Below are 72,089 nucleotides of genomic sequence, written 5' to 3' on the forward strand. Positions count from 1 at the left end.
TGATTTGGTAAATTTAGACACTACCACAAATGAAAGAATCAAATCCATTTTCCAATATTGCTGTCAGTGGAATCATATAAGCAACAATTTTCCATAAATGCCATTGTAAGGATACTTCAAATAAACAAAATTAAACAATTTTCTTTTATTTTAAAACTTTGCGGAAAAACTTATCCTTACAATCCACATGGAAAATTGTTGTTATCTATTCCTTAGCAATATATCATAACTTCTTAAGCAACTGCTCAAAATTCTGATGCGATCAAAATCCACCTTCGCGATCAGAATCAACATATACTTCCTTTAAGATTTCTCTCTATTCTTTGATTCTTAAAACATCAACATGTGACTCAGTCACATCATGTAATGAGGATCTCAGAATAGAACTTAACAGAGTTAGATAATGGGCTCTACCTGATGTAGAGTCAAACTTATTGACTTTAACATCCTTAGGTAAATTTGGCAGCTTTGCAATCAACGCCCCTTCCTTTGGCAAAATAAACATATGGACCCTTTGGTAATGGGACTATCTCAGACTTAGCCTTTCTCTTTACCATTTGGTCAACCTGGTTGACTATGGCCAATCCCTTTCCATTGGGAAGAGAATGCTTTTTATGGATTTCCAGTGTCACTGTCCATAAAGTTTTTGGGAAATTGATCTTCTAATCAAATTTGCTTCACTATCGTTCCAAATCATTGCTGATTCAGCAGCACCAAGCAAATAGATATGATCATTAAGGTTCATGTCATAGTCTGTTTCATAGTAGTCCCAAAGGAACTCACTATGTGACTTAGAAAGTGATTGAACATCCAACTTTCTCAAGACTTTGACACCCAACTCTCCCGGCTTGTCAATATGTGACTTCATCTCTAAGATGTGATCACACATAGACCTTGCTTGCCATTAGGGCTTGAGTGACCTTGAACTTGTGGGTTAGGGAGAACAATTGGAGGAGGTGGAGGAAGAGAAGTATGACTTCCATGAGCCAAACTCGGGAAGTCATATTCATTAGGAAAGCTTGGCTTGGGAAGATCATTGTTGTCTAAACCAGACATCAACAATGGGAGAAATTCACGTAAAGTTGATTTAAGTCCTTAATATAACACCCAATATGATATATTAAGGCTAGGACCCAACAAACTATTTTATAACTTGGAAGAGGGATGCCGTAATCCAAGCTATAAAATATTTGAAGGTAGGTGAATGACGATTCATCAATTTCCACCAAGATAAACGAAATGTATTATTAGGTTTTAATTGGTTTTGAAACTCCTAGATTCTTTTGAGATTCATTGAACTTTTCAATGACATGTTTCAATCTCGAGTGTGCCCTTCAGGTTTTGTGACTGGGATGCCGAGGACACAAAACAAGGTGTGAAGTAACCATGCAAATATACTTGGTACCCTTAATATTTACCCCTCAATCGATGTGTCGGTTAACAACACACGCTCCAACGATACTATGATAAACATTAAGTTACCATTTGCCTACCTTGTTAAGTCCATGTTAGTGTGCCGGTTAACCACACACGCTCCACTAACAGCTTAAACAAAGTGAAAAGTGTAATTTCATGGATTAGCACCTTATTCACATTTTCCTAAGTAACTAAGATTGGGAATTTATAAGTGTTTAGTTACTTAGTATTTATCATTATACTTATAATGAAGGGAGAATTATAGTCCTTGTCCTACCTGTTCGGCTAACGACCCTCCACCGGTCAAGGAAGCGGTGCGTGAGAGTGGACACCCATTAAACTGCCATTTTATAGGCAGTAACCTTATACCCCCCTTATAGACCGGTTTCGTGAATGAGGCCTACTAATGGTAAGACGACTTGCTCTTATAGATATAATATATTAAACTTTTAATATTATAATAGTATAAGGGTGTATTTTAGACATTTAAAATACTTGGTGGTTTAATCTATTAATTAAACTAGACTTTTAATTTAATTAAACTCAAACCATATATTTATGGATTAATAATACTCTTTTAATTAAACGTTTTAATTAACTATTAATAAAGTCCATAAGAGTTAATTTGAACTATTCAACAAAACATCATAATTCCAATTATTAAACTCAAAATTAAAACCATTTAATTAATTGTTTAAGTTATGAACCCAAGAGTTTTAGAATTCAATTCTTTTTTTCATAAAAAACTTTTCTCAAATTCCAAAACTTGAGGGCAAGTTTTGTAATTCTTGAAAACCTTTGGATTCCATAACTTATGGAATTAATGGTGTTTTATGATGAAACTTTCCATGTTCCATAACTTAAGAACAAGTTATGGAATTCTTTAAAACATTAACACCAAATTTTGTAACTCTATAAAAACTTTGAATCAAAATTTTTTTTTTAAAAAAAAACTTTCATATCCATAACTTATGGAAGTTTCAAAAACCCTTAAGATCACAACTTTAAAAAAAAACTTTTGAGCTCCAAAATTTTATGACAAAATATGTAACTCCTTCAAAACATTAAGATCAAACTTTTAAAACTAATAAAATAATCATATCATTTTATCTTTTACTAAATTTGACCTAATTCAACTCATATAACAAATGATTCAAATTTTACAAATAATTCGTTTTTCACAAAACAAGTAATTATCTTAAAATTTGACAAACGTCATGTTTTTTTTTCCTTTTTTTCCAACTTGAAAATAAAACATTTGCATCAATATAACAGAAAACAACCCATGGCTCTGATACCACTGTTGGGTTTTGAGCATTCTAACACTCCTATGGTGTACATGCAACCCTATAAACCTTGGATCTATGTTTTCTCTATTATACATGCAAATATTAACTATTCCAATGTTTCATCCTAACTAGCATATTATGAAGCACCTATACTACAAAGTTCTAGTTAGATGACATACCTTTTGATGTAGCTTGATGTCTTCAAGCTTTAAGAGCTTAGCCCCAATAGTGTGGAAGCCTCAAATGGAATCACAAATCACCAAAACACCTTGGAAGAACTTGAGAGAATATGTATGCACACTAAAATCGGCCCACTCTTATTTTCACACACTTGTACCAATTTTGTGAGCCAAGGACCCCTTTATATATTATGGAGGATTAGGGTTACATCCATGTAAACCCTAATACCCATGACCTTTCATTTACATAGGATCCATGGGTTAAAAGCTCCATGGACCATCCATGAAAGCTTAGCCCAACCTAAATGAACTTGGCCCATTCCATATATATAAGAGTCCATATTTAATTAGTTCTTTTTGATCACTTAATTAATTCTAAATTAATTCTTGATCAATACTAATTAAATAATATGATTCCATATTAATATATTAGAACTTATAATATATTAATATAAATCATAAATATACTATTCTCAAAAGACTATCCATATAAATTGTGCCGGTGAAGTGCAACCCAAATGGACCATGCCGGGTCGGGTCAAGTACATACCAAATATAGTTATGGACTTAGACATTAATCCAACAGTATTCGAAATTGGTATGCTAGATTTAGGGTTTATAAGTCTTGGAAGATTATCACGTGTACAATTAGAAAAACCATATCCAAGCATTAGGGTTTGCATGTACACCATAGGATTGATGTATTGCTCAAAACCCATCAAGTTCTTCTCACTATATCAACAGGGTTTAAGGCACCAAGGCCAGCCCTTTATGATTTGTATCCTGGTTATAGGATAGTTGTTATGTTAGTGATCTGTTAGATCGGTATCTTGGTTATAGGATGGTTGTTATGTTAGTGATATATTAGATCGGTATCCTGGTTATAAGATGGTTGCTATGTTAGTGATCTGTTAGATCGGTATCCTGGTTATAGGATGGTTGCTATGTTAGTGATCGGTTAGATCAGTATCCTAGTTATAGGATGGTTTCCATGTTAGTGATCTATTAGATCGGTTTGACTGTTATATATGCTAGCGTATGATATTTATGTGCACATGATTGTTTGACTGGGGATTGGGTTGAGGCAGGTCCTGCTTTGTGTTGTAGGCCAAGATACCCAGGGCGGACCGGATAGACTGCAGACCCGGTTAGGGCATACTAGTCAGGCCGAAGGCCCTATGAGCGGTCCGGATAGGCTAAAGGCCCTAAGAGGTGGTCCAGACGTGCTGATGGCTCAGAGAGCTGTCCAGATAGACTGATGGCCCTGCGAGGCGGTCCAGTCAGACTGATGGATCATTATGCATGTTGTGCTTTTTATCATTATATGGTTATATCTGTATGACGTTGGTATTTTGGGGGAACTCACTAAGCTTCGGGCTTACACTTGTTGATTTTGTTTTAGGTACTTCTGATGATCGCGGGAAGGCGAAGGCATGATCGTACACCTCCTTATGTTTTCATGATTTGATTATGGGGATACTCTGATGTTTACACTATTTTGAAAACAAATTGTAATAACTTAATGGTTTTAAATGTTTTAAAAAGTTTTAAATTGGCGTGATTTTTATGGATGTTACAAGTTGGTATCAGAGCCTTGGTTTGAGTGAATTGGAGGAAACACTCGTGTGTCTCCAGTCTCAAACTAAGGACAAGATTTTAAAATGATTTTTCAAATGGTTTTCAAAATATAAAGGAGGATGCAAGTGTACGATCAGCCGGAGCTCGCGAATAGACCCCAAAATACCTTACAGATTATTTGATTTTGTGATATGTTAGAACAACATGCTAGTACTAGGCTAGGGATCTTCAAGAATTACATGATAGAATTGCCTGATTATATGATGCCTGATAGCCTAGGGATTTCCTTATATGAAATTAACATCATTACTGTAGTTGCTTAGTGTATGCATCATACTTATACATAATTAAGACCTTATAGCCTGAGAATGTTTGGTTTGGCCTTATTTCCTGTTCTTGTCTGATTAAGGTCTTAGGGTAGGATCAGATATTCGAAAGTCTATAGGGTCCAGCGTTATGTATGACTAGCATACACTAGTGCTGCAGGTTTGGTGGAAGTTTCATGGGTGGGTTGTTGGGGGTCAGTCTGCCAGTTATGAGATATTTAGCCTTCTTCTAGGAGTGAGGATTGAGCGCTCGTCATGCATACGTATATTGTTAGGGTGTTGTGATGATACTTGAGACAAATATGGGTAGGTGTGGAAGGTAGTACGGGCCCGTAGTACTGAAAGCACAGGACCCATACGCGTAGCAAGGAAGTCACAACCCTTAGGGTTTTGTGGGTAGTTGGTCTTCGGTTATTGCACGGAATGTCTGATATTTTCTTGGTATGTATTTCCAGTATGGTGGTTACGAGACGATTTGTGACATCCCCAATTTCACGGCCAGAAAAGACCGATTTGTTTATGCTTTGTTTTTAAAATCAGAGTAATCTTTTACAGAAAACAGTTGCGAAATTTGTTCCCAAAACAAAATATGATAAGATTTTATCAAAGCATTTCTTTAAAGAAATGTATTTTCATTATATAACAAAATCTCGGGATGTCATGTTCAATACAGACCAAAAGCATAAACAGAACAAAATAGACCTTATAACAGTTATTCATAACTACTGGCCTATAATCCAAAATCTCTCGTTATGTCAGCCAACTTATGCTCTCGTGCCATAACCTGTAATACAAAGAAAACTGAGTGGGTCAGGCTTGGGAGCCTGGTGAGCATATAGGGTTTTCATCCCACAATGTTATATCATATATATATATATATATATATATATATATATATATATATATATATATATATATATATATATATATATATATATATATTAGAACTCACAAACTTGTATAATTTCACCATATAAAAGCAACTCTTATCCCACCCCATCGATCCTCACAACGACACGATCTAAACTCTCGTATCTAAGACCTTCCTCTTTACTTGATACCTACTCATGGATCTAAAACTAATCTCTTCACCTGATCCATACTCCCGGATCTGAAACTAATCTCTTCACCTGATCCATACTCCCGGATCTAAAACTAATCTCCTGGTCTGATCTATACTCCCGGATCAATAATTGTGCCCAATCCATACTCCCGGACTAGGGACAATTAACTTAGTCTTAATCCATACTCCCGGACTAATACCAAGTTTATATCTTTACCTGATCCATACTCTCGGATCTAAAACTAATCTCCTGGTCTGATCCATACTCCCGGATCAATAATTGTGCCCAATCCATACTCCCGGACTAGGGACAATTAACTTAGTCTTAATCCATACTCCCGGACTAATACCAAGTTTATCTCTTTACCTGATCCATACTCCCGGATCTAAAACTAACCTCTTGATCTCATTATCCAACTCATCTTTTATCACACACCAACTATCTCATATACCCATGTTCTACCCAACATATTTGTATATATAAAATACATATACAGTTTAACTCATTTAAAACTATATAAAACATCCATTCCGCACTCATCTAAAATAAACAACAATATATAAACACATAGCACGTATTTCATAGCAAATAGTTCATATTTATGTGTTAGAAGAGAGTGACTACACGCTCACCCAAAACATATACTTAATACCTTCAAACAATACTTGTATTAAAATCGTGTTTAAGAAAGGGACTATACACTCACTTGATAAGACGATGATCTGACAGCACCTCGTCTATTAAAATAATCTTTTCCGATAAAACCGGGACGTTTTCTCCAAAACCGGGCTTTACGCGGGCATAATTTCGGCTCGGAAACTTCACTTCTCGGGATTTTCGGGGCTTCGGAACTTGCCTCGGGTCTCGGGAATAATATCGGGGCTTCGGGGTATTTCTTGCACGCAAAACGGGGAAAATTGGGGAGAGAAAGAAAGAATTTTGGCAAAAGAAGTCGGCAGCCTCGCATGCCCTTTTATAGCAGCGAGACCTCGGACTACGCTGGGCGTACCGAGGCCCTACGCTGGGCGTACTCCGGATAAGGCTTCCACGTGGCGAAGTCTCGGTGGAGGAACGTGGCCTCTTCTGGACCGAGGAAAGCAGCAGTACGCTGCGTGTACCCATCTCGTACGCAGGGCGTACTTCGGCGTCGACATGTACGCGGGGCGTACCTCCTTGTACGCTGGGCGTACCTCGCATCCCCAGGCTCTTTTCGGATAAGCTTGGTATGCGTGCCACGATCTTCAAAAATTCATAACTTTGACATACGAGCTCCATTTTCGACATTCTTTATATCCACGCGTAGGTGAGACTATGCTCTACAACTTCCATTTAGACTTCGTCGGCTAATTTTGATTTTATTTTTATTATATTATTTTTAGTAGGCCGGGATAGGAAAACTTCGTTATAAATCCATAACTTCTTCATCCGACGTCCGTTTTCGTCTGTCTTTTTACCGTTGCACTACTATTGACGAGATCTTTGATTCTCGTTTAGATTGTTTCGGCTAGAGATCACTCGATCTCAAAATCGAACTTCGGGCTGTACACTGCTAAGCTGAAACTTAGAAAAATCATAACTCCTTCATACGAAGTAAGATTTGGACGTTCTTTTTATGCACGCTCTCGGTTTAACGAACTCTACAACTTTCGTTTAGATCGCTAAATCCAAATATCGCTCTATCGTAAATTCACTATTTACGTCGCGCTGTGTCGTGCCGGTTATGTCACGAAACTTCGACAGGTCATAACTTCTTCGTTATAACTCGGATTTCGGCGTTCTTTATATGTACGGAATCCTTGTAACATATACTAAAACTTAGTTAAGATTAATCCTTCTAAATAATCTTCCATCAAAAAGTCATTTTTGATGCTTATCGTCTCTAAATTGACTAGCCCTGATCTACGGGCGTTACAATTATCTCCCCCTTAGGATGATTACGTCCCGAAATCATCAACGAAATAGGGCTTGCATAATGACTCCATACGTTATCTCTTCATCCTAGGTAATAACCATAACTTCCATGTTTCCTCGAAAAAGTATCTAACTCTAGGGCTTCTTGACTACAGACGATACTCAATCTTGCATCTGCCTTTCGTACTATGTTGGAATTTCAATCATAACCTTCAAGTTAAAAAATAAGTCCTTATTGTGGACTCCTTCTTCTTCTTAGGATAATTACTTTCCTTTCTCTATTGTAATAGACCGATGGATCGTGCTTTAATGACCTCTAATCGCATGATGTAACGCTAAGACTCAGGTATCTTAGAGTTAAATTTTTAGAATGGAATATACCTTCCTTCATATTCTAATGTGATATAATCGCATTTTAGCATGTAGCATTTCTAGCTACTAACATCTTTAAAAACGAGCGTGATACCAATGATCGCATTGACTTCAATCTTCTGACATAAGTCAGATGCTACCTCGAACTTGGTTCTCTGAACCATGTAACATACCCATCGTAGTCGGACTCAATTTGATATGACCACTAGGGTCGGAATAACAACCAACTTACTAGTCATTACCGAAACAAGGGTAATGCCATATCCGAATAAAACGGAATCAATCACTAGTTTCTTGGTAACCTTGTGACTTTCCCTGATCCAAGTGCGAGTCCTGTGCTTCCGCTAGTATATGCATCTACTACCTTTCACACCTACTCATACTCGTCCCAAGTATTGCCCCGCAGTCGACCAAGTCACCATACAAGAAAATCATACAATCATTTAACACACCAGATAACAAAACTAGGGTTTATATTATTTCCTTGAAACTATTACACAAAAGTTCAAGTTCACCCTATACTATGCCTCTAATAGGCTACACCATAAGTTACTATTCACACTGCTACTTCATAACTTGATCTTTGGATATAAAATCCTCATCCTTGATTCCTCGCGTTGTCATCTGCTTCATCAAGGATCATTTGAAATGCTCTTGCCTTTGGCTTTGGCAGCACATTTGGCTTTGTAATCTCTTCCCTTCTTGGGCAGTTTTGCTTGAAGTGTCCTTCTTCACCACACTTAAAGCAGGCTTCTCTTTTGTTTGTGCATTCGTTGGCATAATGACCAGTCTTCCCGCATTTGAAGCATATCATTTCTTTAGAGCATCTCCCAATGTGCTTCCTCTTGCACTTATCACACCATTGTGCTTCTTCTTCGAACTTCCTCGAACCAGACTTCGAAAATTTTCTCTTCTCATCGGACCTTGAGGATCCTTCAAACTTTCTTTTCTCGCCAACTTCAACCTTGCTGGCGGTTCTTCCCTTAATCATATCTTCAACAGACTTGGCAGCCCAGATAGCTGCCTCCAGAGTAAGTGTCTGACGCACTGGCACCGCATACTCCCATGGGAGTCCCTTTGCGTACCGGTCAACTTTAGCCAGCTCGTCTGGGACGATGCGCAAGGCAAACTCCATCTTGTCTGTGAAGGCATTTGTGTAATCGTCAACTGACATGCTGCCTTTCGTCAATGTCAGGAACTTGTTCTCCAACTCCAACAGATTTTGGGCCGAGAAGAACTTGCGCTTGAACTGCACCAAGAATTATGCCCATGTCAATTGCAGTGGTTCATTAGGGCTTAGGGTCTTCCCTAGAGTGTTCCACCAACGAACAGCCCCACCCCTGAACTGCCGTACTGCAAACGTGGTCTGCAACTTGCCCTTGCAACCACACGTCATGAAGGCCAGCTCCATTTCAGAGATCCAATCCATGACTCCGATCGGATCCTCCTTTCCAGTGAAGGTCGATGGTTTGCAAGTCAAAAAGTCCTTGTACTTGCATCCCAGTCCATTATTCCCTCCATCTTGGTTGTTTTGTCGAACTATCGGTGGGTTTTCTTGACCAATTATCCCACTAAAGTTCTCTCCCTCAGACTGCCCTCCATTAACTTCAGGCTCTCCCACACGAATTGACAGTTCTTCACGATTCTGTCGAAGCAGACGCCTCGTTTCTTCCATTTGACGATCCAACATAGTTTGAATCATCACTTGCACTCCAGCCATAGTCATTGGCTCAGGTGTTGCTGTTGCGACAACTACTTGCTCGATCACAGGTAGTTGATTCCTGTCTCCGTTCACATTTCCAACTCCACTTCTGGTTCTTACCATTTTTGATCTACACACCGAATAAGGTGAATTTAGATCCTCAATCACGATGGATAATTAAATCATCCTTATCACTCCGAAATGTTTACATGCTAGTTCCAATACCGTAGTCGTACGCTTAGAATCCTAAACACATAAGGTTTCCAGATCCGGTCGACAACAGACCATAGATCCGAACAAATAATAGCATATAAGACATCTTTATAGCTATAACATAAAACATTTAGCACATAAAACATTTTAGGCGTCTTTCCTAAAATAAACTAGTGCTCGTGTCTAAAATATAGCAGACACTCATCTGACAATCATCGCTTAGCATTCTTAGTTTAAGTCTAGAAATTTCCTACAAATTCCTAGTTCGCTTAAACTAATGCTCTCAAACCAACTGTGAAATCCCCAATTTCACGGCCAGAAAAGACCGATTTGTTTATGCTTTGTTTTTAAAATCAGAGTAATCTTTTACAGAAAACAGTTGCGGAATTTGTTCCCAAAACAAAATATGATAAGAATTTATCAAAGCATTTCTTTAAAGAAATGTATTTTCATTATATAACAAAATCTCGGGATATCATGTTCAATACAGACCAAAAGCATAAACAGAACAAAATAGACCTTACAACAGTTATTCATAACTACTGGCCTATAATCCAAAATCTCTCGTTATGTCAGCCAACTTATGCCCTCGTGTCATAACCTGTAATACAAAGAAAACTGAGTGGGTCAGGCTTGGGAGCCTGGTGAGCATATAGGGTTTTCATCCCACAATGTTATATCATATATATATATATATATATATATATATATATATATATATATATATATATATATATATATATATATATATTAGAACTCACAAACTTGTATAATTTCACCATATAAAAGCAACTCTTATCCCACCCCATCGATCCTCACAACGACACGATCTAAACTCTCGTATCTAAGACCTTCCTATTTACTTGATCCCTACTCACGGATCTAAAACTAATCTCTTCACCTGATCCATACTCCCGGATCTGAAACTAATCTCTTCACCTGATCCATACTCCCGGATCTAAAACTAATCTCCAGGTCTGATCCATACTCCCGGATCAATAATTGTGCCCAATCCATACTCCCGGACTAGGGACAATTAACTTAGTCTTAATCCATACTCCCGGACTAATACCAAGTTTATATCTTTACCTGATCCATACTCCCGCATCTAAAACTAATCTCCTAGTCTGATCCATACTCCCAGATCAATAATTGTGCCCAATCCATACTCCCGGACTAGGGACAATTAACTTAGTCTTAATCCATACTCCCGGACTAATACCAAATTTATCTTTTTACCTGATCCATACTCCCGGATCTAAAACTAACCTCTTGATCTCATTATCCAACTCATCTTTTATCACACAACAACTATCTCATCTAGCCATGTTCTACCCAACATATTTGTAGATATAAAATACAAATACAGTTTAACTCATTTAAAACTATATAAAACATTCATTCCGCACTCATCTAAAATAAACAACAATATATAAACACATAGCACGTATTTCATAGAAAATACTTCATATTTATGTGTTAGAAGAGAGTGACTACACGCTCACCCAAAACATATACTTAATACCTTCAAACAATACTTGTATTAAAATCGTGTTTAAGAAAGGGACTATACACTCACTTGATAAGACGATGATCTGACAGCACCTCGTCTATTAAAATAATCTTTTCCGATAAAACCGGGACGTTTTCTCCAAAACCGGGCTTTACGCGGGCAGAGTTTCGGCTCGGAAACTTCACTTCTCGGGATTTTCGGGGCTTCGGAACTTGCCTCGGGTCTCGGGAATAATACCGGGGCTTCGGGGTATTTCTTGCACCCAAAACGGGGAAAATTGGGGAGAGAAAGAAAGAATTTTGGCAAAAGAAGTCGGCAGCCTCGCATGCCCTTTTATAGCAGCGAGACCTCGGACTACGCTGGGCGTACCGAGGCCCTACGCTGGGCGTACTCCGGATAAGGCTTCCACGTGGCGAAGTCTCGGTGGAGGAACGTGGCCTCTTCTGGACCGAGGAAAGCAGCAGTACGCTGCGCGTACCCATCTCGTACACAGGGCGTACTTCGGCGTCGACATGTACGCGAGGCGTACCTCCTTGTACGCTGGGCGTACCTCGCATCCCCAGGCTCTCTTCGGATAAGCTTTGGTATGCGTGCCACGATCTTCAAAAATTCATAACTTTGACATACGAGCTCCGTTTTCGACCTTCTTTATATCCACGCGTAGGTGAGACTATGCTCTACAACTTTCATTTAGACTTCGTCGACTAATTTTGATTTTATTTTTATTATATTATTTTTAGTAGGCCGGGATAGGAATACTTCGTTATAAATCCATAACTTCTTCATCCGACGTCCGTTTTCGCCTGTCTTTTTACCGTTGCACTACTATTGACGAGATCTTCGATTCTCGTTTAGATTGTTTCGGCTAGAGATCACTCGATCTCAAAATCGAACTTCGGGGTGTACACTGCTAAGCTGAAACTTAGAAAAATCATAACTCCTTCATACGAAGTCAGATTTGGACGTTCTTTTTATGCACGCTCTCGGTTTAACGAACTCTACAACTTTTGTTTAGATCGGTAAATCCAAATATCGCTCTATCGTAAATTCACTATTTACGTCGCGCTGTGTCGTGCCGGTTATGTCGCGAAACTTCGACAGGTCATAACTTCTTCGTTATAACTCGGATTTCGGCGTTCTTTATATGTACGGAATCCTTGTAACATATACTACAACTTAGTTAAGATTAATCCTTCTAAATAATCTTCCATGAAAAAGTCATTTTTGATGCTTATCGTCTCTAAATTGACTAGCCCTGATCTACGGGTGTTACACGATTTGAGGCCGGATCCGGGTCAGGATCAGGAGCTGGTAGCCAGGATAGGCTAGCGTTGACAGAGGATCGCGTCAGGGAGATCATCTGGGAGGAGGTGATTGAGATAGTCTGGGGTCAGATTCCGGAAGTGTTTGGGTCTATTAAGACTGCCATGGTTGAGTAATTTGATGAGCGCTATGCAGCCATTGCTGAGACGGCTGCCACATCAGCTTCAGTAGCTGTAACGGCGACAGGGGGAGGAGCTAGCGGCCATGATAGGCCGATATTGTCCATTGATCAAACGCGGGAGATGATTTCTGTGGAGGTATCTCAGATTTTGCAAGAAGAATTGTTCGGTGTCGTGAACCTGGTCACCGCCAGGGTAATCGCCAAGCTCGAGGAGCAAATTGCATCCCTGCAAGCTGTGAGAGACGTTGCTACTGGGAGGACTAATGGGGGAGTGCTGGTTGTGGGGTCACAACTAGGAAATAGGAGGAGGGACTTTTCAGCAGAGGACGAAGAGTCGGAGGCTGCTGACCTGGGTACTGGAAGTCAGGAGGATCAGGAGGTGTGTGGCAAGTGTGGGGGAACCCATGGATTTTCTTGTCACAAGTTCAAGTGCTTCAAGTGTGGAGAGAGAGGGCATGTGCAACAGGATTGCAAGAAGGATCATATATGCTTTCACTGTTACCATCCAGGTCATTCCAGGTCCAGCTGTCCTATGTTGGGGACGGAAGGAATTCAGATTCCAACGGTCATTGTCCCTCAGGAGCTCAAAAAGTCGAGCCACAGGAAATATCTGGTATGTAATTGGAACCCCCCCGGTTCTGTAATAATATTATGGTCAAATTGTCCTTGATCGGTATTTGTCTTGCCTTGGAATCTTGTTGAGTATGGGTAAACAACAACTTCGGGTTAGTTGCCTTTTTTGTCTGATCTATGTGATAAGAAACTTCATGAGATGTTAGGTCATTAGTGATGGGTTTTGAGCATTCTAACACTTCCTAAGTGTATATGCAACCCTAATAACCTTGGATCTATGTTTGTCTAATAATCATGCAAAGTTGAATTCCAAGGTTATATTCCTATCTAGCATACATGGGGAACATTTTTAACTTGAATGAAAGATAGAATAACTTACCTTGTTGTTAATTATGATCCTTGAAACCTTGTGAGCCTAGCACCCCAAGTGTGATGCCTCAAATGCTTCACACAACACCAAATGCAAAGGAGTAAACTTTGAGAGAATCTTACACTTGCAAAATCGGCTCTAGCCCTCTTGTTTCTTGATGTGTAGCCAATTTTGGTGGAGAATGGGTTTCTTATATAGTGTTGACACATCTAGGGTTACACCATGTAAACCCTAATGTGTCATGACTCTTCATTTCCATGACCCATGGGTTTGTAACTCCCATGGAGCATCCTATGGGTGGAACCCAACTTGATAATCCATGGAGCCTCTTAGCCCACTATATAAGATATGGAAGATTTACATAATCTACCCATATATTTAATTAGTTATCTTTTGATCACTTAATTAATTCTAAATTAATTCTTGATCAAACTAATTAAATAATATTATTAATATATTAGAACTTATAATATATTAATAAACCATAAGTGTTATTTCTCTCATTTTAGTTTATCCAATTGCATGGTGCCATGCAACCCAAATGGACCATGCCGGGTCGGGTCAAGTACATACCAGAAATAGTTATGGACTTAGACACCTTATCCAACAATTAGAAGTGTCAGGAGAATTTTATTATCAAAGGGTTGTAGGTAGTTAGAGTTCAGGGATTCATCAGAGGATGGGAATTAGAATGGTTGATTGATGGATTGGAATTTTATCACTTAGGGCAAGGGTTGTACCCTTTCAGTTTCCGAGTTCCCAGGAGTGAGCAGGCTTGTGACCCCAGGTTCAAGTTGTATTTCCAGCTCGGGTCCGTTGGTCGCAGGAGTTGACGACAGTATTTCAACGCTGGTAAGCGCAGGTGAGTCGATGTGGCATGAGTATCTTGCGAGGCAAGTTAGGTACCATATTCTCGGGTAGGTCGGGTGCCAGATTGTCATCTGGATTGCAAACAGGGACTAGTTCATGTCACCTGGGATCGAAAGGGAGTTTTCCAGCATACCCTCGGGTTGGTCGGGGTAACCCAGGAGGAAGAAGTCAGGATTTCTTCGAATTCCTTTAAGAGTGTAACATCTCATGTATTCTTCGGGATGGTATCAAGAATTGTATTGAGTTGAAATTTTGCTGTATTGGGTAAGTTATATCTTGGGTTGACTTTCTGCTATTATTGGGTTATTGGGAGTCGTTATATGCCACTCTGAATGTCAGAAGTATTCAGCTGGGATTCAGGTTTCTCTTGAAGTTCGATTGCTCCGAACCAGGAGGGTTGTTCTGCGGAGGTTATTCATTCCATGGTTAAGTATGGTATTACCTAGCAGGGACGGTTAAGTTGTGTTTTGATTTTTCCACCAGTAGATAGTGGTTAGTGTCCTAAGTGGGGGAGAATTAGGAATTCTCAGATGGAGCGTCAGCCATTGAGGGTTTTGTTTAGCTGCCAGGGCTCGACAATACATTCAACACGGGTGTGCAGTTATTTAGCGTATGTGGTGGATACGCGTGTCAGGGATCAGACCACGTTTTCCCGAGAAAGTGGATGATCAACATGAGGTTTAGAGTTAGGCCGGGATTATAGTTTGTGGATTGGATCAGGAGTTCGAAACCCCAAGTGAGGGAGAGCTGGCTATATGGGAGAGGACACCAGGATGGGTCCAGGGTTATGCTCAACAGAATTAGGGCGGTCCGGATAGACTGAAGGCTGACGGGGCGTACCAGTCAGGCCGAAGGCCCGGAGAACAGTCCAGACAGGCTGAAGGCCCGATGAGGCGGTCCAGACATGCTGAAGGTTCTGAGAGTGGTCTAGATAGGCCGAAGGCTCGGTGAGGCGGTCCGGTCATGCTGAAGACTTTGTATGTATTTTGTTAGATCTACGTTATGGTATTATGCATGCTGCTTTGTGATAATAACCTGCGAAATTGTACATTCCGTGCTTGCGGGTTATCACTTATAGAGTGCCCATAGGGACAGTCGGTAGTCATATAGGGGATCCGGGAAACCCTTGTGTAGTCGCTTGTTTCAAAGAAGGGAAGCATGCGTGGTAGAGTTTCAGTATTGCGATGCTTGTTTGGTGATGTGAGGAACGTTGATTAGGCCCTTCGGGCAACGGAGGAAAGTGGGTACCTTCGGGCCCGAAGGAATGGGCCACTGACGAGAAGACGATAGCGTCGATAAGTTGTCGTAAGCAGTGAAGATTGAGGGGAGTATCAGTCAGGTATCATAATGAATCCGGGGAAATGATTGCCCCGTATTCCTGCATGTTCGCAAGTTGTTTTTAGGGGGCGGATGTAATGTGGAAGTTTTTGGTTGATCATCCTCTTCGTCGCTCCGGAGATTGGCAACAACATGGTAAAGAGTCAGAGGTTGTACTAAGGTTTTGGGTATCATATGGATCCAGATTGTGAAAGGTTCGCTATTGACCTGTTTGCGGGTCTTCTCCGCATGATTGTGGTAGTTGCAGTCAGAAACTTGGGGTGGATTCATGGACGGCCATCTCGGGATGGCTTACAGTGTAAACTTGCGTTGGGGATCGCAAGTGTATCCGTGTGAGGCATGCACTCTGGAGGTCAGTAAGGTAAATGGGTGGAAAACTTTTGGTTCGTGGGGTGAATCGCGAGTTACAGGAGAAAGGTATAATGTCGTCAACGGGAAGACGAGGGTTGCTAGGCTAGAGCGTCCCTTTCCGTCAGGTTCTGAGAACTGGGGTAGATCTTTCTCTCGATTGTCTATGGCAACACATTGGGTTGGGAGGGTTGAGGTGGTCCTGCTTGATGCAGTAGGCCAAGATACCTGGTGCGGGCCGACTATACGTCATATGCATGGAGACTCAAGAGGAGCGGTAGGGTAGAGGCGGTAGGCCGACAAACCTTGAGAAATTCAATCTGGTGGTTGGTTCGATTCGACATATTGACACCCCGACTCGAGGTTGATCGGGCCAGTCGTAGGTGTTGTGGTTATGCGTTAGCAGAGGCTGTTATTGTATGTAGATTCGGGAGCTGAAGGAAGCCTTATCATGTCAGCACAATAAGGGGTTTTCTCCTAGTTTGCCTCCTGTAGCCATGCTATCTCTGAAAATATGGTCATTGAATGATTTCCCTTGAAAGAATATATAATCTCTTCTCTAGCAGAGGATTATCGGCAACCGCATATGATCCATGATTATGTCCTGGGAAGGAATCCAAGTTTTCAGGGTGTGATCCGCTTCAGGAAGAAAGGAATTTAGGTTACCGATATATTGGGCCATTTCGGGTTTTGCCAAGGTGGGCAAGGCAGCGTATCGACTGGGCCTTCCGGAGGAGATCAGTCAAATTCATAGCACTTCATATGTCTTGCAGTTGCGAAAGTGCGTGTCGGGCGAGGACGTCGTGGCATCATTGGGTGCTCTTCAGGATGATGAGCGTCTGAACTACGTCAAAGATCCCCGTGGCCGTATTGTAACGAGAGGTAAGGTTCTGCGTAGCAATGAGGTACCTGTGGTAAAGGTACAAGTGGCAGCATCGGAAGGGATCTGAGTACGTTTGGAGAGTCGGAGGCTGGAATGCAAAAGCATTATCTGGATTTGACCACCATAACAGGCTTCGAGGACGAAGCCCTTGTTCAAGTGGAGGAGAGTTGTAACATCTCGATTTCCGAGAATGAGATTTTAAGGATTTCAAGCAATTAAAGAAGCCTACTCGACGAGTTGGAGGCCCCAACTCGTCGTGTAGAGATTAGTCAGCCCGCGTGTTTTATGAGGTCTACTCGACGATTCGGAGGACCCCAACTCGACGAGTAGAAGCTGGAAAATGAAACCCTAATTTTTAGGGTTTGCACCCTATTTAAAGGACCTTAAGTCCTTTCCTCCAGCCCCTTACCACCTCTTAACGGCCAGTCGAAACCCTAATCAGTCTAGACCTTGTTCTTGAGTGTTTGTGAGGATTAAAGAGTGCTTTTGGTGCATTTTGTGAAGAAGGCTTGAAGTCTAAGGAGCTTTGAGCAAAGGGAAGATTTTGGATCTGACTCTACTTCATCTTGGCATCATTTTGAAGGTAACAAGTCGTTACCTTGACTTATCTTTAGCTAGATCTCTTCATGCTTAGGTTTAGGGCCATTTTTAGCACATTTGGGAGTAATTTCGGGTATTGGGCATGATCTGAAGTTGTAACTTCAGATCTGGACTCCTCTTGGTCCCTATAGTCATAAAGTTATCAGATTTAGCAAGCATTGGCCCTTCCCTTTGGGTTAAACCTTTCCCTTAGCTTGGTTTTGGCATTTAGGACCATGCATGTATGTAAAGTTTGCAACTTTACGTGGAAACCATGACCTAGGAGGTTAGATCTGCAATATGGAGCTTTGGGGTGGCTTAAAAACATCTGGATGAGAAATGGATTGAATGGACTCGACGAGTCGCATAGCTGACTCGACGAGTCGGATGAAGATTGCCTGTATTGGTTCCACATGAACTCGACGAGTCAGTAAGAAGACTCGACGGGTCAGTTAGGGTTTTCCACGAGATTTGGACACGCATGGACTCGACGAGTTGGTTGGAAACTCGACGAGTCAATTAGGGTTTTATGATTTCCTGAGTTCTTAAGGAACTCGACTAGTTACTAGCTGCACTCGACGAGTTGGGTCAACATGGACTGTTGACGTTGACCATTGACTTTGACCTTGACCAAGGGTTGACCAGTTGGACTTTTGAGGGTATTTCGGTAATTTGGGATTCTGATGGACTTGGTCTTATGGTGATTATAGGTGGTTGAGTATGTGACGGTGATTCGGGAGTTTGATCTTATCACTACAGTTCGACATCGTGAGGTGAGTTCTTCTCACTATATCAACAGGGTCTAAGGCACCAAGGTCAACCCTTTATGATTTGTATCCTGGTTATAAGATGGTTGCTATTTTAGTGATCTGTTAGATCGGTATCCTGGTTATAGGATGGTTGCTATGTTAGTGATCTGTTAGATCGGTATCCTGGTTATAGGATGGTTGCTATGTTAGTGATCTGTTAGATCGATATCCTAGTTATAGGATGGTTGCTATGTTAGTGATCGGTTAGATCGGTATCTTGGTTATAGGATGGTTGCTATGATAGTGATCGGTTAGATCAATATCCTGGGTATAGGATGGTTGCCATGTTAGTGATCTATTAGATCGGTTTGACTGTTATATATGCTAGCATATGATATTTATGTGCACATGATTGTTTGATTGGGGATTGGGTTGAGGCATGTCCTGTTTTGTGTTGTAGGCCAAGATACCCAGGGCGGACCGGATAGACTGCATACCCAGTTAGGGCATACTAGTCAGGCCGAAGGCCCGACGAGCGGTCCAGATAGGTTGAAGGCCCTGAGAGGCGGTCCAGACGTGCTGATGGCTCAGAGAGCGGTCCAGATAGACTGATGGCCCTGCGAGGCGGTCCAGTCATACTGATGGCTCATTATGCATGATGTGCTTGTTATTATGATATGGTTATATCTGTATGGCGTTGGTATTTTGGGGGAACTCACTAAGCTTTGGGCTTACAGTTGTTGATTTTGTTTCAGGTACTTCTGATGATCGCGGGAAGGCGAAGGCGTGATCGTACACCTTCTTATGTTTGCATGAATTGATTCTGGGGATTCTCTGATGTTTACACTATTTTGAAAACAAACTGTAATAACTTAATGGTTTTAAATGTTTTAAAAAGTTTTAAATTGGCGTGATTTTTATGGATGTTACACACCATGTTATGCATTATGATACATGTATACATAATATCTTGTAGAACGTCTAACTGATATGGTCGTGCCGCATGTTCAACTATGTGTCATTTACACACCATGTTATGCATTATGCTACATGTATACATAATATCTTGTAGAACGTCTGACTGATATGGTCGTGTCGCATGTTCAGCGATGTGTCATTTCAACTTTAGAACTCCAAAAGCATGTTACACATCCTTACGTGTTCCTTCTTGTTTTCTCTTGAAAAAATTGTCTCTTGGTTCCACTGGGTGTTGAAATGCCTTCACGAATGTAGAATATGTTGGATATATTCCATCCGTAAGGTATTACCCAAACTTGTATTCATTTCCATTCATTGTGAAATGAGCATTTGGTGCCTTTCCTGACAAAATATCGTCGAATATTGGTGACTGATCAAGAATGTTCACGTCGTTGTTCGAACCCGCAACCCCGAAAAAAGCATGCCAAATCCATAAATCTTAGGAAAGAACAACCTCTAATACCAACAAAGGCGCTCCATGATGACCCATTATGTACTGACCTTTCCACGTCACGGGATAATTTCTCCATTTTTAGTGTGTGCAATCAATGCTTCCAAGCATACCCGGAAAACCATGTCTTTCTTCATGCGCCGCATATAGTTGTTGTATATCATTCAACAGAGGTTTGCACAAATAAACCTCACCGAAGGTTTCGACAACACCTATCACCAATCTATACAAACTTTTTCTTGCAGTTCTCTAAGACATTCTCATATAATCGTCAATCGAATCAGACGACTCTCCCATTGCCATAAGCTTAGTTGCGGCAACACATTTCTGCAACCTTATGAATCCACGCTTACCTCTAACATCATATCTCATTTGAAAATATTCATACCTAAACGTATATTTAATATGTAAAAGTTATATTTGAAAGAAACAATGTATTTAAATTATGTAAAAGCTATATTTGAAAGAAACAATGTATTTAAATTATCTAAAAGCTATATTTGAAAGAAACAATACCTGCTTTCCAGCGCATTGGCTATCCGAACAGAAACATTTTTCCGCAAACGAAACCTTCTTTTGAAATCGCGTGGCTGGTAGACACAATCATCCGCAAAATAATCGTGAACTAGACGTTTGTGCCATTCTTCGCGATCTCTGTTCAACGTCGCACGTATAATTAATAGAGATGCTGAATTTGGTTGTAGTAGCACGTCCGTGTAATACTCGTACATCATAGAGACGAATATATCATCGTCATCACTATCATCGAACGAATTCATTTTTTTTAATGTATTGAAAGTGTATGGAATAGAGAGAAAAGTGGTGATTAATTTATAGACGATAGTACGAATTTATAGGTAATTTTTTTTTTCTTTTAAAATGTTACGTTTTTCAACGGTCAAAATGGAGAAAATAAAAAACAATTGCGCATTATCGATCGTTACAACGCCAACGAATGGCCACATAACGGGAGGGGGGGGGTGTTTCCCAGTGGTCACGCCGTTTTTCCTTGCCACCTCACAAAAACGAAGTTGGACGTTGCCCACACCGAATTGTTTATAGTTTTTGGTTTCAAACAATGGACAAAGTTTGAAGAAACTTCTTTTGTTTAAAAAAATGATTGTTCAAATGTTTGTTTATCTTCTGTTTTACTCCGCCCACCATCCACTTATGTAATGTTCTGCTTCTTGAGATAATATATGTTGTTTTACCACTATTCCTTTATCTGTCTCCAAACATTATATAAATACAAGACGAAAACATTAACCACCACGAAACTTAAACACGCAAAAAAAAATATATACAAACACCAAATAATTTCTTCCACCTGCCACGAAACACGAAATATCCCTAGTTTAACTTAAAAAAATAATAAAAAAAAAATACCTTGGTAACTTTGCATTTGAAAAACCAAATAATGTTTGTACCAAAAAATGGGCCTGCACGTGTGAAAAAGGCCCGGGTCGTCGATCGAAAGAGCAACATGATTGTGTGTTCCGACCCTTTGACCCATCTCCTGATCTCTCTCTGCACGATCTAATCAAGTTCCAACTCTCTCAGGTGCGTTTTAATATATCGATAATTAGGGCTTTTTCTAGTTCTTGAATCATCCTAATTTTTGCTGATTGTATCAAATATTACGTAAACGTATACTGCAGAGGTAATACGATCATATCAATCGATTTTCAGTTTTATTGCGTTGCGTGTCGAGCTTATTTAGTCTGCATTGAGTGATTGATTGATCTGTACGAAATCTGAAGATTCGGGACGAATTTTGATAGTTTATTCTCTGACTAACTTTGAACAGTTCTTCCTTAATCGGGTGTTTTACTATTTTGTGATGGATTTTGCAGATTCTAAGTAGTTTTTCTTTGTTATTGATCAATTCTCGAACTGCTCCAGTTCTAATGAAAAAGATGGATTTAAAGGTAATTGTATGAAATTACAGTGCTGTAGTTCTTGTTTGCTCTATTTTGAATGTTTTCATGCCTGACAATGAGCTTATACGTATACAGGGAGTTGTTGGGCTTGTGTTTGGAAACGAGAATTCAAGTTCCAATGAAGATAGGTTGGTTTTCTTTTTCCAGTTGTTAGTTTAAGCCAGCAGATTATTTACCTTCTTATGCACTTCAGAATATATTGGTTTCTAGTTCATCGCTCAACCTGGGGTGGATGGGATTGCTTATTTTGTCTGTTTTACCAAAAACAATGGTGCCAGTTCTTGATTTTTATTTGATATTTTTTAAGTGGCGGTGTGATCCTGCAATGGTTATTGCAGATCAGATATTGCTACTCTATTGCTAGTTCTTATATTTTGTTATACCTCCATCAATCTATTTATTGTATAATTCATGGACGCATTAACTACTTTTTTCTCACCGACAATGGGCAGTATTCTGATAATGGCTAGCATAATTGCTTATCCTTGTCTCTTCAATTTAAACAAATCAAACCATATCCACTAATGAAGCACTACATTCATGCATTTCTTGATAACACAGACCTGTTATATCATAGAGCAGCTGATTAAATTACTATCTAATTAGTTGTGGATACCTTTTTATCTCCTTCATTGCTAATGTACTTGATGGATGTTCATTTGTAGCTATGTTGAACGCTTGCTCGATTGTATAAGTAATGGACAGCTGGCTGATGATAGAAGAAATGCTATGGCAGAGCTTCAATCTGTTGTTGCAGAAAGTCATGCTGCCCAGCTGGCTTTTGGAGAAATGGGTGAGTATATGTTGGTCTTATACTGGTATCTAAGGCTTTATTTGTCCATAACACAATCCATTCTTGTCTGTTGCAGGCTTTCCTGTACTATTGGGTGTCTTAAAGGAACGTGATGATGTTGAAATGGTTTGAAGGCTTCTCCAACAGCTTTTCTTTTTTGGTGGATATCTAGCAGTTATATGCTACACTCTTATAGAATATGATATCTTTTGTCCTGTTTCGTAATGGAATACAAATTATTTTCAAATAGTAGCATTGTAGTCCCTAATGAGTTAGTTGAGTAGCCACTTTAGTACATTGAGATTATGCTATTTTTCATTTGATATATGCATCTAAAAATTAGTCGATAACAAATAGAAACTGCAAGTAGGCAAGTGTCTAGGAACACATAGTCTTGGAACTGTGGGTGTGTGTGGCAGTTGTCACCTCCTCTTTATGTTTTCTTTTAAATCATATTTATGGTATAACCACTTTCAATTAATAAAGCTATATATTGATTTATTGTCAAAGGTTCGGGGGGCTCTAGAAACTCTTGTGAGTGCCTTAACACCGATTGCTCATGCAAAACTGCGTGCAAATGAGGTTCAGCCAGCTTTGATGAACACTGACCTTTTATCAAGAGATGGGCAAAGCATTTCTCTTCTTTTAAGCTTGCTTGTAAGGCTTCTAATCTTGATCATATTCACCTCAGACAATGAATTCTTGATTTTTTTTTTTTTTTTTTGTTCTATGGTCTGTGATTTGTAATCAAATATGTTTACAGGGAGAGGATGACTTCTATATAAGATATTATACGCTTCAACTTTTGACTGCCCTTTTAACAAGTTCTCCCATTAGGTATGTGTCCTACCCACTTTTTCTTTCTTCTTTTTAACTTCATTTCATATACTGAGGTCTCCTTCAGGTTACAGGAAGTCATTCTTACAATCCCCCGTGGTATAACTCGGCTTATGGATATGCTTATGGATCGGGAGGTATGAACTGGTATACCTGTTGAAATCTTTAATTTATATGATGTTTAATAATTCTTTTTTCCTTAAACACTATGTTGATTGCCTTGTAGGTCATACGGAATGAGGCCTTGTTACTTCTCACCTACTTGACCCGTGAAGCAGAGGTAATCTTTTTCCCCTATTTAGTGCCAAATTCTTTATTTAAAGTTACATTACTTTCTGTATCCTGCCTAATGTTCTTTGATTTCTATACTAGGAAATTCAAAAAATCTTGGTCTTTGAGGGTGCTTTTGAGAAGATATTCAGTATCATTAAAGAAGAGGGAGGTTCAGAAGGTGGTGTTGTTGTCCAGGTGATTAGTTGACTCTTAGTCAAACCTATACCATCAATGGTTTCCTGTTGTTTTTTTTTTTTTTTTTTTTGTTAACAATTTGTTCTAATATTTGTAATCTCACAGGATTGTCTTGAATTGTTAAACAATCTCCTTCGTAACAATGCATCAAATCAGGTTTGGGTTTCTTTTTTTTAAAAGATTTACTGGAGTGAAGTTTTTTTTATTCATCTTGTTGCTTTTTACCAGTTTATAGATGTGTATAGGTGTTGCTGAGGGAGACTATAGGCTTTGACTCGATAATATCAATTTTGAAGCTAAGAGGAACCACATACAGCTTTACTCAGCAAAAGGTCATACTCATACATTAAGTAATTATCAGTTTATTTAGCATATGATTTACCTTTGTAAACATGCTTTTAAAGTTTAAAGTTTGTAATTGGTGTCTGTAGACAATCAATCTACTGAGTGGATTGGAAACAGTTAGTTTGCTGGTGAGTGGAGGTCTGGAAACCGATCCTGGGAGCAACAATAATAGATTGACAAACAAAACAGTTCTTGTCCAGGTTAATTTTATAACTTTTTTATTTATATTCATAAAGATAAAATATCATCACATGACTCTTTTTTCTTTGATTTATTATTTGTAGAGAAATGTTTTGGAGCATCTACTAATGCTAGGTGTTGAAAGTCAATGGGCACCTGTTGCTGTACGTTGTGCGGTAAGATAACTTGTTCCATGTGACATTTTAAATAAGAAAAATAAAATGATGTAATAGAAAGAAACATTGTCAGGCCTTTGAATGCATAGGTGATTTGATTTCTGGACACCATAAGAATCTTGAAGTCCTTGCAAGCAAATCTCTTGGTGATGAGCCTGAAATTGAGCCAGCTCTCAACTCAATCCTTAGAATCATCTTACGAACTTCAAGCATGCAAGAATTTATAGCTGCAGATTATGTTTTCAAGAACTTCTGCGAGGTTCTTTTTTATACATTTTCTTAAAACAAAATATCCACATTATTATCCAATAACCAAACTCACTTTTTACTTTCTTTTTTTAATCAGAAAAATAGCGATGGTCAAAAAATGTTAGCTTCTACTTTAATCCCTCAGCCCATGTCAATCACCAATGCCAGATTCGAAGAGGACATAAACATGTCCTTTGGAAGGTATTATATCTTTTTTTTTTTTTTTTTTTTTTTCATTTTTTATAAAAAAAATCCTCACATCAATCTTTATGAACTTTTGTTTTATGTTGCAGCATGCTATTGCATGGGCTTGCCATGAGTGAACATGATGGTGACCTTGAGGTATAATATAACATATGGTTTTCCTTTTCTCTATTTTAAATTATCATTTTGTTAATAACATATGGTTTATATTTCACAGACAAGTTGCAGAGCTGCTAGTGTTCTTTCTTATGTAATGAAGGATAATATTCAATGCAAGGAAAAAGTTTTACAAATTGAACTGGAGTCATCAATGCCCTCATTAGGCTCCCCAGAACCACTATTACACCGTATGGTAAAATACTTAGCTCTTGCATCTTCCAAGAAGGGCAAAGATGGAAAATCAACAACTCCAAGAAACTCATATTTCCAACCCATAATTCTAAAACTTCTTGTGACATGGCTTTCTGATTGCCCAAATGCAGTCCAATCTTTTCTTGATTCACGTCCTCATTTAACATATTTAATCGAGTTAGTATCAAACAGTGACACAACAGTCTGTGCAAGGGGTTTAGCAGCTGTTGTTTTAGGCGAATGTGCTATTTATAATAAAAGTAACGAAACCGGAAAAGACGCTTTTGCCATTGTCGATGCTATAAGCCAAAAAGTCGGGTTGACTTCTTACTTTTTGAAGCTTGATGAGATGCAAAAAAGCTTCTTGTTTTCGTCTGCAAAGCCAGCTCAGCAACGCGAACCGTTGACCCGGTCAAACGCTAATAGTATGGCGGAAATGGAAGATATTGAGGAAAATGAGACGAATGATAACCGAAATGATGATCATCCGATGCTTTCCTCCATGTTTGATTCTCAGTTTGCTGATTTTATTAAAAAGTTGGAAGGTGAGATTAGAGATAATATTGTGAAAATATATAGTCATCCAAAGAGTAATGTGTCAGTGGTCCCCGCTGAATTGGAACAGAAAAAAGACGAAAAGGATGGGGATTACATCAAGCGGCTCAAAGCCTTTGTGGAGAAGCAATGCTCTGAGATACAGGTACACCCTAGTAGATCTAGATGCTGTTTAATGAATGTATATATATATATATATATATATATATATATATATATATATATATATATATATATATATATATAGAATGTAAGGGTAAAATGGTAATTTCTGTGAACAGGATCTTCTGAATAGAAACTCGACATTAGCAGAGGAGCTAGCAAGCACGGGTGGAGGTGGTGAGACTAGATCTAGTGGCGGTGGTGGGGGGTCGGAGAGGGTGCAAATAGAGACACTGAGAAGGGACCTTCAAGAAGTGTCGCAGAGGCTAGAAATGGTGAAAAGTGAAAAGTCAAACATTGAGAGTGAGGCGTTGACTTATAAAAACATGGCAGAAAAAATGGAGACGGATTTGAAGAGTCTTTCGGATGCGTATAACAGCTTGGAACAAGCGAATTATCAGTTGGAAATGAAGAGTGGTGGTGTGAGTGTGAGTGTGGATATTGAGAAGATAAAAGAGGAGGCGAGGGAAGAGGCGCAGAAGGAGAGTGAAGGGGAGCTGAGTGATTTGCTTGTTTGTCTTGGACAAGAACAGAGTAAAGTGGAGAAATTGAGTGCCAGGTTGATGGAGTTGGGTCAGGATGTTGATGCTTTGCTCGAAGGTATTGGGGATGATGCAGGAGCACTCAATGATGATGATGATGATGATGATGATGATGAAGAAGATGATTAATGTTTGTATGGTTATTGTTCTGTTGATTTAAGTAAACAAGAGACTTGTTATTTTTATTTTTATTTTGTGGGTGGATGTGTACAGATGATGTTGGAAAAGTGTATCACTTTTGTTTAACTTAATAAATCAGACTAAATCTATCAAACTGTATATAGGATGCGAGTATAAAATGATTATAATAGCTATACATATGCCAATAAACATAAATCATAACTCCTTTTTTATGTCATTTTTTTAATGAACTACTTTGTATATGACAACGTTGTTGTTAGGCATGACGTGTGCCAAGCATGAGTTTTTTTTTTCTCTTACTTATTGACTTGTTTATATCGGTAATGAAACCATTGAGTATGTGTTAACTTTTCGTTAATAAGTGTTGATACCAGATATATTTTACATAAATCTGTAATTATGTGATTTCTATTTTTTAATGTATACAAAATTGTTGATTTAAGTTGTGTTTTAAAAAACGTCATAAATCGTAAAAGCTTGAGGCTTGAACATACTGTTATGTCACCTCACGTCATGCCACATGCTATTTAGAAGCTTGACTACTTGGAAAGTATACATATGAATACATGAAATGATAGGCTATATATAAATACGTAACCTGTTGCAAATAAAGACATTGAAAGTACAACTTTGTAGGCCAGATATGCATTATTGTTTTCTATGTAGTCACATCAATGACGGATGAAGAATCAACATAATGATCACACCTCATTAAATCCGTATCACATCACATAGAGATATAGCTCCTTTAGCCCTCCTGAAGTGTTCCGTGATCACCTATAAATAAGCCACAACACAACAATGAAGTTTAAGACTTACAAGTGAAGATACCCATCCAAAGCCCAAAGCTGACCACAAGGCATCTGTACAAGCTAGACACAATCTCCTACGGCCATACCCATACCAAAGCTACTGCCCATTTTCAACATCCAAGTACCTCTAATCATTAAGGGGTTCAGTTTTCATTGGGTTTTAATGATTTTATAACGCATTGTAAACATTGTTTCAACACTAACCAGAACATCATTTAACACTCTAATCCCAAATCATCATTAAAATATGAAGGTTGGTTTTTACTACTTCATCTTCTCAACTTGGAAACCAGCTTGCAATCGTTTCTTTCAATGGATAGTAAGCATTAATTATAAACATAATTCTAACACCTCCAAATCTCCAATTTGTCAATCAAATTTCAATCTAAATGATAAATCCCCAATGTCAATCCAATTCCAACCAATAAACACAAAAGCAATACGTTCTTACCAAGAGGCTTTCACTGCTTGATTTGAATGTTTCCTTTCTAACTTCTAACACCAAATACGATTTTCCTTACCACTCTCTCATCAACTTCGTTTTTCCCTTCCACACACACACAAACACTCACTTTGATGCTCTCCTAACTGACTATCACCAACCCTACGAAAGGCTTTCATCTTAAAACTTCTTCTTTTCATACACTACCTACCAAACTATGGTTAATTCAAGGTTTAACCTTAAAAGACTAGTTCTCCTCGACTATCATCCAAATAAGAGTTTCCTTGATATGACAATATAGAACCACAAACTTTATACAAATAATGAAATCAAGGTCCTATGAACAGAAGATCGTTGAGGGTAAACACCTCATACCTTAGATTTTCATTAACTTGGGAAGCCCTAATTTCTATTTTCTTCTTTTCTCAATTGAACCACAAAAGGTGTATAATTTCAAGTGTTACAATCGAAAGACTTGTTTTATCATCTTTTCTCATTTTTCACACAATTGGAAACTTAGATTAAGCCCAACAATTCAGAAAACTTATCCAAACACCTTTTAATCCTCTTAAGTGTTGATTAATTTTAATACCAAATAAAATGGTCATTATCCGATTTAACCAAATTTAAGTTCAAAAGCCAAAATAACAATGTACTTAAAAAAATCCATATTTACCATATGACATCTCCAACCTCTAATTTATCCAACACTAAATTCCTAAACCCTTACAAAATCCGCATTTTTTAAAGAAAACAATTTAGTATAACGATATAATAATATACATCATGGGTCGACAATTTGTGTCATCACAGTTTAAGTATTTTAGTTTCCAAAGCTTTTACCTATTTGACTTTGTATCGATAGAGAAAAAACAAAAACCCAAATTACCTATTTCTAGCAAAATGGATCAAGATTGCCACTCACAGAAGAATCACCCATGAAACTTTACCAAAAAATGAAGCTATAAGCTAATTTTCACATTTTTAAACCCAAATAGAAGAGAAGCATTAAGAACATTCACATTAGTATGAATAAGCAACAAAACTGATGAGTTAAAAGAAAAGTAGTGCAGCATCTCTCAAGTAAAGCAATCATAATATCAAGAAAGAGAGCATCTTCAAGATTGAACCATAGGCTCAGGCCCTGTTGACTCTCCCTGAGATTTGTTTGATTGCCTAACCGAATTGAACAGAATGTCCTTGATCACCTGACAATTACCCAAAAAAAAAAAAAAACTAAGTGTCAAAAAGACCATTTGTAGCACTCACAAATCATAACCTGATTGAAAGATAGTAATCCCATTCCCACCTGTGACATCAAACCATGAACCTGTTCCACAGTAATCTTTGCACTATCACGTGTAATCTTTGCAAGCTGTGATTCTTCCTGTAATTGATGAATATATGAATGAAATATGAATCGTATGAAACTTCCAAAATTCATATTCATGTATGCAAATATGCAACACAGAAGATGCTGCTACCCACTGACCTCTTTCTTTCTTTGAGGTGGTGCTATGAGAGGACCAAAACGTGAATGGGACAATTGACCTTCTGCTTGCTCCAGTTTTTCAGCTGCATGACAAAAGGGTAAAAAAGTAAAAAAAAACCATATTAGAATTCTAAACAAGAAGCACATCATCTTTTAAGTAAGTATGATAAGTGTGTACCAAGATCTGATATTTGTCCTGCAACATAGTCACCATTCCCAAGTAAAGGAGAAGAAGAAAGGGTATTCACCCAATACTTATTCCAAAGAAGATCCAACAAGTGACAATCAAGAGATGACTTGAAATAAGTGATGTCCAATGAGTAATACTGTTTAACAAAAAAAAAAAAAGTCAATGCTAGAGGATCAAATCAAAACATCATCAATCAATCAATCAATCAACTGTATGATATGACTCACCTGTTTGCAATGGACACCAAAGTCTTCTATCTTGTTAAGAGGGATTGTCTGATATTCAGATACAGGCTCATCTGGTGGCTTATATCCCTCTGGGTATGTCCTGAATGCTCCAATCTCAACTTTTCCAGCGGAAACAGTTCTTGTTGGGTCAATAACAACTGCCAAAAATGGCTCCTGAAACTGTTGGTTGAGCATTTGTGTTGAAACATCAATGCCGGACAACCAGCATCCATAACCAGGATGTGAATGGTACCACCCAACAACGTTTTCTAATCTTCCTGCCTACAACACAGTATCCCAATTAGATTTAAACTATGTAGTCTCACAAGAATTTGGGATTTAAGGGTTAGGGTTTTTCGAAATCTAAATCCATAACGGACGATCAACGAACATAAAATCGAAATTGAAACTAACCTGCTTATTAGTCTGAGAGTAATCAACCATATACTCATAGGCATCGGCCTGAGCATTAACCCTAGTTTCCGTTCCTTCAACCGGCAAGGCAAAGGCGTCCATTACGATAATAGCATCACCATCTGTCTTCCCTTGCATAAGGCCCATGACCTCGATGGTGCCACCAGAGCGAGCATGAACGACCATCTTGAGTAAGGCTAGAGCAGAGACTTTGACACGTTTGAAGTAGTGAGGGTCGTTGGACCATGGTTTTTCTTGCTGGAACTTGGACTGAGCGGACTCGTCGTAGTAAAAGATGGCATCAGATTCGGAAGACTGCGGGGCTTCCATTGTTACGATGTTGTTTTCGAGCTCCCATGTCTGCTGAGCCATGGCCGCCGATGAGGAGAAGGAGTAGGGATCCATCGTAGAGACCTCGGGGATTCGAAAGTGGTGATACTGTGCCGTTCCCTGCTTTTAAAGTGCTATTTTGCTTCGGCAAATAAAAACGTAAACAATTTATGTATTTATTTATTTAATTTGCATTTTTCTTAAATCTTAATCATACATTTAAAATAGAAGATTCATTAACCATGTCATATTGTTATGTGTATCTATTTTTATGGTTGTATTTGCAAATAATAGCATACAAAGCGGGGCAATTGAACTATAAAAGTATAAAACTATTTAAGGACCAACTTCCTTTTTAGTGTCATTTACATCAAACTAATCAAAAGAACAAAAAATTGTATTGTCACGTGATTAATATATAAAATTGTAAACAACTATTGTCAAAACCATATTAAAAAGGTACTTTGAAATAAAAAAGGTTTTTGTGTCTTTGTCATTTGCAGTCTAGGAGGGGAGGGTGTGACTTCAACATGGGAGCGGGATGACAAATGTGATCATGCGGTACCGATGGGAACACCGCTTCAATCATATGATACATTCCAAAAGCATACTGATTCGACATGTCTCTTCCAAAAGGCTAGAAGACCGTTGCTTTCCACCAATATTTATTTTCTTCCTTTTTTAAAAAAAAAATAATCTATAAACACCCTTTAATCCTTCATATTTTTAACATTGTTTTTCACACAAGAGTCTCTTTCAACCCATACTCTACAATTGTCAAATTGATTCATCATCAAATTTAGAGTTTACATCATCGAGTTCAGACGACTCTGTTAGCATACATATGATGTTTGCATGTAATTTTATATTTCCGGGCATGTAGTATGGCTTTGTATTCAGCCCATCTCCACCTCGTTGAACCGGGCGACAAAGGTCCCGTGATATTATATAAAACTCTATGAAACTGTATTGACTCAATGGTCATGTGGATCTATGGAACCATATATCAATCTCTCTGCACGAAGATCTTGAAAAAAACACGACCTATCAAATATAAAAAATCTCGACTCTTTCGTGACAATAAAGGCACTAAAGCTTTCAGCTTGATCATGAGGTTCACCACATTGTTATTGGTGATTCCACGATCACTTAATATTGCATATTTAAGAAATTGTTGATATCCTTGAAAATATTTATGATATTCTCTCGGAGAAAAAAATCATCTCTAACACTATAAATTTCTTATCTACAAAATTTGATTATGTTGCAAGTCCGATTCGCCATCAATTGCCTTTTCCCTTGTTTATAGAGACTAGATCCATGTTGTTACTCGGGGAACAATGAATGAACCAAGCCTACAACCGGAATGTTCGGGTAAATCACTCAGACCACTCATAATCTTTAGCCATTATGAGGCCACTCATAATCTTTAACCGTTATGACTACTGAACACTTACACAACTATTATCTTAGGGTTCATAAATCAGAGTAAAAATGCATGTCAAGTGGGAAGCATGAACCCCAATCAAACTCCTTGCATCCACCACTGTACACAACTCTAACTTTTATAGAGGATATCGTGATGGTCAATCAGGTGGATGAAACAACTTAGACGATAAGGATCATAGCATGTCATAAACAACTTTTTTGATTTTTTTTATAAATATAATAATTTTAATGAAAAAAAATATAATGAATTTTCATAGAAAAAATTAAAAACAATATTTTTAATATTCAATTTTCAATTAAATAAGTTTTAAGTTAAGATAATGATTATCAAATCAACAAAACAATATAGAAAAATGACTTCAAATTTAATATATATATATATATATATATATATATATATATATATATATATATATATATATAACCATTATGAGGCCACTCATAATCTTTAACCGTTATGACTTCCCTAACACTTACGCAACCAATGGCGGATCCAGTCATAATTGTAATTGGGTTCCATTAGTAACACTACTATTATCTTAGGGTTCATAAATCAGAGTAAAAATGCATGTCAAGTGGGAAGCATGAACCCCAATCAAACTCCTTGCATCCACCACTGTACACAACTCTAATTTTTATAGAGGATATCGTGATGGTCAATCAGGTGGATGAAACAACTTAGACGATCAGGATCATAGCATGTCATAAACAACTTTTTTTGATTTTTTTTATAAATATAATAACTTTAATGAAAAAAATATAATGAATTTTCATAGAAAAATTAAAAACAATGTTTTTAATATTCTATTTTCAATTAAATAAGTTTTAAGTTAAGATAATGATTATCAAATCAACAAAACAATATAGAAAAATGAATTCAAATTTAATATATATATATATATATATATATATATATATATATATATATATATATATATATATATATAGGCCTAGGTTATTCTATTCAAACTAATTATTGTGTTATTGTATGCATAAATATGAGCCAATCATTTTACTTATTTTAAGAAAGTGATTAATACATATTATTGAATTAAAAATAATCGAAAAATACCATCTAATTTAACTAGAATGATATTTTAGTCAATTAACATAGATTTAATAAAGGAAGTTTGCATATTTTAATGGATCATAGATTCTATTAATGTGACATCCCCTAATTTCTCGGCCAGAAAAGACCGGTTTCGTTTATGCTTTTTAAAATAAAATCAGAGTAATCATTTTAAAAGGTGTTGCGGAATTGGTCCCCAAAACAAAACATGATAAAAGTTTGTCAAAACCTTTCTTTAAGAAATATATAATTTCCTTTTATATCAAAACCTCGGGATGTCATGTTCCGATACAGATCAAAAGCATAAACAAGACATTATAAGCCTTACAACAGTTATTTATAACTACTGGCCTATAATCAAAAAATCACTCATTGTCATCATCCGACTATGCTCGGGGTCCACTACCTGTAATATAAAAAGCTGAGTGGGTCAGGCTTGGAAGCCTGGTGAGCATATAGGGTTTTCAACCCACAATAAATAATAAACTCTTTAAGTTTATCAATCAACAAATAATTTATTAATTTCATCAACCAAAAACAACCCTAATTACCCATTCCCGTTATCCTCACCTTACGTCCCTAAAACAACTATCACAAGGGACCTAGCCTAAGGATTTTCATTAGGGGTGACAACTTTGCTTTCCTCATCAAATTATGTCAATCAAGACAACCTAACATAAAACAACCAATAAGGTGACAACATTGATTTCCTTAGCAATTTATGTCAAATAAGACAATCAATAGGGTGACAACATTGTTTTCCTCTGCAATTTATGTCAAATAAAACGATCACCGGGGTGACAACATTGCTTTTCTTCAGCAATTTATGTCAAATAAAACAAACATCAGGGTGACAACATTGCTTTCCCTCAGCAATTTATGTCAAATAAGCACGAAGTCACATCGTCGCCAAGGTTTATACAACAGGCACTACGTCACATAGTCGCCAGGGTTTATACAGTAGGCACTACGTCTCATAGTCGCCAGGGTTTATACAATAGACACTACGTCTCATAGTCGCCAGGGTTTATCTAATAGGCACGAAGTCACATCGTCACCAGGGTTTATCTAATAGGCACGAAGTCACATCGTCACCAGGGTTTATCTAATAGGCACTACGTCTCATAGTCGCCAGGGTTTATCTAATAGGCACGAAGTCACATCGTCGCCAAGATTTATACAACAGGCACTAAGTCCATAGCTGCCAACATACTAAATCCGTAGCTACCAACGTACATCTATACTGTACTAAATTCATAGCTACCAACGTACATCTATACTGTACTTTTGTCCCTCATACTTTATCTACCCATGTTTTACCCAACATATTTGAAGATAAAATACATATACATTTTAAATCATTTTAAACATGTATAAAACATTCATTCAACATCAATCTCAAATAAACAAACAACATATATACACATATCACGTATTTTATATAAAATACTTCATATTTATGTGTAAGATGAAAGTGACTATACACTCACTTGATTTGATGATAATCGGGCAGCAATTTGTTTCCTAAAACGTTCGTTTCTAATAAAAACCGGGAGTTTTATTGAGAAACCGGGCTCTGCGAAAGGTCGGGCTTCAAAACCGAAAAGATAAATTTTCCGGGCTTCTCGGGAATCTCGGGGCGTGTTTCGGGCTTTGGAATAAGTACCGGGGCTTCGGGGGATGTCGGGATAGTAAAAATATGGAAAAATGGGTCAAAAATGGCAAAATCCCATTTTTACCCGGGAGGGTTCGCAAGTCTCCTATTTATAGGAGAGGAAATCCTAAGGTCGGCCGAGAAGGGACACGCGGCAGCGAGGGGTTCGGACACGGGGCAGAAGCAGTGAAGGCCAGCGAGGCTCGGATGCAGCAGTTGGCGCGCTTCCATGCGAGGAGTCATCGGCTTCGGACTCGTCATCAGCTGGGTCTCCGGCTCGGACAGATGCAAGCTCCTAAGTGGACCGAGCTTCGGTCCAATGGGGAAAGAGGGTGACGACTTCGGACCAATCAGCGGTTGCCACGCGAGGCTACGGTCCAATCAGAAGATGCCACGTGGAGGCTGCATGCGAAGGGTGACGTGGCCGAAGCCACCTATGCGAAATTTCTCGGTTTTCGCGCCAAAACTTCTAAAATCCATAACTTTCGCATACGAGCTCCGTTTTTGACGTTCTTTATATGCACGCGTAGTTAAAATTACGCTCTACAACTTTCGTTTAGACTTCGTCGGCTAATTTTGACTCTAATGTTTATATTATTATTTTTAACAGACCGGGACAGGAAATCCGTTAAAAATTCATAACTTCTTCATCCGACGTCCGTTTTCGTCAGACTTTTTACCGTTGTACTACAAATGACGAGACCTTCGATTCTCGTTTAGGTCGTGTTGGCTAAAAATCACTCGATCTAAAATTCGAGTTTTTAGCTGTCTACTGCTAAACTGAAACTTCGAAAAATCATAACTTCCTCATACGAAGTTAGATTTGGGCGTTCTTTTTATCAAGCTTCTCTGTTTAACGAATACTACGAGTTTCGTTTAGATCACTAAGGCTAAAAAGTAGTTTATCAAAAACTCACTTTTTACGACATTCGGCACCGTGCCGGTTTTGTCGCGAAACTTCGACATGTCATAACTTCTTCGTTATAACTCAAATTTCAGCATTCTTTATATATCCAGAAACCTTGAGACATATACTACAACTTGGTTAATATTAATCCTTCTAAATAATCTTTCATCAAAAAGTCATTTTTGATGCTTATCGTCTCCAAATTGACTAGCCCGGATCTACGGGCGTTACAATTAATTTTAAAAATCTGATTTTACGAATTATTAGGTTTTTAATTCGGACAGAATATGTTTGAATATATTCAAAAATAAAAAAAATTCTTGAACCATAAAATAATAAAAATATTATTGAACATATTTTTCTTGTAGAATAACAAATTCTCGAACTAGCAATTGAAGAATTAAAACAAAAATTATATTAATTCTTATAGAATAAATGTAACAATTGCTAAGAATTACATTTATTGTTAAAGAATAAAACTAAAAAACTTTCAAATCGAAAAAAAAAACATCAAAATCTAACAAATACGCTAATTTATTCTAAAAGAATAATGTTGATAAGAGGCGTCGTTCAAATTTCGTGGTCCGTTCTTCAAGCATCAACTTCTGTGGAAACAAATCCAATGAATAAATTAGTGAGAAAATATCTATATTCCATTCCAGCATAATTGGAATTTGTGATTCCATTCTGATAGAATTGGAATTCATTTACCAATAACTATATTAATTCGGGACATTCTAACAGAATATATTCATGATTATCATAAAAAAACATTCTTTTCTGATAGAATACTATATACGAAGAAATATCATTCAGTTGAAGCATTTTAGCGAGCGCTTGGTGTGCATCAAAACAACTTTTAATTTCGGATGAACAACATACAGAAATTGTTCATACCACATCAGCCTTCACATAAATGAATAACATTATTCCAAGATTCTGTAATTGTTAAATACCAAATGCAATTAAAAATTCACCTGGACAGGATACACCTGGCCTCCTGTAACATATTGTATGGCTGTAACACATTGTATGGCAGAGTAAACATAAAGAAAGCAAAAGTAGTTAGTTCCATCCAAACTCAAATTATACAAAGGAATCATAAAAACAACAAAAAAAAATCTCTACCTTTAGATGGAGCAGCCGGCTGTGACAACCCCACCTCCACCTTCTTCTTCGTCTTTTGGAACGACCACACACTCTAGTGTGGTGTTTTCTTCTTGTTTTGTCGATCAAAGCACAAAACATACACCACCCCCAAATCACTACTTCTAAGAAACAGAAGTTGACGCAGCTAGAGGCTGCTAAAACAAAAAAACTAATTTCTTCCCTCTTCATTTCCTGTGAATCAACAAACCCAAATTCCCTTCATTTTCATTGATTTTCCAGCAAACCCAAACACCCTAACTATTTCTATCAAACAAACAAACAAAATCCAAAAAGAAATTTTTACCTGTGGTTGATTTGGAACTGCCAAAACAAGGAAACATCGTGATCTTCGAGCAAACATCACCGAGGTCCTCACCTGCGACAGATGGCTGCCATCAGACCCCCCTTTCCCCTCGTTTTCTTCCTTCTCTGCTGTTCCCATCGAACACAAAGCCACAGAGGTTTCACCTTGCCACTGCCGCTCCTTGCGAAGCCGGACATCACACCTCGTAGACGGAAGAGACGAGCAAAACTCCGTTGTTTCTTCATTTGGCTTCTGTCGACCGGAGGGAGGAGACGCGAAGAAGAGGAGGTGCGATTTTGGGAGGTGTCGATCGGATTTGAGAAGTGAAGAAGGAAAAAACGATACTGGCTTCAATTTAGGGTTTTGAATCTTGATGCCGATTGAATGTTATAAATATATCTGTGCTTCTTGCGATTTACTATGAATACAACTAAGAAGAGTCAATGAGTACCATAATTATAGGATATTATTTGTGGAAACTAGTTATCAAATTACCTATTTACCCTTATTTATTTATTTAATTATTTATTTTTATTTTAAATTTTGATTGGCCCACATTTATGCATACAATAACACAATAATTACTTTAAACACATGAACCTAGCTCTCTCTCTCTCTCTCTCTCTCTATATATATATATATATATATATATATATATATATATATATATATATATATATATATATAAGGCATTGCTTTTATGAAAAATAAGCTTGGAGGTGTCTATACTCATGGACCCATTTAAGGGGTGTTTCGATAAATTAGTTTTTAGTTTATTAGCTTATTGCGGTGTGAATAAACAGTTTTTGCAAAAGTGTTTGTGGTGGGAATAAACAATAAGCAATACGCAAGTTGGGAGATACTTATTAAAATCAGCTTATTCCTACCACAATAAAGTGATTTTTAAGGATTCCTATCCAAACACTCAAACTTAGCTTATTGTGGTGGGAATAAGCAATAAGCAATAAGCACCATCTTTTTTTCCCTACCCAAACACCCCCTAAGATAAGGATAATGACTTGAAAGGTAACTAACTATATCATTTGTATATATTTGGTCACTTATTTTTTTTTGTGCACTGTTAAACCTTAAACTTATTGTTTTGTTTAAAACACACCATTATTACCTGCAATAGCAGGTAAAACCTATTTTGGAGGGGTTTGAGTTTCACCTCCGACGACATTTCCGGCGGAAGCAAGCTCCGACGAGATCTTCGGTCGTCTTCTCCGGCCACAACAAATATGGAACACACTTGCAAGGGCTCTGAATATTTTGGCAATTGACCACTGACGCTGGTAAGCTCCCGGAGAAGCCATTGTTGGAAATATTCAGCGATTTGGAAACATCCCAAAAATCATGACCAAAAAATTCGTTTTAAATCATTAAATAAAACCATAGTTATCAAAACATTCGTCAAATATAAGTCATAGTATCTCAAAATATCATGATCAGAGTATCCATATCAAAACATATGTCAACATATCAGAGTGAACATCCCAGGCTAAAACATCATGGTGTGTGCAATGCAGTCATCCCGAGTCCTTCTCTTTGCTACCGGAAGTACCTGAAACCAAAACTGAAAACTGTAAGCACGAAGCTTAGTGAGTCTCCCCAAACTACCACATACCATACACATAAGCACATAATCACATATAAACATATCGTGGGCCCCGCCCGACATCGGACAATGTCCGGCATCGGGCCCCGCCCGGCATCGAGCAAAGCCCATTATACATAATAACATATCAACAAATACACATACAATATTCACGTAACATAAACATATAAACATTCCTCGGGCCTCGCCCGACATCGGACCGAAATCCGGAAGCATACTAACATTCCTCGGGCATTGCCCGACATCGGACCGTAATCCGGAAACATACAAATACATACACATGCAAGAATCACGAAGACATCAAGCATACAAACATTCCTCGGGAATCGCCCGACATCGGACCGTAGTCTAGAAAGCATATAAACATTCATCGGGCACCGCCCGACATCGGATTGAAATCTGGAAACATATAATCATACATACGGGCCGACATTGGTGCCTTCGACCTGTTCCTATAGGAGGAAACTCACCTCGCATAGCCGAGTGCAAAATCTCATGGTAAGGAATCTCTAACGGCTGCTCCGGCGACTCCCTGGGCTATCATTACCACAATAACACTTAGTCAAAAACTAATAATCCATCCTTAGGGTAAAATGACCATTTTACCCCTGATCTGATTTGGCCCATGCCTAAGGCCCAAAACCATAACATAAAAGGCCCAAATCTAGATAGCCTTCCCAAGCCCACTAGTGGCCCACCAATGGCCTAATTTTCTAAATTGGGCCTAACTCCTCAAATGGGCCTTTTCTTAAGCCCAACATATTCTTAGCCCAAACTAACTGATTTCTGATGGCCCATTATGGCCCAAAATAGCAAAGTCCATGGAATGGCCCAAACCGAGGCCCAAATGACGCAAAGCCCAAATCCAGTGAGTACATGGGGCGTACTCGTCTATACGCTAAGCGTACAGGCTGCATGGCTTGTACGCTAAGCGTACAGGTTGCATGGCTTGTACGCTGTGTGTACTAGCTTGTACATTGTGCGTATTGGCTTGTACGCTCAACGTACTCCCCTATTAAGCCATAATCTCAAAAGAGCTTACCTCTTAAGACCTAAAGCTCTAAACACAGATCTGAGTCCAATAAGGTGTCGTAACCCATAAAGTCGATTACTTGGTGGCTTGAAAACCCCCAAATTGACCCAAACTTGAAATATGAAAATCTACTTCCATAGAAATGACTAATACTCATGCATGACCACTTCAAGACCTTCAAGATGATAACTTTTCTGTCTTTGGGACTCAAATAGCACTAAGGGTGACAACCCTCAGCCTAAAAACGGATTTGGAATCATAAAGTTCCATTTTTGGGACCAAAAAGGTCCAAAACCCCATTACAAGAGATCTAAGCATTCATGAGGCAAGTTTTGAGCTTTTTACCTCAAATGAGTGCTAAATGATGATGATGTCTCAGATCTTTAAGCTCAAGCTACACAAGTTCTTCTTCACCAACTTCTTCTTTCTCCTTCCAAGCTCCAAGCCACTAAAACGGACTTCACAAGATCAAGATCACACAAAAATGAAGAAGGTTAGGTTTCTAGGGTTTCTGAGTCAAGGAGGCTGGGGTTTGGGACATAATGATGTATTTATATGGCCTAAACCCTAAAAAATTAGGGTTTTGAGTCAGCTCACGTACGCTGCGCGTACCTCTTGGTACGTTGCACGTACGTGCTTCAACCCCCCGCATCCAATGCTGCCACTACGCCCCGCGTACGCCAAGCTTACGCCCAACGTACATCTTCAGTCAGCCCAAAGATACAATGGCCCACTCAATAAAGGCCCAACTCAATAATTCAACATTAATCTCATAGTTCAACAATTAATTACAAAGATTAAATAATTAGCATTACCTCAAGCCACGGGTGTTACAAATTTTAATGAAAGAATATTACCAATGACATTTGGTATAGTGCCAGAAAACATATTGTTGGAAAGATCAACAGTCTGAAGACTCTCGAGTTCCCCGATCCATTTAGTGACCATGCCAGTAAACAAATTGCTGTGAAAATTTAGATTATTACACAAAGAAAGTTGCGGTAATGTGCTTGGAAGAGCCCTGGAAAAGGAGTTTTCACTCAAATCTACAGATCTCAACAGCGCAAGAGGTCAGATTTCATCTAGAACTTGACCAGTAAACTCGCTCTTTCTCAACTTAATTTCACTTAGGTTATACAAACCTACAATCTCCATCGGAATCTCACCCTCCAAAAGATTATCAGAAAGATCAAGTGATCTAAAGTCCATGCAAGGACCAGATACCTGAAGATAATAGGCCTGAAAACTGGTTGGATGAAAAGTTGAGGGCACCAAGATGATGAACATGAAGTCAAACAATCTGCAATTTTTACCCAGACATTTGTTATTGATGTGTTTCAGATCCCTTGCAAGTGTGTTCCAGATCTGATGTGGCCGGAGAAGACAATCAGAGATGTCGTCGGAGCTTGCTTCCGTCGAAAATGTCGTCGGAGGTGAAACTCAAACCCCCAATATAGGTTTTACCTTCTATTGCAGGTAATAATGGTGTGTTTTAAACAAAACAACAAGTTTAAAGGTTAACAGTGCATCAAAAAAAATTAAGTGACCAAAATATATACAAATGATATAGTTAGTTACCCTTTCAAATCATTATCCCTTAAGATAAAATATAACTTACTTCTAAATAAATTAAAATAGTTGTAATAATTTTTATAAAATTTTCATAGATTTATTCTATTGGCTTTCTTTTAAAAAACATAAGGAAGTATTAAATATTTTACCATATTTTTAAAAGCGGGCACCCAAATTCGGAGTTTATCCATATTTTGACTCGAACCGGATCATAATACTTTTGGACATATATGCCCTCACCCGGCTCATACAAAGAGAGTTGCGAAGAAATTATTTGGCTCGACCGAACCAGTTCGTCGTGTTCTTCAAAGGTACCCTCCCTTTTTCCCTCTCTCACAGTCTAGCTCTGTATGTTGTTGATCTTGATTTTAATTTAGATCTGTACAACTCGATGTATGTATATGCATATGTTGAAATCTCTGTATATCTATCTGTAAATTTTACGTCAGATCTGTGTATGTGATCTGAAGGATCCCCGATCCGTTTGCAATCGAAAATTACGAAGATATAGATATGTATAGATTCATTTGAACCATCATCTATGACATTGTTATGAATGTATGAGTCGTTGGGTATGCAAATTTAGTACAAATCTTCAAAACCCTAAATTCAACATTTAGGCTTCCAATATTTCACCAACATATCTTCATATATCATTGAATCGAAACAGGTCATTCGAACAAATCATGCCTGGACAAAAGATCGAAACAGGTCACACAGACACAATCCACGATGTATCCATGGATTATTACGGAAAACGGATCGCATCCGCTTCATCAGATGCAACAATCAGAATAGCCGGTGTAACCACCGGTTCAAACTCGCACCCTCTCGCCATTCTAACCGGTCACAACGGTCCAGTCTGGCAGGTGGCATGGGCCCACCCCAAATTCGGGTCAATTCTCGCATCATGTTCATATGACGGATCCGTAATCGTTTGGAGAGAAGGTAACTTAAACGAATGGACACAAGCCCACACTTTCACTGACCACAAATCATCCGTAAACTCAATCGCGTGGGCCCCACACGAGCTGGGTCTTTGTTTAGCATGCGGGTCATCTGACGGGTCCATCACGGTCCAAACCGTCAGGTCAGATGGCGGTTGGGACACGTCACGGATTGACCAAGCTCACCCAACAGGGGTGACCTCGGTCACCTGGGCGCCATCAATGGCGCCCGGGGCGTTAATCGGGTCAGGTGTATTTGACCCGGTTCAGAAGCTGGCTTCCGGTGGGTATGATAATTTGGTCAAAGTGTGGAAGTTGACTGATGGGTCATGGAAAATGGATTGTTTTCCTGCCCTTCAGATGCATAGTGATTTGGTGAGGGATGTTGCTTGGGCACCTAATTTGGGTCTTCCAAAGTCAACGATTGCAAGTTGTTCACAGGATGGGACTGTTGTGGTGTGGACTGTGGGGAAAGAAGGTGAGCAGTGGAAGGGTATTGTGTTAAATGACTTTAAGGCCCCTGTGTGGAGGGTGTCATGGTCTCTTACTGGAAACCTGTTGGCTGTTGCTGCTGGTGATAATAATGTCACTTTGTGGAAAGAAGCTGTTGATGGAGAGTGGCAACAGGTGACGACTGTTGAATAGAATGTTACATTGGGTGTATTTTTGGATTATTGGGAAGGATTTTATGTGATTAGGTAATGTAACGTACGGCAGAATTGATGATTATATTGGTTCTAAAACTTTGGTTTTTATGATTCGGATTTTTAAGATGATGTTGTTGATTGCTACTTTGATTCATTGTATGTAAATTCTAATTTTGTTAAATTTTGTTTAGAAGTTGTGATCTGAAAATACAAAATCTGTTTTTTTTTTTTTTTTTTTTTTTTTTTTGTTTTTGTTTTTTCATGTGAACATTTTATATACAAAAATATGCATTTGTTTGTATGAAACACAACAAAACCATGGTAACATTTCTTTGTTAATTTAGTTGCATATTTTATTCTCGTTTAAAAGTTTATATTTTAAAAATAACTAGTGAAGGATCCCCGCTTTGCGGGGATCGGATATATGTTCGGTACAACTAAACCCAAAGAAGTAAGTGGAAATCAATCCGAGAAGGAATAGGAAAAATTAGGGGTGTGTATGGGTCGGTTTTGGACCCAACCCAACCCATAAATAGTCGGTTTCTGCTTTTTAGAACCCAATAGGATCGGTTTCTGGTCTGTTCGGTTTCTCGGGTTCTGATGTCGGTTTGGGCGGTTTTTCGGTTTCTTGGGTTCAACCCATACATTCACGGATTCTGGGTTTAAACCTATGGGTTTTGGGTTTTAACCCATTTTTCATAATTGAAGCAACAAGTTAAATACTTCAAAGAAGTAAACCCAAAGAAGTAAGTGAAAATCAATCCGAGAAGGAATAGGAAAAATTAGGGGTGTGTATGGGTCGGTTTTGGACCCAACCCAACCCATAAATAGTCGGTTTTTGCTTTTTAGAACCCAATAGGATCGGTTTCTGGTCTGTTCGGTTTCTCGGGTTCTGATGTCGGTTTGGGCGGTTTTTCGGTTTCTTGGGTTCAACCCATACATTCACGGATTCTGGGTTTAAACCTATGGGTTTTGGGTTTTAACCCATTTTTCATAATTGAAGCAACAAGTTAAATACTTCAAAAAAACACCAAATTTAAGTTAAATACTTCAAAAAACATGAGTCTTACAACAAATAGTCTATTACAAGTCACAACCAAAGCCCGAAATAGTCTATTACAACCAAAAACCAATCAAGTATGGGTCGGTTTGTTGGTTTTAAGTATGGGTCGGTTTCTGGATAAAAACCGAAACCGAACCCGATTTTTTGGTTTTTAAAAAATTCAAACTCTAACCGTCGGTTTTGTTTCGGTTTCGGTTTCGTCGGTTTTAGTTCGTTTCTCGGTTTCTTGGTTTGGGTTTGCTCACCCCTAGGAAAAATTGAAAATCCCACAAGGGTACATTGAGTAAATGTAAAAATCCCACAAGGGTACATTGAGTAAATGTAAATTTGTCACTTGTTGCTCATTGACTCTAACAGGTAAGCAAGACTCTATATGATTTTAGGCCTCTCAAAACTTTCCCTTTGACTCTCCTCTATCATAGGTAACGAAGTCACGGAACAGGCACCCTGGAAGAATGAATGTCCAGAAATTAAATAATAATAATGAAATTAAAAATAAAAAACAAATAAGTCAAATTTCGTAATGCTGAAAATAGGATGTTATAAACGAAAAAAAAAATCAAATTTTAGTTTAATGTGTAATATGACAACTTACTTTAGTATCTAACGGTAATTTCTTTCTATTATAACATTCAGAAAGTAGAATGTTATTCTCAATCTATTTCTATTCCAAAAAATGAACATTTGAGTGTTCCATATAAGCATGAATGTTAGATGGAAGTTCTTGAGAAACAAATTCATGGCTCTTCATAATTCCATAAAAAGAGCTTCAATTTGTTTAATCCATATATCTTTTAATTATATCCAACCTGCACCTAAAATAAATGCATATCAAGTTAGAAATTACACTGTTTCAAGGTAAAAAGATAACATTTGATTGCTATAATTGAGTAAACGGAGGTAAAAAAAAGTTTCATTAATCAGAAGCTTGTCTTACAACAACAACAAAGCAGAATTTGAGAAGTTATCTTCACTCATCTTAATTTCCATCATAAAATAGGCAAACATGAACTACCGCTACATGGTTCTGGAAGCACTATCATCATTTACTCAAAATAGTTCCTCCATAATAAATCCAAAATGGAAAAACTCAGCCTTTCCAACTCTCCAACTGTTTTCTTCTTGTTGTTGAGGCGACAGGTGAATTTTTCTTGTTTCCATATTTTGTCCTCTGTTTCTGTTTCTGTTTCTTAGCCCCTTTAATGTCATATGCATAATCTTGAAATAAGTGAAAGTACACTGCTATTTGTTGTGATTAGCCCTAAAGTCATTAAACTCACCCCAAGAGCACAGTGGTAAGTAAATTCACATGGAAGTCAGACCTCTCATCAATAGTAACACCTGGACATTCAAAACAAAACAAATTAATAAAGGATCTATTAATGCTAAAATAAAATTCAAGATACATATGTTAGAAGTACCAATGTACTTTTGATTTTCTTTCAAGTTTTTGTTTATGTAGCATGATGACTTGTTAAAGAAAGTCAGTGAAATTAAATTTATGAGAGACTGTAAGACTTACTAACCATTAAGGAAACCATCTCATTCCCACCTTCTTTGGATTCTAATATAATCTCTCGACGGTTTGCAATTGATATATTAGAAGCTTGTTCGCTCCATAATCTATCTATCATCAGATGGAAAGAAATATGTTATATGAAAAGAAAACACAAGTTTATGTTACATGTCATAAACTCATAAATCACATTGTGTATGACAAATTCTTTTAGTTTACACCCTCATAATCTTATAAAAAGTAAGTAACTATTCATAGGTTTCTTTAAAATGAAATCTTTTAAGGAAAATAAGCAAATGCTACATAATGGCAGATATAAATGCAACATTATGAGAGACTGTCTAGAAAAAATATATATATCTAACAAAGTAAAAAGACTTTACAGTTTTGTTACATTTTACTCCTTTTTTTCATAATTTTTTTAGTTAATTATTTTCCTACATATCAGTGCATTCCAAAGGTAAAAAAAGATGTTGCTTATCAAGTGTTGTTATCAAAGTATCTATGAGCAAATACCAATACACCATAATAATATTGAGTCCTGGCCAAAATACCCCTTTCATTCACCTGTTTAACAAAAAAAAACATAAATTAAACCTTGAGTAGCAAAATCCAATTAGAGCATTTGAATGAAAGGTTGTACTTTTGGGGATATAAAAAAAATTAAAAATTAAAAAACCTTTGACATCAATCTGTCGAGGAATTACCTCATCATTGGTTACTTTTTGGTCAAGAAAAACATCAAAACAGAACTCATGCTTTTCAACCTAAGCAGTGAGGTCAACCTTTGAAAAAAGTCAAAGGTTAGTTTCTACTGTCACACATGAAGATTTATATAATTCCATCTTTACACTCATATATCCAAACCTTAAGCTTGGGCTCATGGACAGTTTGACTATTGTCACATACACTGACAACATCATCCTCCAAACGACAAATGAAATTTTGATGAATTACCTCTGTTTTTTTGCCCATATCGGGATAGAGACCTGGGCCTTTCCCCATCTCTGTTCTCCTCTTTCATCTATCTGTATCACCCTCGATCTGTCATATAAAATTCCACTGACAGCATAAGACAATTTAAGTAATAGAACAACATAAGAAAAAAAAATACTCGTTGGTGACAGAAATCGAGAAGAGAAATCAAGACGCGAAACCGTTGGACGAAAACACAGTGGAAAGCTGAAACCCAAAAACCTAAAAACGAAGGAAAAAGAAGGAATCCGAAAGTACTGAAACAACGGTTCGTCTTCAAGCCTCCAGATGTCGTACTCAACTCCAAAACGAAAACCGGCAAAGAAATTAGGGATGAGATAGTTATCTGAAAGAGATTGAACCCTAATCAGAATCAGAATCATAAGAAAACCTAAATTAAAGGTTCGATTTGGGAAAGTGGGAGTGTTCATACCTGGGTCCTACAGTAGCAAACGGAATTGGTCATGGGTATCGCCGGATTGAATCAAAAAATTGAACAAAGGTATAACGGAATTGGGCTATGATAACCCCCAAATTGGAAGAACGAAAATAGACAGGTGAACAAAGAAGAAGAAGAAGACAGATGAGAAGCGACAACCATAGAAGAACACCATCGCTAATGGGCTCCAATCGGAACCTTAACGGAGAAGGAACCAAAAGGGAAAACGGTAGGGATTGTCGAAAGGAGAGGAAGTATTAGTGTATGTGGTTATGAAAAGGTTAGAGAAGGAAGTAAGAAGGGAGGAGGAGCGGTAAATGGGAAGAAGAGAGAGTAGGGGTTATTTGAGAGGGTAAGCATCAACATAAGTGTATATGGCGGTGCCTGAGGAGGTAACACGTACCAGAATGGGCGGTGGATTGTTTGAGGAGGCAACACGTGACAGACACTAATCCATCACGTAACGTGCCAGCAAGGAATAAAAAAAAAATTAAAAAAAAACAAAAAAAAAATCAACCAATAAACAGCAAGAACTGTTGATACAGGAACTCAAAATTAATATGATTATAAATTATATATTTTTTAATAAATAATGAATGAACGGATTAAAAAAGCTAACAATTACGAATCAAGATTTGCAAATTGACTACATAGTTCGGAACACCATGTTTCGAACTATTAATGTATTTTCCAAACGAAGACGAAACTATTAATGTATGTTATGGAGTTGAGAGGTTGACGAGATGTGACAAAGCATTCTGAAATCTGACATAGCAGAACATGTACGTTCCGGACATGCGTGGTACATTCCACACCGAATATGGTAAGTTTCAGACAAATATTCCGGAGTAGTTTTCACATTAACTAAAAAAATGAGTTAATCAAATCGAGTTCACGCAGAAATTTATGCAAACCTCCCTCTTTCCTGTCAGTTTTTCATGATATTGAAAGAACAAATCTAGGAACCATTACCCACATCAAGAAATGTGTAAACGACCGTTTTGAGTTTTTATTTGTCGCTCTACCATGCGTGGTAAGATACATTTATAATGCAATACTAGTTTACTTGTAATTACAATTTCATTAATATTGTAATCAATGATGGTTAAAACCTATAGATTCAAAGATTTATAAGTTGCATGCTACTAGTGATCCACATAAGTAGCACCCCTCTAAAACGGATTTATTTACACCTATTGTTCATAGTAGTTGCTATGGACGTAAACCATCACATCTTGCCATTATCCTATGGTTTGGGCATGACACAAAATGTGGAATTGTGGTCCTGTTTTTTATGAGGCCTAGGGAATGTTTTTAAATACATTAGGGATGTAGCCTTCATAGCCATGATGGCCGATTGCAATGATGTTGCCTTTAGCCATGTCTTCACAGATTCATACCACACGTATAATTTTTGGAATTTGATCACCAAATTGTGATCAAGGACTAAAAAACCTCGACCAATGTAACTTTTGTTATAGCAGACACACAAATAGTATAGAATGTCTTATTTCGTATAAAATTTGGTTAGACTAAAACAAGGAACTCCGATTCAATGTGTTAGACTTGACAATAATGGTCATGAGAAATAGGGGTGAGCAAAAACCGAACCGATAAAAGAAAAACCGCAAAAACCGCAACCGAAAAACCGAAACCGATGGTGCGGATTTCATTTTTTTGAAAAACCGAATTTATTGGTGCGATGCGGTTTTTATCTAGAAACCGGACCACCAAAACCGCACGCACCGCACCGCAAGCTTATCAAAAATAAAATTAATCACTAATTTATATTATACAATTATACATATTATTTAAAAAACTAATAAATCCTAATTTATACATATATTATATATTGAACTTGACGGTAATTAATAAATAGGTATTAGGTTTAATATGTGAGTTTTTCACTTTGTATTCGTGACTTAATGATTATGTGTAAACACTATGTAGGCTACAACTTGCAAGCTTGTAACTTCTAAGCGCAAATTGAATAAAAAAACGAGCTTGGGAATATAGGTTGCAAATGAAGTGATCAAGTAAACAACATAAAAAACTAAAAATTACAACTTCTAAATATGAGGAAATGAAATGATACCATGTCATATAATCATAAATCTTCACATGAACATCATGGTAAAAAAAATCGTACCGATGAACATAAAAAACCACACCATATGAATGATTCGGTTTAAAACCGACACCGAACCGGTACAAACCGAAACCGCACTCAAAAACTACAAAACCGAACCGTTGAAAAACCGCACCCAACGGTTTTTAGAATTCAAAAACCGCACCTCGCGGTTTACGGTTCGGTTTGACCCTAAAACCGCACCAAACCGCACCATGCTTACCCCTAATGAGAAATGGGCAATGGTCTTTTCTCTCTTACAATATAATGAGTTAATGACCCCTATATTCCGTTTTGGTGTTATATATATATATATATATATATATATATATATATATATATATATATATATATAGGCTTAGGTTATTCTATTCAAAGTAATTATTGTGTTATTGTATGCATAAATGTGGGCCAATCATTTTACTTATTTTAAGAAAATAATTAATACATATTATTTAATTAAATATAATTGAAAAATACCATCTAATTTAACTAGAAGGGTATTTTAGTCAGTTAACATAGATTTAATAAAGGAAATTTGCATATTTTAAGGGATCAAAGATTCTATTAATTTTAAAAATCTGATTTTACAAATTATAAGGTTTTTAGTTCGGACATTCTGACAGAATATATTTGAGTATGTTCAAAAATAAAAATATTCTTGAACCATAAAATAATAAAAATATTCTTGAACATATTTCTTGATCATGACTTTAAAAATTTATTGTAGAATAACAAAATTCTCGAACCATCAATTGAAGAATTAAAACAAAAATTACATTAATTCTTATAGAATACATGTAACAATTGCTAAGAATTACATTTATTTTTAAAGAATAAAACTAAAAAAACTTTCAAATCTGAAAAAAAAACATCAAAACACTAATACATTCTAAAAGAATAATGTTGCTAAGAGGCGTCGTTCAAATTTCGTGGTCCGTTCTTCAAGCATCAGCTTCTGTAGAAACAAATCCAATTAATACATTAGTGAGAAAATATCCATACTCCATTCCAACATAATTGGAATTCGTGATTCCATTCTGATAGAATTGGAATTCATTTACCAATAATTATATTAATTCGGGGAATTCTAACAGAATATGTTCATGATTATCATAAAAAAACATTCTTTTCTGATAGAATGCTATAAACGAAGAAATACCATTCAGTTGAAGTATTTTAGCGAGCGCTTGGTGTGTATGAAAACAACTTTCAATTCAGTTGAAGCATTCATCTGTCAAATAAGCAACCAAAACAACCATGATTTGTGTTCAACCAATCAAACCCAAAAACTCATCTAAACCTATCGATTAAACTTCATTGATTTACAGTAAATCAATCAAAATAAGAAAGAAGATTATAGAAACCTGTGATTATCCAGCCAACAACAACCCTTTGTTTCTTCTTCTGCTTGCCCATTGATTTCACAGCCTCAATCCAAACACCCATCTGATTTCGGTTCTTCTTCCCTGCCTCCACCGAACCACCTTCCAACCATCCTTTCCTACCTCCGTTTCTTTCAAATCAACCCAAACAAGAACAACTAGAGACTGCTGGAACAAAAAAAGGAAAAGAGAAAAGATAAAAGATGAAGTCCACTATAGATTAGAAGATCACCACCATCATCATTATGTCATAACACCTTTATTCTTAATAATTTTTTTTAACATAAGTAAACTTACTAAGCAGCAACAATTGAGTTATAGAAGAACAAGAACACTACTGATTCCCAACATCAGGGATTCAGGGCTATCACTACCTTTCTTGAAATCATCCCATCCTCTCACCCATGGTTGCCCAGGTGTAGCCCTTGTCTGTTTAGATGCATAGCTCCCCAGGTTGTTCATTACCTTGCTACGCACCTCATTGAATACCTATTATTTATTACCAAAAACAACTTCCTCAAATCAGCCCACTCTACACAATACATACATAAGAAACAAACTAGTACATGAATTCAGGTTTTTCAGTAAAGTTTAACTCACAGGATTCGTATCGATTGCTTCAGGAGGTTGCTCCTGTCCAGTGAGCCATTTCCACAAATCTGGATTTTCCTGCAATTCAAAAGTAAGTAAGATGGATGTTAACCCTAAGTGTAATCTGTTACTGGTAATTATTAGCAATAATATTTGTGGAATTTACCAGGTCGAGGACAGTAATAAGCGATTTGATCCCCTTTACATCTAAAGATCCAATGTGATTCTCCACCCAACTTCCTAGAACTAAGTCTAACTCCAGAAAACCCCTTTTTTTGCTTCTATACAACAACCTACTCCAATTTACAACAAAAGTCACAAATCAGAAATGAATCACGCTTCTGGAAGTCAAACAGAGATATGAAAAATCAAACCTGTTAGTTAATCTTCGCTTGCCTTCTTCGTTAGAAAAATCGAAATCTAGGGATTTGACGCCGTCATTAGAAGAATAGAAATGAGAGAATGAATTAATATAAGGCCTGAAACTCACAGAAAACCATCAATAGAAGAACAAAATTTGGCGAAACACACACACACAAGCATAAGATTATGAACCTGTAGAGAGTTTGATACGGAATGGTGGCGTTTAACGATGCGCCGCCGAGTACACGAGCCGGGGCGGCTGTTGAATTAAGGAAGCGTGATATGCCAAACAACACACTTATGAAGAAGACGATGAAGGGCAACCCCACAAAGGGTCGCTGGTGTCGATTTGTTCAATTTAGGGTTTTCAGAATCGGTTTTTAGATAAAGAAGGGAACGAGATTTAAACTGGAGAGATACCATGATTATAGGGATTATTTTTGGAAGTTATTAAACAAATGACTAAATTACCCTTATTTATTTATTTAATTATTTAATTTTTTATTTAATTTTGTGTGACACCCAAAAATTCAAGCCAATTTAAACTTTTAGAAACATTTTAATCCATTAAGTCATTACATAGTTTGTTTTCAAAATACAGTTATCAGAGTATCCCAGTATCAAATCATAAAAGTCATAACAGCGAGAGGAGCGGTACGATCATGCCTTCGCCTTCCCGCGATCACCAGAGGTACCTGAAACAACAACTGAAACTGTAATCCTGAAAGCTTAGTGAGCTATCCCCCAAAATACCAACCACATAACCATGCCATATAAACATATAACCAAACAGCAAGCATAATGAGCCTTCAGCCTGACTGGACCGCCTCGCAGGCCTTCAGTCTATCTGGACCGCTCTCCGAGCCTTCGGCACGTCTGGACCGCCTTGCGGGGCCTTCGGCCTATCCAGACCGCTCGTCGGGCCTTCGGTCTGACTATCATACACTCTTGGGTTTTGTAGTCTATCCGGACCGCCCTGGGTATGTTGGCCTTCAGCACAAAGTAGGACCGCCTCAACCCAACACCCAAATCAAACAACATGTGCATATACATTCATAGGCTATCATAATAACAGACAAACCGATCTAACAGATCAAATAGCATAACAACGTCCTAAACCAGGACACCGACCTACCCAGGTCATATCATAGCATAATCCTGTAACTAGGATATCGACCGAACCCGATCACTAAGCATAAGCATATCACCATCCTAACTAACAGGATGCGAAACAATGCACATATTATGTAATAATCAAAATACAAATCCATAAGGGCCGGCCTTGGTGCCTTAGACCCTGTTGATATAGTGAGGATAACTCACTTTGCAACTGACGTCTGAAACTAGAAAGCTCAACTCCCGGATCACCAACACGAACTCCACCACCTATAGTTACCATAAAACCCTTTTTCATAAATCTCCGAATTACCAGAATACCCTTAGAAGTCAACTGGTCAACCCTTGGTCCAAGTCAAAGTCCACAGTCAAAGTCAACAGTCCATGTCGACTCGACTCGTCGAGTGCAGTTCACCGACTCGTCGAGTCCTTCCTGAACTCGAGAAGTCGTGAAATCCTTGATTGGCTCGTCGAGTTCCCCTTTAACTCGCCGAGTTCATACGTGTCCAAGAATTGGGAGAAACCCTAGCCGACTCGCCGAGTCTTCGAACGACTCGCCGAGTTCAAGGCAATCTTCAACGGACTCGCCGAGTTGTTCATCCAACTCGTCGAGTTTATGACCATCTTCAACGGGCTCGCCGAGTTGTTCATCCAACTCGTCGAGTCCTTGCAGACCTTTATCCATGCAGACGCTTTTTAAGCCATGGCAAGGTTCCAGATTACAGATCCAAGCTTCTAAGGCACGTTTATCACGTAAAGTTGCAAACTTTACGCACATGCAAGGCTCTAAAGGCCCTAAATGACCAATCTAAGCTTCCAATGGAGCTTTACACCTTGGGAGAGTCTCATCCTTGCACAAGCTGAAAACTTTATGGACTAAGAAGCCCAAGGGAGCTCAGTTCTGAAGTTACAACTTCAGATCTTAGCTTGCACACAAGAATAGCTTCCAATCATACCATGAAAACCCTAGGATTTGTCCAAAGAGGGGATCTAGAATGAAATGAGGTCAGGGTAACGATTTATACCTTCCAGAAGATGCCCAATAAGGTAGATTTCAGATCCCACAAGCTCCTTGCTTCTGAATACTTGCTCTCCAAGCTCCCTTCTCCACAAAATCCTCTTCCAAGCTCAAAAATACACAAATGGAACACACACACTCGATTAGGGTTTGAGAGGGACAAGAAGCAGTAAAAGGGGAGGCTGGGGGAGGCCAATGATCCTTTAAATAAGGTGCAAAACCCCGAGATTTAGGGTTTCATCTGCCAGCTCCTACTCGTTGAGTCCCTTCTTGGACTCGGCGAGTAGGTCATTAAAATACGTGGACCAACCCGCTGCTACTCGACGAGTAGGGCAATCAACTCGTCGAGTAGCCCTTGAAATCAAGAAACTCACACATTAAATCAATACCTGAGAATCGGGGCGTTACAATTCTCCCCCACTTGAACTAGACTTCGTCCTCGAAGTTTGCTGCAGCGAATAACTCCGGGTAATGCTCCCGCATTTCAGCCTTCGTCTCCCATGTCCACTCGGACCCCCTCCGATGCTCCCACTGTACCTTCACCAAAGGTATCTCCTTATTCCTCAGAATCTTCATCTTTTTCTCCAGTATGGCCACAAGACTCTCTACGTAATTCAGGCGTTCATCAACCTGAATATCATCCAGTGGCAACACCTCCTCTTGATCCATAATGCACTTTCGCAGCTGCGAAACGTGGAAAGTGTTGTGTATCCGACTAAGCTCCTCCGGCAGCTCTAGCCTGTAAGCTACCTTGCCAACCCTGGCAATGATCCTGAATGGCCCAATATAATGGGGACCCAATTTTCCCCTCTTCCTGAAGCGGATCACACCCTTCCAGGGCGAGACCTTCAGGAGTACCATGTCACCGACCTGAAACTCTAACTCGGAGCGGCGCCGGTCGGCGTAACTCTTCTGCCGACTCTGAGCGGTCTATAGTCACTGCCTAATCTGCTGAATCTTCTCGGTAGTCTGTAAGACCACCTCCGTCCGACCCATCACCCTGTGACCAACCTCACCCCAACAAACCGGGGTGCGACACCTCCGCCCTTACAACAGCTCGAATGGCGGGGCGCCAAGGCTAGAATGATAACTGTTGTTGTAGGCGAACTCCGCAAGCGGTAGGTGAGAATCCCAACTCCCACCGAAATCAATGACACACGCCCTCAACATGTCCTCGAGGGTCTGAATAGTCCGCTCGCTCTGGCCGTCTGTCTGTGGGTGGAATGCTGTGCTGAAGTGCAACCGCGTGCCCAACTCCTCGTGAAACTTTTGTCAGAAGCGGGAGGTAAACCTGACGTCCCGATCAGAGACAATGGAAACAAGAACCCCATGGCGAGACACGATCTCGCGAACGTACACTTCGGCCAATTTCTCGGCCGATGAGCTCTCCCGTATGGCCAAGAAATGGGCACTCTTGGTCAATCGATCCACGATGACCCATATAGCATCAAACCCCTTCGCCGTCCTCGGCAACTTGGTAATAAAATCCATCGTGATCTGTTCCCATTTCCACATGGGTATCTCCAGGGGCTGCAACTTGCCATGCGGCTTCTGATGCTCGGCCTTGACCATCCTACAGGTCAAGCACCTCTCGACGTACCAAGCGATTTCTCGCTTCATGCACGGCCACCAATAGCTTAAACTCAAATCCCGGTACATCTTGGTGGCCCCCGGGTGAATAGAGAAATGAGACTTATGAGCCTCCTCCATAACCGTCTGCCTAACCCCACCCGACATTGGAACCCAAACCAGACCGCATCGGGTCAATAGTCCCCGACTATCCTGCACGAACCGGGTATTCTCGCCCTTGATCCTTTCCAGCTTCCAATTTTCCGGTCGTATGCCCTCAACCTGGGCATCCCTGATCAAGCTCACAAGCGAAGAATCCACCGCTATCCTCATACATACCACTGGAGTGGAAGACCTAGCTGACTTGCTGCTCAAAGCATCCGCAACTACATTCGCTTTACCAGGATGGTAAAGGATCTCGCAATCGTAGTCCTTGACTACATCCAGCCACTTGCGCTGCCTCATGTTCAGGTTTGGCTAATCCATGATATGTCTCAAGCTCTTGTGATTCGTGTAAATGGTACAGTGGACCCTATAGAGGTAATGTCTCCATATCTTGAGGGCGAACACCACCGCCCCCAGCTCCAAGTCATGCGTAGGGTATCTCGTCTCATGCGGCTTCAGCTGCCGCGATGCGTAGGCTATCACTCGTCCTCTCTGCATGAGGACCGCCCCTAAACCTGTGATGGATGCATCACAGAACACCACAAAATCCTCAACTCCCTCCGGGAGTTTCAAGACCGGTGCCTCACACAAACGCTGACGGAGGGTCTCAAACGCCCTTTGCTGCTCGGGGCCCCACCGGAAATCCACCCCTTCATCGTCAGACGAGTGAGGGGTATTGCAATCTTGGAGAAATCCCGTATGAACCTCTGGTAGTACCCTGCCAATCCCAGAAAGCTCCTAATATCTGAGGGAGATTTCGGAATCTCCCACTGCATAACCGCCTCGATTTTGGCCGGATCGACCAAAATCCCCTCCTGGTTAACGAGATGTCCGAGGAACTGGACCTCTCGTAACCAAAACTCACACTTCGAGAACTTGGCGTACAGCCGTTCTCATCTCAGAACTCCCAACAGCTCTCGCAGATGCTCCTCATGCTACTCTCGGGTCTTGGAATACACCAAGATATCATCTATAAACACTATGACCGAGCGATCAAGCATCGGTCTGCAGAACCGATTCATCAGGTCCATGAACATTGCTGGCGCGTTGGTGAGCCCAAACGGCATCACTACGAACTCGTAATGTCCATAACGAGTTCGGAACGCGGTCTTCTCCACGTCTTCCTCTCTGACCCTGACCTGATGATACCCATACCTCAAGTCTATCTTGGAAAACCAAGATGCGCCCTGTAACTGATCGAAGAGATCGTCTATCCTCGGGAGTGGGTAACGGTTCTTCACCGTTAACTTATTCAACTCCCGGTAATCAATGCACATCCGGTGTGAACCGTCCTTCTTCCGGACAAAAAGAATCGCCGCTCCCCATGGAGAACTGCTAGGTCGAATGAACTGCTTGCCCAGCAGTTCCTGTAGCTGCGACGACAGCTCCTGCATCTCTGGTGGTGCCAATCGGTACGGCGCCTTAGTGATAGGGGCCGCACCTGGCACCAGGTCGATCCTGAACTCGACCTGCCTCTCCGGAGGTATCCCTGGCAACTCCTCCAGAAACACAACTGCAAACTCCACCGATACATCGGAAACCGAAATCTGATCCCTGACTCGTGTATCTACCACATACGCTAGATAACCCGCACACCCGTGCTGAATGTACTGCCGAGCCCTGGCAGCTGAACAAAACCCTGATCCCACTCTGGTGCCCTCGCCATATACAATCAGTTCTCCTCCACTTGGGGTTCGAACTACCACTCGCTGGCCCTCACAATCAATCATAGCACCGAACCGACTGAGCCAATCCATGCCTACAATCACGCACACCTCCCCCATGGGGATCGGAATCAAATCTATCGGAAAGGACACCCCGAAAATCTCCAAGTCACACCCTCGATAAACTGAAGAAGCAGAAACCCCGTGTTCGTTGGCGATAGACACTCGCAACGGACACTCTAACTCGCCCACTGGCGCACTAAACTCCCTACTAAATGACTGAGATACGAAGGACCGACTCGCCCCGAGTCAAATAAGACTGATGTGCACAAAAGTACCCACTAATTTTAATATTTATATCCTAACAAACTTAGACTAACTATGCACCTATAGGCAGTGTACCAACTAAATAAATCCATATAAAATTAAGCTATTCATAAGTTAGAAACTTCATCTAGCTAAACAAGAGTAGCTAGATTCAGCTGCTCATAATAGCAACTAACACACTAACACAAATCAAAGTATAAGGAAACATGTTCAATAGTATCAAATAAGTGAACTAAATTATGGACCTTCACTCTTTTGGTGTTGAAAACCTTTTTCCAAGACCTTTCTTCTGCTAAAAATCGTCTCCTGGAACCTCTTTCTTCTGCCAAAAGTCCTCAAAGTCGTAGGGATCAAGGATATATATAGTTTTGAATTTTTCCTGATTCACCTCGTGAATTTTTAAGATTCAACTCGTGAATACGTAAATATTCGTATACAACACGGATTCCTGATCCGCAATGTTTATCTTCTAGAAGGCTATACTTACCTCGTGAATTATTAAGATTCACCTCGTGAGTACGCATTTTTCTGATTTTCTTGTCTTTCAAGCCTTCAACCTCCAAAGTTCCATTCTTTAACGCTTTTAGTCCTTTTCTTCAAAATGTCTTCTTTTTGGCTGCAAAATATAATTTAACCTTATAAGTACCATTATTCTATGCAAATGACCAAAATATATATAAAAATATACTTAAATATTGCCTAAAAATATGTATAAATATGGCAATATCAAAATACCCCACACTTGTGCTTTGCTTGCCCTCAAGCAAATTTAACTATTTTAAACTTAAACCTTTATCACTAACATCACATAGAACAATCCAACTCCAACTCAGCCATTATGCCAAGACCTCAACGCATGCATTTGTGTCTAAAATTTTCCTAAAGTACCCCCCATACTCTAAATACTCACAATCTTCATAAACACGCACCCACTTCTTTTGAACAATGCTCATTTTATGCAACCCTCCGAATCCATCCCCAGAAATCTTACTTAGCCTCAAAGTATTTTTGAAAAGCTACCCAAGCATACATAAACTAGAGAATTACAACTTTTAGAAGATACCACAACTTGGAGCTCTTGAATTCTTCATTTCTTTGATGTTTGATCTTTGATCTTTAACTTTTTTTTGAATTCACCTCTTTCATGATTTTTGGCATCTTTGACTTTTGATTCTTAAGAATTTTGATCTTTTGATCTTCAAACTTTGATACTTTTATGCTCCAAAAATTCTTCAATTTCTTTACTTTTGGTAATTTCTCTCTCTTTTTTTACATGTATCTCACTTTTTTTTTAAATATCACTCAAAAACCAACATGCTTAAGGAGGGGCGCTTAACTTCAACCTTTATTGGTTAAGACATAGCTTTCCTGGATACATTTCAGGTTTAGGCTGCTAAACATATCGCATCCCTCAAACTAAGCAGGGTTATGTTTTTGTTCTAGGATTTCACTAAAATAAGGGAGGCCACAAATGCACTATAACGTGTATTGGCTCAACTAAACATTTGAGCTCTTATCGGATCATCCCATATAACACTAGCAACTACAGTTCAAATTATTATTACTAGATTCAATTATTAAAAATTTCAAAATTTACCAAATTATCTAGCAATTTACTTTTTCTACCCCCTACCCCACACTTATTACATACAATGCCCTCATTGTATGCATAAAATAAATCAAAATTAAGAAAAAGGAGAAAAAGGAACAGACTCCCCTGGGATAGTGGTGTGATCATCTCCAAAAGTACGGATAGAATGTGCATCTTGAATACAGATTTTGAGAAATAGAAACTTGGATCTTGAACACGCGAGATAAGTAATGTACCGGCAAAATATGGAATCGAGTCTTCAATCTTCAACAAATGTGGTGCAGAAAAATGTTCAAAATGGACAGAACAATGTGGGAAAGCATACGCCACATTGCATGGTAGAGAAAATGAGCCATGATTATCTTCATAATAATCCCAAAAAGAATGGTGGTGAACCACATAATGAATATGGAAAAATAAAACTCCTTTTTGTGAAAAATACAAAGTCACGACGTGAGTGTATTAAAATTCACGAGGTGAATTCGATGTGAAGCGGGTTCTGGAAAGTCACCATATACTGACTCACGAGGTGAACAACAAAAGAGTCACGACGTGAAAACTGGAATCCCAGAAATATATTTCTTCCAACCTTTCTTTCAATTCTTATATTCAACCCCATGTCTTAATGGATTAAGACTCTTCTAACCCTATTAATTTGGACTCTTCTCTCGAAATTTCTTCTCGCTTGACTCACCCCACACTTAATTTAAATTATGGGTCTCGACTCTCGACTTTAAACACTCCCAGCTAAACACATACGCACTCATATCTCGACATCCTTTGTATGCGCTCCTAGCAATTCTGAAAAATAACAACCAAAGAAGAGAAAAGTAACATAATATCTTAACAGTTTTACAATCCAAAAAAAAACAAAATAAAACCAAACCCAACAAAACTAAAATAAACGAAATAAAACTAAAATAAACGATCAATCATCCTCATCATCCTCGTTCACCCCGCTCGTTCCGGCTCCCTCGCCTCTTGGTATCCACAATTCTTCCCACGTAGGAATATAAGGGCATTGAGGTGGCATGGTGGGTGGTCTCACCACATTCATATGAGAGAACATGGCTTCAATCATTTGGGTGCTATAAGTCATCCCACCGCGTAAATTATCCAAGTAAGAACCCACCCGGCTTTGGAACGGGTCGGTGGGTATTCCACCCTCATATGGTTGGGATCGTCCCATCTCCCCCGGGTTCTCACGTTCCTTCTTAGAGTCCTTGGTTGTTGCTCGGACTCTTCGGTCGGCTGCTCCTCACCCTCGCTATCGCTGTGCGGTATCCCATAATGTGTCCCATAATTGACCACAACTCGTATGGTCTCAAGATATCCCATAGAAAATTTGTTCCCTTGTTTACACGTAAGTGTCCGTGTAACCGTGGGGACGAGCACGCCATAAGACTTGGCTAAGCGGGTGATAAAATCGCAACCACAGATTGGGCTCCCGGGTCGGGAACTCACTGCATATTCTGCCAAGTAACGAGCCAAGAAGTAGGGAAGATTGCAACAAAACCCCGGTTGTAAAATAGACCACAAGAAAAATAAATTAATCTTGGTGACCTTATCTCCATTTTTTTTATGGTGGATAGAAAATGTGATTAGCCTGTGAATCAAACGGTGAATGGGTGATTTGATGCTGCTTTCTGGTGACACACCGGAGTTGAAAACACCAAAAGCGATATGGCTCCAAAATTCATATCCCGACATTTCCCCGGAATAAGTACGGGTAGCCTCCCGTAAGAACATAGAAAACTCGGGGGTCATGGTCTCGTTGGCCTCGTATAAACCCATCCTCCATGAAAAATATACCAAGCTACACTCCCTATATTCCCCACCCAAATGAAAGACCAATGCTTGTGAGTAGTTAGGGTCTTGGACATTCTCGTGAAACGCCACGGTGGAAAAGAACTCAACACTCAATTCCTTGTAGACTCTTTCTTGGGTGACGAACAAGTTACTCCATCCCTTGCATGTAAACGAATACCCGTTTCCCATAAAAGTTTTGGTAAGAAACGGGTTTAGTCGTTCAACTAGTCCAACCTGTTGGATTAGTGTCTAAGTCCATAACTATTTTGGTATGTACTTGACCCGATTATGAGCATGGTCCTTTTGGGTTGCCTTCACCATAGCAATATGTAGGATGAATTAAGGAGAGAAAGGTTTAATTATGATTTATTAATATATTATAAGAATAATATATTAAAGGAGAAATCATATAGTTTAATTAATATTAGTCAAGAATTAATTAAGAATTAATTTTGTGGCTAAAAGAGATTAATTAAATTAAGGGGACTGATATTGTAATTATAAGATAGTTACAAAGTTGGGCTTAGGATCCATTAGATGGCAATGGACGAATTCTATATGGAGGACCATAAAGAAATCGTCCAAGGGCCTTCAGGAATGGTCCATTGGACTGCTTAGGGCTTAAGCAGTCAGATTAGGGTTTCCTAGTTGCAAACCCTAATAGCCTACATGTATATATAGGACCCCTATGCCCCAAAAACGTGGCTAAGAGTTCCTCTAGGGTTTCCAGCCGTTTTTGGTGCATCCTCTTTCCTTCCTCTTCATCCAAGCTGCTTAGTATTTTGAAAAGTTCAAATTACACCCTCATGGTTTTGTTAAGTTAATTAAAAGTTTAATTAAAAGAGAAAGTTAATAAAACCACCTAGTATTTTAAAAGTGTAAAATACACCCTATACTATATATATATATGTAACATTAAAAGTCTAATATTATATATATGAGTAAAGATTCAGTCTTACCGTTAGTAGGCCTCATTCACGAAGCTGGTCTATAAGGGGTGTTTAAGGAAATTTCCTATAAAATGGCGATTGAATGGGTATCCACTCTTACCCACCGCACTCTTGACTAGTGGAGGGTCGTTAGCCGAACGGGTAGGATAGGACGAAACCTTCCATTATAAGTATAATGAACTACAAAGTAACTAAATGCTTTTACAAATTCCCAATCTTAGTTACTTTAGGGCAAAATGTGAATTTGTATGCTAATCCATGGAATTACACTTCGTACCCTTGTCAAACGTTAGTGGAGCGTGTGTGGCTAACCGGCACACTAAATTTGGGATTGACATTGGTGGCAAAGGGTGGCTCGATGTTTATCATAGATCAATGGAGCGTGTGTGGCTAACCGGCACATTGATTAGGTGATAGTAGCAATTGGGTGCACCACGTGATTCGTATGGTTATTCACACCTTTTTTGTGATCCTCGGCATCCCAGTCACAAATAGAAGGGCATAATCGAGATTAAACATGCCATTGAAAAGTTCAATGAATCTCAAAAGATCTAGGAGTTTCAATTCATTTAAAACTTAAATTTCTTTATCGTTTTTCATGGTGGGAATTGGTAAATCGTCATTTACCTACCTTCAAATATTCTGCAACTAGATTACGGCATCCCTCTTCTAGGTTGTAGAATGTTGTGTTGGATCCTAGCCTTGATGTTTCATTTGGGTGTTACATCAAGGATTCTTATCAACTAACTTGAATTTTCTCCCGTTTTGTAGATGTCTAAATCTTACAATGGTCTTCCCAAGTCCCTTGGAACAATCCTTCCAAATGAATATGACGTTCCACGATACGATCAAGGAAATGAGAGTCATGCTTCACTTCCTCCACCTCCTCCAATTATTCTCCCTGACCCACAAGTTCAAAGGCTTGAAAAGTTCAAGCTCACTCAAGCCCTTTTGGCAAGTAAACACGAAGATGGGAAACCTGTGTGTGCACACGTCTTAGAGATGAAGTCACACATTGATAGGTTAAGGATGATGGGTGTCGATATCTCAGAAATATTGGCTGTTGACTGGGTTCTTCAGTCACTTCCTGAATCATATAGTGAGTTCGTTAGAGAGTACTATATGATGGACCATGACGTGACCCTCATTGATTTGACCTATTTGCTTATAGCTGTTGAATCAGAAATGATTTGGCGTGCTGATCAAGCAAATTTGCCTGGCAAATCAAACTCCCAAACTTCAATGGACATTGAAAATGGTGACATTGGAAATCCGGAAAAGGTAAATTCTGAGAAAGTTCCTTGTGCCATTCCAAAAGAGTCCATCTGCTTCTACTGCCAAGAGAAGGGGCATTGGAGACGAAGCTACCCTGTTTACTTGAGAGATCTGAGAGATGGGAGAGTCAAGACGTATGGCTCTACTTCAAGTAAAAAACTATTAACTAACTCTATAAGTTCCTATTCGTTGATTCTTAATACATGATGTAATAAGATTACATTTTGATGTTTTTGCAGGATCGAAGAAAAGAGAGGAAGCTTAAGGAAGAAGCGTGTTGAATCTGATCATGAAGAAATGGATTTCGATCGCATGGACTCGAGGATCAAATTTTTGAGCTGATACTCTAGAGTTAGGATAGAATGATAAGAAAAATGAAATAGCATAGTTTTTCAGTTGAATTGCATTGTAAGGACAAATTTTTCCGCAATAAAATAAATTTTGATTTTGTCTTATTTATTTATCCTTGCAATGGTGTGTATGAAAAAATGATGTTTGATTGTTTCTATTATTAGCAATAATGGATTCTTAATTATGTTGTTTGTGGAAATGTCGAGAATTTGCCAAATAAGGGAAGATTCTCATCGCCCAAGTTTCAGTTGGACAGAAACTTGGAATCATACAACTAGGTTGCGTGATGAATGAGAAACTTCATATTTGGAAATTAGACTAATTCCTTGACAAAGTGTCAAGAGAAGGACTAGGAGATCGAGTACACTAGGTTGTGCATTGATCAAGTCCACCACAAGAGTGATAAAGATATTCGTCATGATTTACTAAAGTTTAGTAAATATGGTTATACTTATAAGATTAAGTATAATTCTGAGTTGATTGAAAGAGTTTCAATCAATAGCAGAACGAATAAGAAGAATCAAGTAGGCAGAAAGATAAAAGTTTCTCTATTCTAAGAAGAAGGGAGAGTACCTTTTATTGTGTTTTATGATAAGTCTTAATGATTAAGAACCATATCTCAATTGATCCTCCAAGTGAGTCTTAGTGCAATTGCATGTCTAAGAAGAGGAATCGAGAATTGTAGAAATGGTTAAATCAAGAAGTCAATCATACTTCGTTCCAATATCAAGTCTTAAGAGTCTTACTCCAAGATTGTGACTTGAGTGACAAGTCTTTAGTAGGTTTATAACACTCAACAAATGTGGAATTGGAAAAAGTCTTCTTATTCCTACACATTTGAGATTGGTAAGTTGTGATGTCTTGGATAAGACAAAGACCAACTAGAACCAATTATGTGAAGTGATAGTGTTGATAAAAACTACACTAACTCTTGAATATTTGTTTTGTCAAGGAATGGTTCTTGACAAGAGAACCCTATATGTCAAGGAGTCAGTGGGAGTCTTAATGGTCTTGAAAAGTTTCAAGAACAGATCAAAAGTAAACCTAGTTAATCATCATTAGCGCACGACTTGAGGTTTATAACCTATCGTGTTGACATTATTTGTTTCTGTGCCATTCCAATTAAGCTAAATATGTATGTGAGTTCTATGAGTTCTCATTTGAATGCATAAAGACAAAGCACCTTGATCAATGGAAAGTACATTGATATGTAAGGGCGAGTTGCTAAACCACTTGGAAGACATGGTGGGCACTCGTGTTACCATGAGGCAAGAAATCAAGATTGAACAAGTTCAGTCCATATGGTTTTGGATTTGTCGCAAACTTTCGTTTTGACAAATTCACATGGATAGGAACACATACATCATAAAATCTAAGTGTCATAAGGTTTTCCTCCTTCATGAAAATGATTGTGAGGAAATGCTTTCACTAAGAGAGATTTTAAGAAGATAGCAATTGTGAAAATTGTATTCTCAAATTCGATTATGATTACGGCATCCCTTTTCATAGTTCGAATTGTGAGATTTGGCAATTGATCTGAACATTTGGGACTTAGTAACATAAATTCTGAATTGTTTAGACACACATGTGAGCTATCTAAGGCAAAGGTGTATGAGCTTAAAAAGCTTAGATAAAGGCTTATCAAAGCATTAGGTATTAGAAATATGAACTTAAGGAATTCAATAAGCATTGTTTTCTAGAAGTTCAATTGTTTTCTGAATACATGTCAAAGCTAGTGGGAGCATAAGTGTTATGCTAGTAAGAAAATAATCATCATGTTAGTGGGAGCATGATTATTCTGGTAAGTATTGCAAGTTAGCAATATTAATTATAGAAAACAAAGATTCATTTTGCAAAGTTGCAAGGGTTGAAAAGTTGTTTTGCTATAATTAAGGGAGAGAATATTATATTTCGTTTCAAAATTCTAAAGCTTAGATCGAGAAATGTTAATAAATTTAGTCAAGGATACATAGTGCATTCTCAAAATTCGATTATGATTACGGCATCCCTCTTCATAGTTCGAATTGTGGGAACATGGCACATAAAATATTATGGCAGAAGGATGATGAAGTATCATGTCTTTATGTGAGACATTATGCATCATGTCCAATACGCTTCGGGTATAGGATCGATTGCATATGCTATAATATTTGACCATTCTAAAATTTTCCAAATGCCTAGGGCATTAAGAGGGAAAAGGGACTAGAACTGGTTTTGACTAAAATAATTAAACAACTATCAAAGGACGATTTGAGGTTCACTGAGGATTTGTCGTTTGTGAGTAGTTGGAAGTATAGTACTGGATGGACTATATTGACATTATTATGAATAGATAAGATTCTATTAAGAGTGAGTTGTCATGTGGCAAATATGGAAATGTTTCCATTAATGGGAGTTGGATATTAAGAAATATGTCTAGATTAGAAACTTTTATGCGAGAAGGATGTTCAAAGGAATGTACTTTGAATGTGAGACTTCACGTCTATGGAATTGTCTTGTAACAATTTCCGATAGAATACCTTGTAATTTCATTAGCCGGGTCTTGGTGACTTTTGTGCTATGACATTACGAAAGAATCATTGCATAAAATGTTAGAATCTGACATATTCTAAAAGTGACAAGAATTTGGTATTCTTATACTAATAATAAGGATTGGGGATTGTGAAATGAGTTTCATTGGAAAAGTTTTCAATTGATCTATTTCACAAAGTATGGACCATAGGAAACCAAAGTGTGTATGCTTGGAGCATGGGACAATTGTGGTTATAATTCGAGTAATAAGTTGATTTTCTGAAACAGTAAGCAATGAATAATGAGTAATCAATATGGTGTTTAAATAAAAGTGTTTTTATTTACGCTCAAAAGTTTTGGGACCATATAGGATTAATATTATTATTGCGTTTCATTTTGCATGTTTTGACTTCCAGAATAACTAGGTTATTTGAACCTCCACAGTCGGTCATACGTTGGAAGTAGGTATGAAGGAAGACTGTCATGAATCTGTCTGTAGATTGTCTAAAGTGTTTAGACATAGCACAAGTTTGCTGCAGAGTTCATGAGTGCTTTGATAAGATTAAAGTATTGGATTAAACCCACACTCACTTGAATCACTTCATGGTTTTATCACGAGTGATTGGTGAGACGATAACATTGTATATTCTTGAAACCGAGACGTGTGAGTTGTTATTTGCTGGTCGGTTGCACATTGATGATAAGTAAACGCACCAGTAACTTGGTATTATAAAACTTATTGTTGTGTGTGATTCGATTAGTAGGTGCAAGCGAGCATTTGAGTCAAAGTTTATCCATTACTTTTACCCAAGGTGGGATAAAAGCGATATATGTGGGCCCCTCGATGATTTAGTGATGACAAAGGAAAGTGCTCGGCCGGGCCAGGACTGATTTGATTTGTTCAATTAGTCAGTCGTCATAAATCGGAAATCGGGAAACGACACATAGACTGAGAGAATGATTTCAATCCATGTCTCATGTCTATACGATATCTTGTAGAATGGAGGAATATATAATCCCTTATCTAAAGGACACGCGTATCTGATAAGATCAAAGTTGACAGTGACTTTTGGAAGCTATGATTGCTGATCAGGTTCTGAAGTCATACGCAGAATAGTTATTAGACTTATCCAAGTGGGAGACTGTTGGATTAGTGTCTAAGTCCATAACTATTTTGGTATGTACTTGACCCGATTATGAGCATGGTCCTTTTGGGTTGCCTTCACCATAGCAATATGTAGGATGAATTAAGGAGAGAAAGGTTTAATTATGATTTATTAATATATTATAAGAATAATATATTAAAGGAGAAATCATATAGTTTAATTAATATTAGTCAAGAATTAATTAAGAATTAATTTTGTGGCTAAAAGAGATTAATTAAATTAAGGGGACTGATATTGTAATTATAAGATAGTTACAAAGTTGGGCTTAGGATCCATTAGATGGCAATGGACGAATTCTATATGGAGGACCATAAAGAAATCGTCCAAGGGCCTTCAGGAATGGTCCATTGGACTGCTTAGGGCTTAAGCAGTCAGATTAGGGTTTCCTAGTTGCAAACCCTAATAGCCTACATGTATATATAGGACCCCTATGCCCCAAAAACGTGGCTAAGAGTTCCTCTAGGGTTTCCAGCCGTTTTTGGTGCATCCTCTTTCCTTCCTCTTCATCCAAGTTTCTTAGTGGTGTTTGTGACTCCATTAGAGGTGCAGCATTTGAGGCACTAAGCTTTCTGAAGCCAATCAAAGCAAGGATTGATTGTTATTGCTATATAACAATCAAAGGTAATTACTAAACCCTTATTTCAGTTCTTATTTGATAGATCTAGGGTTTGTAAGTCTTGGATTCATTGCATGTACAATAGAGAAACCTAGATCCAAGCATTAGGGTTTGTATGAGCACATAGGATTGTTCTTATGCATAAAACCCATCACAACCTCCCGAAGCCTTTGCCAATTAACTGTTGGGGCAATAGCAAACTCTCTGTTGTGTAACCATCCCAATCTAGTGTTGTATCGGGCGAGCACGTCCCTAGATATATTTGTCGGGAATACGTAAAACGGGTGCAAATTAGCAATCCCGCCTTGGTCGTCACTAACCCCGCGTCTAGGTGCCATTTTTCTGCAAAAATTAACAAGCAACAAACACAAAACCAAATATCCAATATTTTAGATAACCACAATACAGTTTTGTTGATGCACCGGACTCACGTCGTGAGTCCTATGAAACTCACCTCGTGAGTTCGCTATACACAGCGAGAAATGGTCTCAAAAAATCAGAAGTCGGGACTTAATTTTGTTGTTAGGGTTTACTCATAAACCATTTTTAAGCACAATCAAGTAACATATGATGGATGAATAACACAATTTGGGCCAAATTTCGACATTGACACACATGAAAAACCCTAGCCCCTAAATCAACAAACTCGTGAAAATCAACCAAAAGAAATGCAAGATGTTTACCTTAAAGGAGAGATTACGTAAGCACACGAGTAGATTGTGTTTGATTAAGGCCAAAATCGGATTGGGGGACCAGGGGACCGTCTTCACTTCGTGAGGGTAGAAAAGTGGTTTGGTCAAAGGATTCTGAATTGTTTAAGCTGTGGTCCCGTGTTTTTCAAAACTCACGTCGTGGGTTTATTAGGACTCACCTCGTGAGTTTTTGTGGACTAACGTGGCTGGCCATCTTCTTTATCAATAACGGGCTAATAGAATTATTGGGCTAAAATGCCCCTCCCCGTATGCATTATGGACTCACGAGGTGAATTTCTTCGCGCTCACCTCGTGAGTCATGTCTGATTGAAAAGTATAAGCCTAATTAATAATTCTTCTAATTTTACCACTTAATTTAGGAACACCCACACTTAACTTTCTACCACTAAATTTGGATGATTAGATTATTGAATGTCTAAAAATGCAAAAACTAAACTAAATGCAAAAAAGAAAAGAAAATTCAAACCGAGCTCGGGTTGCCTCTCGAGAAGCGCTTCTTTTTGAAGGAGTCGTAAGCCGGACTCCGTGCCTCCTTAAGTTGAATCTTCAGAAGAGTCCACCACCAGGATCTTTTGTTCCTTGAAACGCCTCTTGTAAGCTTGAACTCGACGAATATATACCTTTTTAGAATTCTCCTTTTTAGCCTTGACTTCGTCTCCATCGAGCTTGCATTTTATCCCTTTAGTCTTCAATTTTTCATCACAACTAAGCTCCATAGTATCATTCTCTTCTTTCACCACTGGACATGTTACTATTGAAGTAACCTCCTCTTCATCACTCGACATCTCATCATCTTCCTTGCTTACCCAAGAAGTTGGATTCGTGTAGGCAATAACTTCAACTAAAAATGGAACAAATGCTCTCGGTTTTGTTCTTTTAACTTGTTGAATTGTTTTGATTTCTTCTTCCATGAGCTTCTCTAATTCTTCAAGTTCATTCTCTTCATCAATGTTGAAAACCTCTTCTTGAGCATAACTCCTTTGGAAACCATCTTCTATTCCAAAAATTTCCTTCTCATCCCCAACTCTCAAGGTGAGCTTGGACTCGCATATATCAACCAGAGCTCCAGCAGTGTTAAGTAACGGGCGACCAAGAATAATTGGTACATTGGGATCTTCTTTCATATCTAAAACCACAAAGTCTATTGGAAAAACGAATTTCCCAATTTTTACGAGAATATCTTCCACAATGCCCCAGGGCTGTGTCACTGAACGGTTCGCCATGTGAATAGTCATCCTTGTAGCCTTCATCTTCTGAATATTTATTTTTTGATAAAACGAATAAGGCATCAAATTTATGCTAGCCCCAGAATCGGCTAAAGCATAAATCTTCATATTATTCCCAAACTCACATGGGAGAGTGAGTCGTCCACGATCCCCCATCTTCTTAGGTATTTCTCCCAACACAGCTTTTGAGCTTTGCTCACTTAGAATCACCTTAGAATTCTTCTTTAATTGCTGACGAGTGTCTAACAAGTCTTGTAGGAACTTAGCATATTCTGGAACTTTTGCAAGTGAATCAATAAAATGAGTACTGATAGGAATACCCTTCAATTGCTTGATAAACTCCAGATGTTCTCTCTCCAGTGGACTGAGATTAGCTCTAGACGGGAATGGTAAAGGTGGTTTATAAGCTGGAACAGATACTGATTTCTTCTGTTCAGACCGAGCCCACGACGTGAGCATGGCGGGCTCACGACGTGAACTGGGTATTCCAGCAGATTCTTCAATTTCGAGCTTCGGCTTCTTTGGCTTTGGATCGGGCTGCTGGGGCTCCACTTCTAAGGCTTCTAGGAACTCAGAAATCGCCTCTTCTTCAATATCTATGGCCATTACGTGAGATTGGGTTTTATTTTCAGGATTTTTCGGGAATATCTTCTCATTAACCAAAGTGGTAAGTTGACCAAGTTGTACTTCAAGGTCATTGATGGAGGCTTGCTGATTCTTTATTAATGCTTGCTGATCTATCATCATTGCGTGATGATTCTTCATTATAGTTCTTTGTTCTTCCATTGCAGCGTCAGTAGCATCATGTCTTTTTTCTGAAGCTTCCATGAATTTCATCAACATGGTCTCTAATTCTGATTTCTTCTCAACTAGTGGTTGCTCTCTTTGGTAGAAGCCCCTGCCAGTTTGCCTAAATTTCTCTTCTTTTTGCTTCTTGTATTCTTCGTAAGGCAGCCACTCTTTCTTTGGTTTTCTCCAATCTTCATCATACTTGTCCCCACTTGAGTAGCAAACTTGAGCTTTCTTGTTTCCATATTCATCCAAGTTGCAATCTTTTGTCAAATGTGGGCCACTACATCTCTCGCAACCAAATCGAATTGCATGAATTGATTGGTCCATTTGGGTCAATCTTCTATCCATAGTGCAAAGCATTGCCATCACAATAGCCATCTCTTCAGTTTGTGCACCTCCACTGCCTTTTATTCCATCGCGTCCTAGGTTGTGATACTCACGAGAGTGCTTTGAAAATTCTTCAACCAGCTCCTTGGCCTGAATTGGGTTCTTCTTTGTTAGTGGTCCTTGCGAATCAAGGAGTTGTCTAGTCATGACATTCACCCCATCATAAAATATCGGCATCTCCTACTGAATATTGAGGTCATGTTGAGGACAATTCCTTAACAACCCCTTGTAGCGTTCCCAGGCCTCGTATAATGACTCCCCCGTATTTTGCTCAAAGTTGGCAATTGCCTTCTTGAGTTTAGAGATTTTGGAGGGTGGGCAAAATTGATCTAGAAATCTCTCATGCAATTGAGCCCATGTGGTGATTGTACCAGATGGGAGTGCCTTCAACCAGTCTTTTGCTGCTCCCTTGAAAGTGACTGGTAGCATCCTTAGCAAAGCTGTCTCCCTTGGGATATTGGGAGTATTAAAATAATCTGCAATATCGTTCACCTCGTCTAAATGTTTGAAAGCATCCTCGTGATCCTTCCCGTAGAATGGGATATCCTTAAGTGCAGTAAGGATATGTCCCTTTAACTCGAATGTGGCATTGGAAGGTATCGCAGGATGTATTAAACCCGGCCCCACATCATCTCGAATGCGCTTCTTGTAATCCCCCATGGCCATCTCATCAATGTTCGCCATTTCGTTCTCCGGCTCGTTCTCGGGTTCACTCGTATAAAGTCCAAATTCTTTTTCTGATTCGTATTCTTGATCGAAAACTTCAAAATTGCTCTTTGAGGCTGAACTCGATTCTCTTGTTTTCTTTCCTGACTTCCTTGAAAAGGCTAATTTCAGTTCTTGTAAAGGTGTCTTCTTTGGCGTTTGATCTTCCTTCGCGTTCTTGTTCTTATTTTTGTGAAGGGCTGACTCCGGATCTTCAAGTGGTGGCACCAAAGGTGTGTTAGAGCCTCTGGTCATGAACTCCTGCAAACTAAACAAAATAAAAACGTAAAACTGTACTAAAATAGAAAAATAAACTAAAAACTAAAGAAAACT

At 38.5% G+C, this 72,089-nt stretch overlaps 2 protein-coding genes, 1 long non-coding RNA gene, 1 other non-coding gene and 1 pseudogene across 14 annotated transcripts; 3 read left to right on the forward strand and 2 right to left on the reverse strand.

Moving 5' to 3' along the window:
- Positions 1–21,592: 21,592 nt before the first annotated feature.
- On the forward strand, positions 21,593–27,227 carry GC6 (golgin Putative 6). 3 transcript variants are annotated; one of them, XM_079084000.1, is made up of 19 exons: positions 21,593–21,706; positions 22,000–22,074; positions 22,162–22,214; positions 22,752–22,879; positions 22,956–23,005; positions 23,390–23,536; positions 23,643–23,716; positions 23,784–23,853; positions 23,943–23,996; positions 24,089–24,184; positions 24,290–24,340; positions 24,430–24,516; positions 24,616–24,729; positions 24,814–24,885; positions 24,959–25,144; positions 25,232–25,335; positions 25,428–25,476; positions 25,556–26,389; positions 26,526–27,227. In XM_079084000.1, exons 2-19 carry the CDS (start codon positions 22,054–22,056, stop codon positions 27,075–27,077), a joined length of 2,742 nt encoding a protein of 913 aa, XP_078940126.1. In that variant the 5' UTR covers positions 21,593–21,706; positions 22,000–22,053; the 3' UTR covers positions 27,078–27,227. The 3 variants fall into 3 exon arrangements, with proteins under 3 accessions (XP_078940126.1, XP_078940128.1, XP_078940129.1); XM_079084002.1 differs by lacking the exon at positions 21,593–21,706 and adding an exon at positions 21,716–21,806; XM_079084003.1 differs by lacking the exons at positions 21,593–21,706; positions 22,000–22,074; positions 22,162–22,214 and having other exon boundaries at positions 22,753–22,879; positions 22,956–23,039.
- A 2,061-nt stretch (positions 27,228–29,288) lies between these two features.
- LOC145165291 (COP9 signalosome complex subunit 5a-like) lies at positions 29,289–31,134 on the reverse strand. The gene is made up of 6 exons (XM_079084004.1): positions 30,667–31,134; positions 30,253–30,534; positions 30,014–30,161; positions 29,836–29,918; positions 29,653–29,730; positions 29,289–29,551 (listed from the first exon to the last, which is right to left on the reverse strand). Exons 1-6 carry the CDS (start codon positions 31,069–31,071, stop codon positions 29,462–29,464), a joined length of 1,086 nt encoding a protein of 361 aa, XP_078940130.1. The 5' UTR covers positions 31,072–31,134; the 3' UTR covers positions 29,289–29,461.
- A 10,881-nt stretch (positions 31,135–42,015) lies between these two features.
- On the forward strand, positions 42,016–43,576 carry LOC145165292 (protein transport protein SEC13 homolog B pseudogene; annotated as a pseudogene). Its single transcript, XR_013740001.1, has 2 exons — positions 42,016–42,062; positions 42,422–43,576. The product of XR_013740001.1 is annotated as a protein transport protein SEC13 homolog B pseudogene (transcript).
- Positions 43,577–44,363: 787 nt separating this feature from the next.
- LOC145165293 (uncharacterized) lies at positions 44,364–47,729 on the reverse strand. 8 transcript variants are annotated; one of them, XR_013740006.1, is made up of 8 exons: positions 47,333–47,729; positions 47,158–47,245; positions 46,882–46,968; positions 46,632–46,709; positions 45,935–46,491; positions 45,346–45,749; positions 45,004–45,223; positions 44,364–44,855 (listed from the first exon to the last, which is right to left on the reverse strand). It is a non-coding gene; the product is annotated as an uncharacterized LOC145165293 (long non-coding RNA). The 8 variants fall into 8 exon arrangements; XR_013740009.1 differs by having other exon boundaries at positions 45,935–46,031; positions 46,441–46,491; positions 46,632–46,968; XR_013740007.1 differs by having other exon boundaries at positions 45,935–46,035; positions 46,441–46,491; positions 46,632–46,968.
- Positions 47,730–71,244: 23,515 nt separating this feature from the next.
- LOC145167939 (small nucleolar RNA R71) lies at positions 71,245–71,351 on the forward strand. The gene has a single exon (XR_013741538.1). It is a non-coding gene; the product is annotated as a small nucleolar RNA R71 (small nucleolar RNA).
- Positions 71,352–72,089: the final 738 nt, after the last annotated feature.

The sequence above is a fragment of the Lactuca virosa genome, chromosome 3 (assembly GCF_052849685.1).
Source record: "Lactuca virosa cultivar CGN04683 chromosome 3, Lactuca_virosa_CGN04683_v6, whole genome shotgun sequence".
Taxonomy (NCBI): domain Eukaryota; kingdom Viridiplantae; phylum Streptophyta; class Magnoliopsida; order Asterales; family Asteraceae; genus Lactuca; species Lactuca virosa.

Coding starts and splice junctions, on each gene's coding strand:
- GC6 (XM_079084000.1), top strand. CDS start 22,054: ATGAAAAAGATGGATTTAAAG. Junction 23,717..23,783: donor TTAACAAGTTCTCCCATTAG/GTATGTGTCCTA, acceptor GGTCTCCTTCAG/GTTACAGGAAGTCATTCTTA. Junction 25,145..25,231: donor TTTTCAAGAACTTCTGCGAG/GTTCTTTTTTAT, acceptor TTTTTTAATCAG/AAAAATAGCGATGGTCAAAA.
- LOC145165291 (XM_079084004.1), bottom strand. CDS start 31,071: ATGGATCCCTACTCCTTCTCCTCATCGGCGGCCATGGCTCAGCAGACA. Junction 29,919..30,013: donor AGGACAAATATCAGATCTTG/GTACACACTTAT, acceptor TTTGTCATGCAG/CTGAAAAACTGGAGCAAGCA. Junction 29,731..29,835: donor CACCTCAAAGAAAGAAAGAG/GTCAGTGGGTAG, acceptor CATCAATTACAG/GAAGAATCACAGCTTGCAAA.